The sequence below is a fragment of the Oncorhynchus nerka genome, linkage group LG2 (genome assembly GCF_034236695.1).
Source record: "Oncorhynchus nerka isolate Pitt River linkage group LG2, Oner_Uvic_2.0, whole genome shotgun sequence".
NCBI lineage: Eukaryota > Metazoa > Chordata > Actinopteri > Salmoniformes > Salmonidae > Oncorhynchus > Oncorhynchus nerka.
The window spans coordinates 59823540-59892169 of NC_088397.1; the positions used below are offsets into that span (position 1 = coordinate 59823540).

The 68630-nt window shown below is 43.6% G+C and overlaps 2 protein-coding genes across 2 annotated transcripts in view; both read right to left on the reverse strand.

Moving 5' to 3' along the window:
- LOC115138903 (rho guanine nucleotide exchange factor 10-like protein) overlaps window positions 1-1157 on the reverse strand; it is a 154630-nt gene extending 153473 nt beyond the window's left edge. The window contains 2 exon segments of the mRNA XM_065000670.1: window positions 21-48; window positions 863-1157. Coding sequence (XP_064856742.1) covers window positions 21-48; window positions 863-1157 — 323 coding nt within the window.
- A 21801-nt stretch (window positions 1158-22958) lies between these two features.
- LOC115138914 (chromodomain-helicase-DNA-binding protein 5-like) lies at window positions 22959-60613 on the reverse strand. Its single transcript, XM_065000677.1, has 39 exons — window positions 60139-60613; window positions 48465-48616; window positions 42148-42399; window positions 41911-42029; window positions 41250-41497; window positions 41052-41143; window positions 40679-40805; window positions 40353-40519; window positions 40024-40242; window positions 39619-39825; window positions 39192-39403; window positions 38844-38975; window positions 38436-38550; window positions 38150-38341; window positions 37767-37967; window positions 37515-37652; window positions 37149-37270; window positions 36673-36846; window positions 36414-36555; window positions 35952-36201; window positions 35719-35843; window positions 35254-35521; window positions 34643-34815; window positions 34248-34422; window positions 33035-33121; window positions 32790-32878; window positions 32568-32701; window positions 31755-31899; window positions 31335-31500; window positions 31121-31200; window positions 30676-30895; window positions 30446-30535; window positions 30175-30339; window positions 28898-29006; window positions 28651-28783; window positions 28307-28502; window positions 27931-28094; window positions 27707-27837; window positions 22959-27454 (listed from the first exon to the last, which is right to left on the reverse strand). Exons 1-39 carry the CDS (start codon window positions 60203-60205, stop codon window positions 27331-27333), a joined length of 6102 nt encoding a protein of 2033 aa, XP_064856749.1. The 5' UTR covers window positions 60206-60613; the 3' UTR covers window positions 22959-27330.
- Window positions 60614-68630: the final 8017 nt, after the last annotated feature.

Here is a 68630-nt window from a genome sequence, read left to right on the forward strand (position 1 = left end):
AAAAGCAGGGAGTCTCTTACCGCCTGCGTGGGTCGCTAACTGGAACATCTGTGGGGACATTAGAGCCAAGAAAATAATGTTAAAGAAATGCTAACGTAATGTCACTTTTTACTGTAACTTGTGCAATGTGTACCATATGGGAAGAACAGTTAGTTTTGCTCATATTGAAACCTACTTAGATGAATTCCAAATGTTTTATCTAAATGTACCTTGTTTTATGAATAGGAAGGTCATTCCTGTGTCTCAAAGACAATTGCTGATGAAAAGCCCATCAGAATCTTAATATTAGCTGTATATAGGCACTGTGTGTACAGCAGCTTTTATGAAAGATATCCCTGCACAAACTATTATCTAATTTATATAGAGACAATGTAAACCCTCTCATTTGCCTGCAGGGCTGAGTCCCAGCTTGATACCGACTCCTCCACCAGCCGCTAGTTATGTAACAGGCTTTCACTGTAGAGCATCATCAACCCCAGAATTCCCCAGCGGGGCAGAGGAACGCTCCACAACCCACTTAGAGGATTACTGTACTACATGTAGGCTTTGTGAGAAGCCGTTTAATTAAGCACTAGTCACTCCATTTTGTCCAGCAGAAGTTTCCGTAGATTAAAATCTTCCGCTTTAGCTGGGAGTGTAATTAACAGAGCTTTTTTGGCAGCATGACTGAGTCAGGTAGTCAATATTATACTGATAACAAACAAACACTGCTCTTTATCCAATTACAACAAGGTTTAACCTGGCTCTCTTTATGCCTGTTTGTCAGAAGCTATTATGAAATCACTTCATGAACTGACAGCACCTTATGAGACCATTGGAGAAGAGTCACTCACAATGTGATGTAATAGAAAGAACACTTCACCTGGAGAGGCTGTGGAGTATTGTCCCTGGGAGGGAGCGTCCTCCTGACCAGCAGGGGGCATTGCATTGAGGTGCTGTTGTGAGTGTGCAGTGGGTGTTAGTGTGTTGTCCTGTGGTGGGTTTGTAGCCTCCTTAAATGACTGGTTTGATTTTTGACTGGCTTTTACAGAGTCTGAGACAGGGTCTTTACAATCCGCTGGCTCTTTCTCTTCATCAGCACTGTCGACAAACCCTTGCTCTTCATCTTCCTCCTCCCCTTCCTCCCTCTGTTGTGGCTGAGGCATCACAGAGGACATAAGCTCTAGAACAGAGAACAGAGACAAAGGGAGAGTGAAAATGTTGAAGAAGAAAAAACATAAATAATATTCCTTCACAAAATTAGCTACAATTTAGAAACTGATTTGAGTTTTTTTATATACAATGTCAAATGTGTAAATGCACAAACAACAAAGGGTATAATAGTTGTAAGTACTAATAAAGTGTACTAACCAACCTCTGTAATTACTAGTCATTTCCATCTAAAAGGACCCATGAGCACCAACATGTGAAGTTCATAGGAGCATGTCAAATTGAGTGCCAAGTCTAGATTGTTTAGACATTAAGGCATATTTTCCATCATAAAAATTAGGAATAAGCAAAGACTGATGAAAAAGGAGCCTCAGAAAACATCCACCAGAAAAAGTCATAAAATGTAGTATAAATACATCAAAACACAATAATATTGAAGTAAAGAACCCTGCCAACTAATATCAATCAAATTAAATGCAACATGTAAAGTGTTGGTCCCATGTTTCATGAGCTGAAATAAAAGATCCCAGAAATGTTCCATACGAACAAAAAGCTTATTTCGCTCAGATTTTGTGCTCAAATGTGTTTACATCACTTTAAGTGAGTATTTCTCCTTTGCAAAGATAATCCATCCACCTGACAAGTATGGCATATCAAGAAGCTAATTAAACAGCATGACCATTGCACAGGTGCACCTTGTGCTGGGGACAATAAAAGGCCACTCTAAAATGTGCAGTTTTGTCACACAACACAATGCTACAGATGTCTGAAGTTTTGAGGGAGCGTGAAATAGGCATGTTGACTGCAGGAATGTCCACCAGAGCTTTTGCCAGAGAATTGAATCTTAATTTCTCTACCATAAGCCACCTCCAACATAATTTTAGAGAACTTGGCAGTAGGTCCAACCGGCCTTACAACTGCAGACCACGTGTAGCAACGCCAGCCCAGGACCTCCACATCCGGCTTCTTCACCTGCAGTATCGTCTGAGACCAGCCATCAGTAAGCTGATGAAACTGAGATAATAAAGCCCTTTGGTGGTGAAAAATGTATTCTGATTAGCTGAGCCAGCTCCCCAGTGGGTGGGCCTGGCTCCCAAGTGGGTGGGCCTAATTGGTAATGGTATTTCAGAAAAATCGGTAATGGAATTTCTTCAATTGAATTGGCAACAATGGGAAATCATAGTAGTTACAAACCACAGTTGAATTCACAAGTCTGGACAGCACAGTGCATATTTATACATTTGTGTACCTGTTCACGATACATCACCATGACATTTATATCCATAATTATGCATTTGTGTGTTTTACAAATCAGGGACCAATGATGATATTCCATTGCCGCAATTCTGTTACCAGGTGTAAATCCACTTCACTTACTGTAGTTCAAAAACAGTCAATGTGTCATGTGATAAATGACACCCCATTCTTTCTGCAGACATAGCTGAATCTTATTTCGGAGGCGATATATGACATCGTTTTTGAAAAATGTGGACATATAAAAACAGAAACTTTGTTACCAAACTTTTTATGTGTTTTTGGAAAATGTTCAGTGTAAAAATGTTAAAAGTAGTCCTTCTGTATAGAGTTGTATGGTTTGTTAAACTATGAAATCAATGGGTTTTTTTGGCACTACATTTTAAGAGAAAAGTGAGTGTCAGCGCAATTACTTTATCGTGGAATTTCCCTGCCATGAAAAGACACAGGTTTCAGGACACTTCATGTAAAGTTTCACCTCATTTTCAAATAGTTGATCAAGCATTTTGGTAAGGCCTATTTACTTTGTGATCTTTTTTTATTGACTGATATAGTTGTTTCAACTTTACACAGTCAAAGAAGACTCTGTAATCTGTAGTCTGTGTATGGGTGCTGGGAACTATCAGGATGAAAAATGGAGTCATGTTAGAATGGGCTCCGCTTCTTCCTACTACACAAATTGTTTTATTCCAATCTAAATTCCAGAGAAAACAATGGTGTGCAACATTAGGCTCATGCTGTTTACATTTAAATTAATTGTAATAGAAAATAACATTTAGACAACTGCAAAATATTTTTGGGGAAAACAGTCTATTCCCAGATTCACATGCAAAACCACAGGTAACTGCTAAAATAAAGGAAACATCAACATAAAGTGTCTTAACGTTAAAACCGACTGGGGTCATTTTGACCCCAGAGGCATGCTTTTGATCATAGCCCAAAGGTGGTTTATTCAATTATTTAAATGTTTCATTACTTTTTTTTAAATCAACTCCCCCCCCAACAAATATACAGTAAATACTGGTTTAGTGTTTTTGTTTCAATTTGGACTCAAAAATCAAAAATATCTAATTCCGCATATAGTAATTATGCCTATTATAGTATATAATTTGATAAATATGACTTTTATTTGAATCTCTGGAGACATAATTACAAGTTATCAATACCACCAGAGGGTGGAAGGGACCTGTATTAGAGATTTTGACCAGATACACAGATCATTACCCAAAATATAGCACCCCATGTACTCGGCTAAGATTGTACAAAAATACAAAAACAAAAATTACCTGACATATTTACATTTTACATTTAAGTCATTTAGCAGACGCTCTTATCCAGAGCGACTTACAAATTGGTGCGTTCACCTTAAGACATCCAGTGGAACAGCCACTTTACAATAGTGCATCTAAATCTTTTAAGGGGGGTGAGAAGGATTACTTTATCCTATCCTAGGTATTCCTGAAAGAGGTGGGGTTTCAGGTGTCTCCGGAAGGTGGTGATTGACTCCGCTGTCCTGGCGTCGTGAGGAGTTTGTTCCACCATTGGGGGCCAGAGCAGCGAACAGTTTTGACTGGGCTGCGCGGGAACTGTACTTCCTCAGTGGTAGGGAGGCGAGCAGGCCAGAGGTGGATGAACGCAGTGCCCTTGTTTGGGTGTAGGGCCTGATCAGAGCCTGGAGGTACTGAGGTGCCGTTCCCTCACAGCTCCGTAGGCAAGCACCATGGTCTTGTAGCGGATGCGAGCTTCAACTGGAAGCCAGTGGAGAGAGCGGAGGAGCGGGGTGACGTGAGAGAACTTGGGAAGGTTGAACACCAGACGGGCTGCGGCGTTCTGGATGAGTTGTAGGGGTTTAATGGCACAGGCAGGGAGCCCAGCCAACAGCGAGTTGCAGTAATCCAGACGGGAGATGACAAGTGCCTGGATTAGGACCTGCGCTGCTTCCTGTGTGAGGCAGGGTCGTACTCTGCGGATGTTGTAGAGCATGAACCTACAAGAACGGGCCACCGCCTTGATGTTAGTTGAGAACGACAGGGTGTTGTCCAGGATCACGCCAAGGTTCTTAGCGCTCTGGGAGGAGGACACAATGGAGTTGTCAACCGTGATGGCGAGATCATGGAACGGGCAGTCCTTCCCGGGAGGAAGAGCAGCTCCGTCTTGCCGAGGTTCAGCTTGAGGTGGTGATCCGTCATCCACACTGATATGTCTGCCAGACATGCAGAGATGCGATTCGCCACCTGGTCATCAGAAGGGGGAAAGGAGAAGATTAATTGTGTGTCGTCTGCATAGCAATGATAGGAGAGACCATGTGAGGTTATGACAGAGCCAAGTGACTTGGTGTATAGCGAGAATAGGAGAGGGCCTAGAACAGAGCCCTGGGGGACGCCAGTGGTGAGAGCGCGTGGTGAGGAGACAGATTCTCGCCACGCCACCTGGTAGGAGCGACCTGTCAGGTAGGACGCAATCAAGCGTGGGCCGCGCCGGAGATGCCCAACTCGGAGAGGGTGGAGAGGAGGATCTGATGGTTCACAGTATCGAAGGCAGCCGATAGGTCTAGAAGGATGAGAGCAGAGGAGAGAGAGTTAGCTTTAGCAGTGCGGAGGGCCTCCGTGATACAGAGAAGAGCAGTCTCAGTTGAATGACTAGTCTTGAAACCTGACTGATTTGGATCAAGAAGGTCATTCTGAGAGAGATAGCGGGAGAGCTGGCCAAGGACGGCACGTTCAAGAGTTTTGGAGAGAAAAGAAAGAAGGGATACTGGTCTGTAGTTGTTGACATCGGAGGGATCGAGTGTAGGGTTTTTTTCAGAAGGGGTGCAACTCTCGCTCTCTTGAAGACAGAAGGGACGTAGCCAGCGGTCAGGGATGAGTTGATGAGCGAGGTGAGGTAAGGGAGAAGGTCTCCGGAAATGGTCTGGAGAAGAGAGGAGGGAATAGGGTCAAGCGGGCAGGTTGTTGGGCGGCCGGCCGTCACAAGACGCGAGATTTCATCTGGAGAGAGAGGGGAGAAAGAGGTCAGAGCACAGGGTAGGGCAGTGTGAGCAGAACCAGCGGTGTCGTTTGACTTAGCAAACGAGGATCGGATGTCGTCGACCTTCTTTTCAAAATGGTTGACGAAGTCATCTGCAGAGAGGGAGGAGGGGGAGGGGGAGGAGGATTCAGGAGGGAGGAGAAGGTGGCAAAGAGCTTCCTAGGGTTAGAGGCAGATGCTTGGACTTTAGAGTGGTAGAAAGTGGCTTTAGCAGCAGAGACAGAAGAGGAAAATGTAGAGAGGAGGGAGTGAAAGGATGCCAGGTCCGCAGGGAGGCGAGTTTTCCTCCATTTCCGCTCGGCTGCCCGGAGCCCTGTTCTGTGAGCTCGCAATGAGTCGTCGAGCCACAGAGCAGGAGGGGAGGACCGAGCCGGCCTGGAGGATAGGGGACATAGAGAATCAAGGGATGCAGAAAGGGAGGAGAGGAGGGTTGAGGAGGCAGAATCAGGAGATAGGTTGGAGAAGGTTTGAGCAGAGGGAAGAGATGATAGGATGGAAGAGGAGAGAGTAGCGGGGGGGAGAGAGCGAAGATTGGGACGGCGCGATACCATCCGAGTAGGGGCAGTGTGGGAAGTGTTGGATGAGAGCAAGAGGGAAAAGGATACAAGGTAGTGGTCGGAGACTTGGAGGGGAGTTGCAGTGAGGTTAGTGGAAGAACAGCATCTAGTAAAGATGAGGTCGAGCGTATTGCCTGCCTTGTGAGTAGAGGGGGAAGGTGAGAGGGTGAGGTCAAAAGAGGAGAGGAGTGGAAAGAAGGAGGCAGAGAGGAATGAGTCAAAGGTAGACGTGGGGAGGTTAAAGTCGCCCAGAACTGTGAGAGGTGAGCCATCCTCAGGAAAGGAGCTTATCAAGGCATCAAGCTCATTGATGAACTCTCCGAGGGAACCTGGAGGGCGATAAATGATAAGGATGTTAAGCTTGAAAGGGCTGGTAACTGTGACAGCATGGAATTCAAAGGAGGCGATAGACAGATGGGTAAGGGGAGAAAGAGAGAATGACCACTTGGGAGAGATGAGGATCCCGGTGCCACCACCCCGCTGACCAGAAGCTCTCGGGGTGTGCGAGAACACGTGGGCGGACGAAGAGAGAGCAGTAGGAGTAGCAGTGTTATCTGTGGTGATCCATGTTTCCGTCAGTGCCAAGAAGTCGAGGGACTGGAGGGAGGCATAGGCTGAGATGAACTCTGCCTTGTTGGCCGCAGATCGGCAGTTCCAGAGGCTACCGGAGACCTGGAACTCCACGTGGGTCGTGCGCGCTGGGACCACCAGATTAGAGTGGCCGCGGCCACGCGGTGTGGAGCGTTTGTATGGTCTGTGCAGAGAGGAGAGAACAGGGATAGACAGACACATAGTTGACAGGCTACAGAAGAGGCTACGCTAATGCAAAGGAGATTGGAATGACAAATGGACTACACGTCTCGAATGTTCAGAAAGTTAAGCTTACGTAGCTGGAATCTTATTGACTAAAATAATTCAAATGATACAGTACTGCTGAAGTAGGCTAGCTGGCAGTGGCTGCGTTGTTGTTGTTCTATCCCTCTATAGTGCTGTTTCTTGTATTATGGTCTCTTGTTTCTTTAGAGGTTTCACTTTGTTGTCCTTTTTCTTTTCCTTTTTCTTCTGTCCTTATTTTGTCTTCCTTTCTTCTGTTAACTAGATATTTTTTGTTGTTATTCTTTGTAAGCTAGCTAGCTTCTTCCAGGAGAGTCCCTAGCAACTGCTTAGCAACAAGTAAACAATTCAGCTAGCAATACAGCTAGCTAAGATAACTGTACAATTTTATGAAAAATAGTTACTTCTTCAAAAGCCTGTCTTTTTGGTTTGTTCCTTGTTTTGTCTTCTATTGAGTCTTGCAGTTTTCTCTTGATTTTTTCGATGTACTTCACTCTAAAAAAACATTTAAATCTCAATATATACAGGAGCTCATTTTTCAGCAGCTGCTCAATTTGGAACTCCGGAACACACAAGATAACATATAAGCGTAGTTGCAGTCAAAATAGTGCATAAAAGTATGTCAGTGGTATAAATACTTGCTAGAACTGTAATACAGAAACCAGCTACCCTCTGAATGAACACATATTGGTATGCACACTCTGAAAAATAGTTATCCTACAGGAAACACCAGAATTCCTATATATCCTCCAATATTATATGTATGTCATTTGTTAATGGTAGTTGGGTTGCTATAACATTTGGTTTGAAGTGATTTTGAGAACTTGGGCATGTTTTTTTGAAGCATTCTGCCATAGGCCCTAGCACTTCCATTATTCAAATCAAATCAAATTGCATTTGTCACATGCGCCGAATACCACAGGTGTAGACCTTACATTGAAATGCTGACTTACAAGCCCTTAACCAACAATGCAATTTTAAGAAAATACAAAAAAAAGTAGGAGATAAGAAAAACAAATCATTAAAGAGCAGCAGTAAATAGCAATAGCGTGGCTAGGGGGGTAGAAGCTGTTTAGAAGCCTCTTGGACCTAGACTTGGTGCTCTGGGACCGCTTGCCATGCGGTAGCAGAGAGAGCAGTCTATGACTAGGGTGGCTAGAGTCTTTGACAACTTTTAGGGCCTTCCCCTGACACCACCTGGTATAGAGGTCCTGGGTGGCACCAGGAAACCAAGATCCCAGCCCCCGAGCGGAATGAAGGCCACCTGGGAGGTTGCAAGGGGTTCCTCACCCAGTGCACTCTGGTGTTCGAGCTACAGTCCTCCTCGTTCCACACCGATCGGGCCATGATCGCCTACATAATCTCTCTACTCTCGGGCATTGCCTTGGCGTGGGCAACAGCAGTGTGGGAACAGTAGCCACCCTCCTGCAGCTCCATATTAGCCTTCACTGCCGAGCTGCGACGGGTTTTTGACCACCCAGTCGGCGGATGAGAAGCGGCCAGCCAACTATCCGCCAAGGGGCCAGACCAGTGGCTGACTTCGCCACCGAGAGTGGGTGGAATACAGAGGCACTGGTCACCGCTTTCCACCAGGGGTTGTCTAACTCCATCAAGGATGAGCTGGCCTCTCAAGAACTGGGAGAGGACCTTGAGTCCCTGATAACGCTGGTAATCAGGATCAACATCCACCTCCGAGAACAATTAAATTAAATTAACAATTAAATTATTATTTATTGAAAAAAACACAAGGAAGGGGTAACATTAAAGTATTAGAACATAAAGGACAAACAATACAGCATCAAGACACTATCAAACATGTATCAGTCTTTCCCCAACAGAGCCATCCTTATGTGTGAGGGTGCGTGCGTGTGTATGATAGTGATATAAAATATATGTCACAGTTTCCTTTCTCGTGATCACAATCATGTCCCTCAACCATTTGAGACCCCTCCCCCCCCCGGAAGAAAAAATATACATTCCCCACCCCCAAGAACCCCCCAATGCCAACCGTCAGCACCAGATTCAAGCCTTCGTGGACTCTCGGGCCTCAGATAATTTCATTGATCAAGACTTCGTCAGAGAATTACAAATCCCCTGCGTGAAATGTCCTATCCCTCTGCAGTTTCAAGCCTTTGGTGGAGTTTCAATTCTGAGGAAATCAGGTCAGTTTTAAGGGAGTGAGGTACTATAATGTTGTTGGCATGGTGATGGCTTGGAATTACACAGGGATACTTTTTCTGATCTTAATTTGAAATATATTACACATGACAAGTGGCAAAGTCGGACAGTTTTGAGACTCACAGACTCTGTCCTTTAGGGGTAATACTAAGCATATCCACACGGTCGGTGCAATTCTAGTGATGTGTGGCCCCAGCCCACCATGGACTCTACCCCGTTCACTGTACCACAAACCAGGTTTCTCCAGCCGGCCCACTTACTGCTCTAATAAACAATGAGCCTTTTGTAATAGGAAAAACCTCTGTTCACCTTCAGAAAGCATTGTTTCTGTGTTGATAACTGAACTGCTGGGCTAGCTGGGAGTTAGATCACAGGTCAGAGGGTCACGGACATGCTGTGCTGTATGTGATGTGTCAGAGCCTGGCTCTGCTCAGTATAATGGTGTATCTGTGGGATAAAATCAATGATAACCACTGTCCTCTTGGGGTTCAATACTTTAGCTGTCTACCGCCATGTATTATGGAAAAATCACCAGGGTTTTTCCAAAGGAAGGAAAGCAGGACTGGTAAAATAATCTTTCATAATAAGTTCTGCTTTGGTATTGCCATGTCTTACAGCTAATATGTTACAAAAAAACGTGCACAATGACAACTAATGAGCTCATGCCACTTTTTGCATAAAAAACGTACTTGCCATTGCCAGCAGAACATACACTGAGTGTACAAAACATTAGGAACACCTTTCTAAAATTAAGTGGTACCCTATCCCCCTCAGAACAGCCTCAATTCATCGGGGCATGGACTCTACAAAGTGTTGAAAGCGTTCCACAGGGATGCTGGCCCATGTTGAAGCCAATGCTTCCCACAGTTATGTGAAGTTGGCTAGATGATTCCAATAACCAACTCATTATCAAGCATTGATTATTTGAATCAGCTGTATAGTGTAGAGGTCGACCGATTAATCAGAATGGACGATTAATTAGGGCCAATTTAAAGTTTTCATAACAATCTGTAATCAGTATTTTTGGACACCGATTTGGCTGATTTAAAAAATAAAAAATGTTAACACCTTTATTTAACTAGGCAAGTCAGTTAAGAACACATTCTTATTTTCAATGATGGCCTAGGAACGGTGGGCTAACTGGCTTGTTCAGGTGGAGAACGACAGATTTTTACCTTGTTGCTAGCTAGCATTAAACTTATCTTGTAAAAAACAATCAATCAATCATAATCACTAGTTAACTACACATGGTTGATGATATTACTAGTTTATCTAGCGTGTCCTGCGTTGCATATAATAGATGCGGTGCGCATTTGCGAAAAAGGACTGTCGTTGCTCCAACATGTACCTAACCATAAACATAAATGCCTTTCTTAAAATCAATACACAAGTATATATTTTTAAACCTGCATATTTAGTTAATATTGCCTGCTAACATACATTTATTTTAACTAGGTAAATTGTGTCACTTCTCTTGCAACAGAGTCAGAGTATATGCAGCAGTTTGGGCCGCCTGGCTCGTTGCGACCTGTGTGAAGACTATTTCTTCCTAACAAAGACAGCCAACTTCGCCAAACGGGGGATTATTTAACAAAAGCCCATTAGCGAAAAAAGCACAATCGTTGCACGACTGTACCTAACCATAAACATCAATGCCTTTCTTAAAATCAATACACAGAAGTATATATTTTTAAACCTGCATATTTAGCTAAAAGAAATCCAGGTTAGCAGGCAATATTAACCAGGTGAAATTGTGTCACTTCTCTTGCGTTCATTGCACGCAGAGTCAGGTTATATGCAACAGTTTGGGCCGCCTGGCTCGTTGCGAACTAATTTGCCAGAATTTTAAGTAATTATGACATAGCATTGAAGGTTGTGCAATGTAACAGGAATATTTAGACTTATGGATGCCACCCATTAGATAAAATACGGAACGGTTCCGTATTTCACTGAAAGAATAAACGTTTTGTTTTCGAAACTATAGTTTCCGGATTGGACCATATTAATGACCAAAGGCTCGTATTTCTGTGTGTTATTATGTTATAATTAAGTCTATGATTTGATATTTGATAGAGCAGTCTGACTGAGCGGTGGTAGGCAGCAGCAGGCTCGTAAGCATTCATTCAAACAGCACTTTCGTGCGTTTGCCAGCAGCTCTTCGCAATGCTTCAAGCATTGAGCTGTTTATGACTTCAAGCCTATCAACTCCCGAGATTAGGCTGGTGTAACCGATGTGAAATGGCTAGCTAGTTAGCGGGGTGCGCGCTAATAGCATTTGACTCGGTGATGTCACTCGCTCTGAGACTTGGAGTAGTTGTTCCCCTTGCTCTGCAAGGGCCGCGGCTTTTGTGAAGCGATGGGTAACGATGCTTCGAGGGTGGCTGTTGTCGATGTGTTCCTGGTTCGAGCCCAGGTAGGGGCGAGGAGAGGGACAGAAGCTATACTGTTACACTGGCAATACTAATGTGCCAATAAGAACATCCAATAGTCAAAGGTATATGAAATACAAATGGTATAGAGAGAAATAATAACTACAACCTAAAACTCATGTTAAAAGGAACCACCAGCTTTCATATGGTCTCATGTTCTGAGCAAGGAACTTAAATGTTAGCTTTTTTACATGGCACATATTGCACTTTTACTTCCTTCTCCAACACTTGCATTATTTAAACCAAATGGAACATTATTCAACATTTCATTTTTTATTTGAGGCTAAATGTATTGTATTGATGTATTATATTAAGTTAAAATAAGTGTTCATTCAGTATTGTTGTAATTGTCATTATTACAAATAAATAAAACAAATCGGCCGATTAATCGCTATCGGCCTTTTTTGGTTCTCCAATAATCGGTATCGGCGTTGAAAAATCATAAACGGTCGACCTCTAGTATAGTGCTATGGAAAAAACAGCACTGGCCCCAGCACCGAGTTTGTGAAACCCTGTACCATACCCCATTCAAAGGCACTTAAATCTTTTGTCTTGCCCATTCACCCCCTGAATGGCACACATACACAATCCATGTCTCCGTGTCTCAAGGTTTAAAAATCTTTCCTTAACCTGTCTTCCTTATCCTTAACCCCTTCATCTACACTGATTGAAGTGGATTTAACAGGTGACATCACTAAGGGATCATAGCTTTCACCTGGTCAGTCTATATCATGGAAAGAGCAGGTGCTCCTAATGTTTTGTACACTCAGAGTAGTTTGTTGCTGTTGTGTTCCTCACTAGGCTCCTCAAGCTCGGGAATCCTCCTCCTCATGTTGAAATACTTTGTACGACTTACATTTAAAAACAAAACTTTGTGTGCAACGGCCTTTAAACAGCCTGTCAAAAGAGACTAGGACAAGAGGAAACAAAGGAGATTGAACTGGTTCTGTCCTAAAGCCATTCTTGAGGAAAATTGGATAGCTTGTATAATTGAGATGAAACAAACACACCCTAACCCAAATAAAGAGTTCAGCAGCACCGATATGGTGTGGTAATGTTTGGGGAAGGTGTCGTGATGTCAAGGAGATCTTGGATACACATAATTGTATATGTCTCTAATTTGATACACATAATCAAATACACCACATGCATATGATATCTATAGAAGTATGGATCCATAGAGCTTTGTTGGAATTCAAACATGAGTTGGGAGAGATCGGCTGAACTGAATGTGGCATTTCACCCACAAAAACTTGGGGAAAGTTTCCAGAATTTTGTTTACCAGTAACCCCATTTCATCCATCCCAGTCATCCCAGTCACCCCCCTCCCCCCAACATCCACACACACACACACCCACCCTCAGACTCTACTCACACACTAACGTTATTAACATGCCACATGAACAACACCTGTTGCCATGTTGAATCCATTTCTGGCTGCATGCATAATGCCCAGGCCCGGCAAGTCATTGGCCAGACAGGGAGAGGGAGTCAGGGTACATCAATGGACAATAGAACAGAGCAGCAGCTGGTGCAGAATAGAGACTGAATAAACAGAAATGGAATTCTTACAGAAGACAGCTTAAACAGCCTTCTTTTATCTAGGATCTTCCTTGGGTTTTATGCAGGGTGGTTTGACTGGTTTCTAAACTGCCTGTCTCTCATGGGCGTCTTCTGCAACAAGATCCATGGACAACAAACAGTTGGGAGAAGTGACAGTCCGAGGCAACTCCCTTCCTGCTTCCACTGAATATCAATTTCCCAAAGGAAATCACCTAATCAAAAGATAGGGTTGTAAGACAACCTATTTAGACACAAGCTAACCACTTCTGACCAGATTGACTGTCATCCTTTTAGCTGTCAAAAGCAGAGCTCCATGAGTGGGCGTGTTTGTAACACATACTAATGGATTGTATGCCTCCTCCATGATTCTCCAACCAACTCCTGCCAAACATTTAGCATAGGGACTGTCAGATTTAGCTCAGAGTAGAATGAATCATACACCATAACCCAGTTTGTTTTTCTCCTATTGTAAGCTCCATTGTAAGCTACAGTACACTGTACTGATTACTGAATATTGAGAATATACAGCATCGTAGACTGTATGTTCAGCACAGTGAAACCTTCATGATGTGCTGCTTTCATATGCACTGTCGTGGTCTGTACTGTTCAGCCATGCTGGTTTACAGTATTCATACAAGAGTCACATTGGCTTTCAGTTGCACTCCCCTGCAGAAGCTGTTGCTGTGACCACTGTGTGTGATGGTAGTCACACTACTCAAGGATGCCGTTGGTGTTACTGTACCCTCGCCTCTCTATCTCTGCTGTGACCACTGTGTGTGATGGTAGTCACACGACTCAAGGATGCCGTTGGTGTTACTGTATCCTCGCCTCTCTATCTCTGCTGTGACCACTGTGTGTGATGGTAGTCACACTACTCAAGGATGCCGTTGGTGTTACTGTATCCTCGCCTCTCTATCTCTGCTGTGACCACTGTGTGTGATGGTAGTCACACTACTCAAGGATGCCGTTGGTGTTACTGTATCCTCGCCTCTCTATCTCTGCTGTGACCACTGACTGTACTGACTATACCTCAGTCCAAATACTGCAGGTAAGTCACCTCAGTAACAACAATGTAATTGCAATATAAATATTCTGATGTAGGTGTATGGCTTAAGCTATGGTAAGTCCTGAGGTGTATCCGTTTTTATCTCCTGTCAAATCATTTATGGGTAACAATTTTTCTATTCAAATGATCAAAAAGAAACAAAAATATATTTTTAGCAAGTGGCTAATTTCTCAAGCAAGAATTTTGCTAGGACTGTCTGGGAGTCATCTGAGTGGGGAGGGAAAAACTGAAAATGTGCTGTAATTGGCAGAGAGGTTTAAAACTCTCTTTCTTATTGGTCTATTAACCACTTTACCTCCTGCTGATGTCACCAGGCCGGCCAAAACTCCATTTCAAGAAAACAGGCTGAAATTTCAGGCAGTCTTTTCAAACAGCTGTAACACTAAAAGAGCATTATCATAATTTTCCACAATTTCACAGTATTCTTCCAACCTCATAGTATGGAAATATATATAAAACAGAAGGACATCATGTTGACTGTACTGGGCCTTTAAAAATACACATAATGACCTGGGTGTCCTGTCATTGGCTCGTTGGACTAATCTTTTTATTGGCCAGTTTGGGACATTTGTGTGCACGTTAATTTGTTGATACTTCTCTATTGTTAAGTCTCGGCCAGCCTGGGTTGTTTTTCAGTATCAGAACACAGAATTGTTACCTATTACAATACAGAGGGTGGTTGGGCTGTCTCTTTGATGCAGTCTTAAGAATGTCACTTTGTTATGAATGTATGAATGCAAGTTATAGCACAGTTACAGCAAGTATGAGGGAATTGACACGATGCAAACAGAGCGATACCAAACAGCTCTATACCAAACATCCTCCTATGTACCTCACTATACCAACACACTACTCTCCTCCGACTGTACTCCTTACCCATTCCCTTGGGCTTTCAGGAGTGGGAAGGCCTTAGCTGTGTATTGGCTGTGGCATGAGAGGAGAAGGAGGATGGGTTCCTATTCATAGGAGAAGCTTTATGGTTTAAGCTACAGGCCAGACATGCATAGACTATTAATGGAACTTGATTGTCAGACAAGGGGAAAATAAACTAACAGTCTGACTGCTGGGACATCCGGCTAGAGAAGAGAAACACAGTACATCTTTCCAAAACGCAGATCAGAGGACCCTTCTCCCTTCTCCTTTCGCCTCTGTTGAGATGAGGCAGCGTGAAATTCATGCAGGGAGGGGCTATTGTACTCCAGGAAGCAAACCCTACACTAGGGCTGGATAGGGACTCCTGTTTCAACCTGGGGTGATGCAGGGGGTACCGACAGTATTGTAGTGCAGTGGAGTAGCTCTGGCCCAGTTCTGATTGGAATCAATGAACCATCCTCCCAAAGGGCCAAAAGATGGTGTCTGTCTCTGGACCATTGTGTCTCATGGTCTTACCCCTGATAAGACGGGTAGTGAAACACCTGACACAGCCCTGAACACTAGCGCTGGTGTAATTCTTTGTGAAAGAGCGAATTTAAATAGAGGCTACCCAGCTTTGGGCAGTGCTCTCCTCTCCTCCTCCCCAGCTCTACCCCAAGATGAAATCTTTTGGGCACAGGGATTGAGAGTGCAAAACAACACACACTCACCCACCCACCCCCACTCCATCCATGGCCCCTCTGACAAAGCTCCTGTCTTTGTTGCTTGGAAATATATATTTTTTTTTAAGAAACAGAAAAAGAGTAATCAGAGGGAGAGAGACTATAGTAGAAAAATTCTCACCTTCTGTCCTCAGTAGTTCCACTAACAAGCTTCAGTTACTCCCTGTGGACTATTTATGTTACTTCCCATGAACGTCCTGCTTCTATACTGACAGGTTCCTCATACTTATCACTCTGTCTGCTTTTGAAGCTGCTAGGGCTCCAGCCTCAGGCGGAGTAGACTGGAAATATCCTGCACTATTTACTTTCCCACACCACGTAAGTTCTTTCCTGCGCTGCTCTGCACACTAGCTGTTCTGAATGAGGCTCCCCCTTCCCCCCTCTCTCTCACTTCTATGGTTCAGTCCCCCCCATCTGATCCTCCCCTCTCTCTTTTTCAAAATGTTTTTCCCTGTCTTTCTCTCCATCTTCCCTCTCTTTCTCTCCCCTCTTGTTTAGTCCCTCCCTCCCTCCTCAACTCTCCTGCCCCCCGCAGCTTAACAGACAGCAGCACAAAGCAGGCCAAAGACAGAGCGCAAATCTTGGCATCGGCCAATAGAAATGCTAGAGTATTGCACATGCCCCAATCAGAGCAGATATGCAGATGTAATGGGCGGGTCAAGAGGAATTAGGAGTGGACACTCGGGGTGAAAGGTGGAATAGTTTTAGTGATTACATCACCAAGGCAAGGACTTGGGGAATACAAGGAATTAAGTACTGTATTTGTAAGTAAACACATCTTCCTTTTCATATATATTTCAAAACCTTTTGGTCACTATCTAGTCAGGGCAAGAGAATCTGTGATTGGCTAAATGTCTTGAGCTCTGACCTATTATGTCAATGGCTCTATTTCTGCTCCTAAGTACAATTACTGTACGGCCAGGCAGTCAGCGCTGGTAGACATCAGGATGAGATTGGATCAGAGGTCAAGCCCCATTAAAAAGCCTGCAGTTCAAAAGTCAAACTCTAAACAGTTCTAAAATCACTCCCATCTACAGAGACAAAATAGATATACACTTCCGGTCAAAAGTTTTAGAACACCTACTCATTCAAGGGTTTTTCTTTATTTTTACTATTTTCTACATTGTACAATAATAGTGAAGACATCAAAACTACGAAATAACACATGGAATCATGTAATAAACAAAAAAGTGTTAAACAAATCAAAATATATTTGATATTTGATATTCTTCAAATAGCCACCCTTTGCCTTGACAACAGCTTTGCACACTCTTGGCATTCTCTCAACACTTTGAATGCTTTTCCAACAGTCTTGAAGGAGTTCCCACATATACTGAGCACTTGTTGGCTGCTTTTCCTTCACTCTGCATTCCAACTCATCCCAAACCATCTCAATTTGGTTGAGATCGGGGGATTGTGGAGGCCAGGTCATCTAATGCAGCACTTCATCACCCTCCTTCTTGGTAAAATAGCCATTACACAGCCTGGATGTGTGTTGGGTCATTGTCCTGTTGAAAAACAAATTATAGTCCCACTAAGCCCAAACCAGATGGGATGGAGTATCACTGCAGAATGCTGTGGTAGCCATGCTGGTTAATTGTGCCTTGAATTCTAAATAAATCACAGACAGTGTCCCAGAAAAGCACCCACACACAATAACACCTCCTCCTCCATACTTTACAGTGGGAAATTTACATGCGAAGATCGTCCGTTCACTCACACCGGGTCTCACAAAGACACTGCAGTTGGAACCAAAAATCACCAATTTGGACCAGACCAAAGGTCAAATTTCCACCGGTCTAATGTCCATTGCTCGTGTTTCTTGGACCAAGCAAGTCTCTTCTTATTATTGGTGTCCTTTAGTAGTGGTTTCTTTGCAGCAATTCAACCATGAAGGCCTGATTCACACAGTATCCTCTGAACAGTTAATGTTGAGTTGTGTCTGTTACTTGAACTCTGTGAAGCATTTATTTGGCCTGCAATTTCTGAAGCTGGTAACTCTCATTAAGTTATCCACTGCAGCAGAGGTAACTCTGGGTCTTCCATTCCTGTGGTGGTCCTCATTAGAGCCAGTCTCATCATAGCGCTTGATGGTTTTTGCACCTGCACACAAAGTACTTGAAATGTTCCGTATTGACTGACCTTCATGTCTTAAAGTAATGATGAACTGTCGTTTGTCTTTGCTTATTTGAGCTGTTCTTGCCATAATATAGACTTGGTCTTTTACTAAATAGGGTCACAGCACAACTCAAACACCTTAGGAAGGAAAGAAATTCCACAAAACTTTTAAGAAGGCACACCTGTTAATTGAAATGCATTCCAGGTGACTACCTCATGAAGCTGGTTGACAGAATGCCAAGAGTGTAAAAATGTCATCAAGGCAATGGGTGGCTATTTGAAGAATCTCAAATATAACATATATTTAGATTTGTTTAACACTTTTTTTTGGTTACTACATGATTCCATGTTATTTCATAGTTTTGATGCCTTCACTATTATTCTACAATGTAGAAAATAGTAGAAAGAAAGAAAAACCCTTGAATGAGTAGGTGTTCTAAAACATTTGACCATTAGTCTATATATATGGCAAGGTAAGCAAGCCCAGATAAAGATTAACAAATTTGCAATGAGGGAAAGACAGGAGAACTATCTATACAAAACTTGAAATTGTATTTCCGGGCACTAGCATTTCATCCCATCCTAAATTGGTTTCACATGATTATTCTGCCCCCTGGCCAAGTACAGAGAGAAATATGGTGTCTCCTATTTTCCTGGAAGAGATTGTCTTCAATGATATATTCCTTAACCAATATAAACTATGCTTTTGTCCTGTTATTGCTCACACAATTTCTATTTGGCACAGAATATAAGAACAATGTAACTGGGAATTAGAATGGCATGCCCATACTACAATATTTCACAATAATGCCTTTACCAGGTAACTCCTTTTTTCTATTAGGTCAGCTATGCTGGCCTATGGAGTCCCTTGGGAAACCCATCTACCCAACCATCCAATGATGGGATTTATAAATAAATTATTTTGGCTCTCAAAAGGACTGATCTCTATAATATAAAAACAACCTTTGGAAAGCTTCTATTCTAAACTAGCCATTGAAAATGTATGTTCCACAGATCTAAGTGAATCTGAACAACCCTTTTACTGGAACAGAATTAGAAAAAATGTGACCTTGGCATCCTGTAATCCGAACCATCAATTTATGCATTTTAAGTTTGTTCACAGACCGTATTTAACAAGGGAAAATTTTAAAATGGAATTGTCCCCACTCTCAACTGTTCACTGTATCCCCTAAATCAGGTAGGCACATTCCTTCATATGATGTGGGAGTGCCCTGTCGTTAAATGCTTCTGGGACAAAGTTATACAATTCATTTCGAAAGTGCATGAAGGTAAATATTCAATGCGTTTGCATCTACTATGTTGCTGTCATGGAATTGATCGCTTCTCCCAGCTATAAGCACTGGACTCTTGGATGAAGTCAGGTCTCTGCTCTGAAAAAGTGTTGGATATATTTAACATTTCAATCTGTTTTGGGAGTGACCACAGTTCCTACAAAAGAGACGGCCTGCACCTGAACAGGAGAGGAGCTTGGATGCTGAGTGCTAACATTGAAAGACTACTAAAGTGATGGGGTATCAGTCCTTGCCCGGAGCAGGTAACCCTTGTGGAGTCTTCTATTAATCCACGTCCTCATTCGAGCCATAGACCAAATGGCACAGTTCTAAGAAATCTTTTTTTCTATACCATTTCAGGCCAACCGCATGGCTATTTCATATAAGGGTTATCTACTGATCATTAGCATGTTTGTGTTAGATACTCTGACTGATATGTCATCCCGCAGTTGTGGATTTGGGCTGATTCATGTAAATGTCAGAAGTTTGATTTAGAAAATGGATCATATCGTAATTCTGTCTTCTCAAACACGGACAATTAGATCATTACTGAGACTTGGTTAAAAAAAAGTCTGTGCCAGACTCTGATGTGTCTCTGAATGGATATAATATGGATATAATGTTTATAGATTTGACAGAGCTGGCAGGGGTGGGGGTGTTTCCATATTCATAAAGAACAACTTGAATGTTGCTGTGTGTATTACCATCTCTGTCCCAAAGCAATTTGAATGCCTGGTCTTAAATGTGGGCCTTTGTAATAATGCCAAACTAATGTTATTGGGAGTTTATCGCCTTTCCTCTGCCTCCTTATGTGCTCTCAGCAAATTAACTATGCTATATCCAAATGATTCATAGTGGGTGATCTTAATCTGCATTTGTTGATGCCAGTGTCTGATGGGCTAAAATATATTTAAATTGAACTCTGTTGCACATAAACATGCGTCGTACAAAAGGCTAAGGATAATCGAATCCTTGATTGACGCATTAATTGACTGAGAAATTACAGGAAAGAAATGTAGCTTGTGCTAAGGCTAGACTGAATGGTTGTACGTCTGATTGTCCTTCAGACACTTGAGAAACAGATGGTTAGAAAAGCAACATCAACATATTTCTTGAATTGTGTATCAGAGTGGTGGTAATCCAGCTAACTTCTGGAAAGTGGTCAAATCTTTGAAACAAAACTCCACCCCCTCGTTGCCCCAACAGGCTTTGTTTGACAGCCTCTGGTCCCATTTTAGACCAAATTAAAATGTGTACTGCTTTTAACAACCATTTTGCTTCAGCTGGCCACCTGTTTGAAAGAATAGTCTCTGAAACAGGGAGTCTTTTAGTCACCTCAGAACAGATTGTGGAGAATGATGCTCTAACAGACTCACATACTTTATTTTAATTTCAACCATTTGATGTCTACGATGTATTAAAACAAATGAAATGTTATTGGCCACATACACATAGTTAGCAGATGCTATTGCGGGTGTAGTGAAATGTGTTATGTTCCTAGCTCCAACACTGTAGTAATATCTAACAATACAAAACAATACATGCAAATCTGAAAAGTTAAAGAATGGAATTAAGAAATATATCAATATTAGGACGTGCAATGTCAGAGTCTGGAATATTCTGTAAATATACAGTATGTACAGTATGTATATGATGGTATGTATAGACCTTATAGACAGTATATGGATAGAATATGTAGTATATTAAGTGCCTTGCTAAAGATCGATGTAAAAAAAATCCACAGGGGCTGAGTCACTTGACCCATTCTTACTACAGCTCTCTGCCCCAGTCATTGTTTAACCTTTAACCTGTATATTTTACTTGACAATTGCTACTGGTTTTATCCCTAAGATTTGGAAAGCAGCACATGTACTCCCCTTACATAAAGGTGGAGATCCTTCTGACTTAGATAATTACCGCCCCATCTCCAAGTTATCTTGCCTAGCCAGGGTACAAGAATCCCTGACCAACTCCCAGCTAAGAACTTGTTTAACTTCTCACTCCATTCTCAGTCTGGTTTTAGATCTGGACATAGCACTGTTTCAGCCACTCTGCTTGTGTTTGATGTGTTAAATTACAAAAACAAAAAATAACATTGTGCTGCCCTATTTATAGACCTTTCCAAGTCATTCGACACCGTTGACCATTCTCTAACCATTAAAAACCTTGAGGCGTTACTACAGACCTGGGTTTGATCCCAGGCTGTGTCATAGCGGGCTGCGACCCGGGAGACCCATGAGACAGCGCACAATTGGCCCAGCGTCGTCCGGGTTAGGGGAGAGTTTGGCCAGCTGGGATGTCCTTGTCCCATCGAGCTCTAGTGACTCCTTGAGACAGGCCGGGCGCATGGATGCTGACTTCGGTCGCCAGCTGTACTGTGTTTCCTCCAACACATTGGTGTGGCTGGCTTCCGGGTTAAGCGATCAAGAAGCAGTGCGGCTTGGCAGGGTTGTGTTTCGGAGGATGCATGGCTCTCGATCTTCGCCTCTCCCGAGTCCGTAAGGAAGTTGCAGCTAAGACAAGACTGTAACAACCAATTGGATATCACAAAATTGGGGAGAAAAATGGGTAAAAAAAAAGTACAAAAGAAAACTAAAAACTAAAAAGTTCTAAAATGGGCCTGGACAATAAGTAATGCAAATGGTTTAAGAGCTACAGTATCTGACAGACAGGACACAATGTGTGTTTTCTGATGGTGTCAAGTCTAGTTTTCTCAATATTATGAAAGTTGTACCGCAGAGGTCGGTATTGGGACCTGTTCTCTTTACTATTTATAGTATGTAAATAATATTGGTTTATTTATTCAATCCTGTAATATTCATCTGTATGCAGACGATATGGTTATGTATGTCATTGCACAGACTGTTGACCAAGCTATGTTAGAGCTGCGATCTGATTTAGTTGCATTACAGAAAGCCCTTGTTGATTTAAAACTTGTTCTAAATATATGTTGTTCTCAAATTGTTAGAGGAATTAAATTCCTATATGTTAACCAATTCAATTAATACACTTAGCCCATTTCTAAAGATTTGTAAGATACTTATTTGCATAAAATGGGCAGAGACCAGTCTCAAAATCAAGTAATAGCGTTTATACACATTATATTCAGTACTAGGATTAAAATAAAATTCATACATCTATACAGTAACATAATAGTATTCTGATTAGTCAATCCTGATTGAAATGTATACATAATTGAGTCATTATTGATAAAAATCCCATAACCCTAATTCACTGAAAAATGTCTCAGATGGGCTATATATTCACTCATTGGGTGGCTCTCTCAACGAGCGGGATCCCGCTTATAAATACCTGGGCGTTTGGATTGATAAAGATCTAACGTTTAAAAAACATACTGATGAGCTAGATAAAAAGCTACGATTCAATATGGACATCTTCATTAGAAATAGATCTTGCCTCTCCATGAACAGCAGGAAGCAGATTGTGCAGTCAACTTTCCTGCCAGGGAGTTGGACGGAGACATGTTGGGCTGGGGAGAATGTGGGCTCCCGAGTGGCACAGCAGTCTAAGGAGAGTGCATCTCATTGCAAGAGGCATCACTACAGTACCTGGTTTGAATACAGGCTGCATCACCTCCAGCCATGATTGGGAGTCCCATAGGGTGGCGCACAATTGGCCTAGCGTCGTCTGGGTTTGGCCAGGGTAGGCCATCATTGTAAATAAGAATTTGTTCTTAACTGATTTGCCTAGTTAAATAAAATAAGTAAATAGGGGAGATAGGCCCACCACTTTTCATTTCTATTTTCTTTACATACCTATTGCATTATTATTATGATCATTTCTCTGTATGTCATTATTTTTTCTCCATTTTTGTTTGTTTTGTTATTGTGGCAGCCTAGGGTATAAACTTTGTAAATGTACATGAATATTGTACCTGTAAGCAAAAAGATAATACAAGCAAAAAAAGAACAGCTTTTCTCCAGTTCCTTCATTCTCTTTATTGATGTTTCAGAGCAACTTGACTTACGTGACTTAGTCCTTTCAGCTCCTCAGTGGAGCATCTCCAGCTAACTCTGTTCTGGAACGTTTAAAAAAAAATAATAATTCCAGGTGGTTCCTGCCTTCTTCATCTCCTTCTCATGTGTCCTGTTCCATGCCTTTTTTTGGGCGGCCAACCTTCCATTTGCCCTGTGGGTTCCACTCAGAGCAACAGGAAGTCTACTTAAAAATTAAGCTTCACAGTTCACACATACATACATACTCAAGCTGAGAATTAGCTTATTTTCTCAGATGTGCATTTATCAAAGCAACATTGAGGTATGTCTATTGTTGTTGAGAGGATTTATTAAAATACATTGAACAAATACACAAAGTACAAAGTAAAAGATTACAATTAACTTTTTTTCATTGATTTGCAATTTAGCACAAACATCTGTACCATTATAATAACACTGCTTGAATTCAATAGCTCTCTCAAAGCTAGCTACGCAGAGCAACCATCTCTTTCTTTACCAAAGTGAACCTTCATACAAAACATTTCACATGCTCTGCATTCTCCGCAACAAAGGTGCCTTTACCACGGTCTTTTGGTAGCTTTTTGAAGCCTTGTTTATAAGCATGTACATGTACCGTAAATATATTTATAATATTAGACTGAAGCCTTCTTACATACACATTACATTCATACTGACTTCAGTTTGATTGCATTTAATTTAAACAATTTGATTTCAGTCACTTCCGCACTCCGTAAGGAAACAGACGTGGATTTGATTGAACACATTCGGTGTGTACATTGCAGTTCTATGGCAACTACCCTGCAACATTCATTTTCTCTCACGCATACTATGAACACTGAACAAAAATATAAATGCAACATGTAAAATGTTGGTCCCATGTTTCATGAGCAGAAATAAAAGATCCCAAAAATGTTCCATACCATAAGCTTATTTCTCTCAAATTTTGTGCACAATTGTTTTTACATCCCTATTAGGAAGCATGTCTCCTTTGCCAATATAATCCATCCACCTGACAGGGGTGGCATATCAAGAAGCTGATTAAACAGCACGCTCATTACACAAGTGCACCTTGTGCTGGGGACAATAAAAGGCCACTTTAAAATGTGCAGTTTTGTCACACAACACAATGTCACAGATGTCTCAAGTTTTGAGGAAGCGTGCAATTGACATGCTGACTGCAGGAATGTCCACCAGAGCTGTTGCCAGAGAATTGAATGTTCATTTCTCTACCATTAGCTGCCACCTACGTCGTTTTAGAGAATTTGGCAGTACGTCCAACCGGCCTCACAACCGCAAACCACATCCAGCACAGGGGGGGAGAAACCCTTTTGTGGGGAAAAACTAATTCTGATTGGCTGGGCCTGGCTCCCCAATGGGTGGGCCTGGTCATGTGATTGGTTGGCCTGGCTGCCACCCAGGCTCACTCATGGCTACAACCCTGCCCAGTCATGTGAAATCCATAGACTAGGGCCTAATTCATTCATTTCAATTGACTGATTTCCTTACATGAATTGTAACTCAGTAAAATATTTTAAATTGTTGCATGTTGAGTTTATATTTTTTTCAGTAGTTAGGTACATGATCGATAAGAGTATGAGAGAGACAAAACACTGGAAATCTTAGTATTTACATAGCATTGCTATTTGCTTCTGTCCAGTGACACAATTCCAATTTATGACAAGGTGTGGGTCTTGTCCAAACCATCCAAAGCAACACTTTAGTTCACACAGGGACCCTCACATGACTTACAAATGGAGTAACAGGCTGAACAGAAACACTGGGACTGCACTCTCCATGGACAAAACATCACTGATAAACACGCACTCAATTGGGTGCAAAATAATAGCTTACGAACTGATATGTGCCCTATTTGTTGAAATTCCTATCTAAACTTCAGGTGAAGTGCTTTGTCTGAGAAGACAGTGGCCCAATCCCAAATGGAGCCTTAAGACCTACAGTACGCCCTATTCCCTTAGGAGATCTTAGAGGATTTGATGTAAGCAATATGGTTATAGCTCCACCTTGCCCTATGATACACTATGTGGACGTCTTGCCATGTTGCTTATACCGTTAAAATCCTCTCAGACCTCCACAGGTGCATAGGGAGTAGGGCTTAGCGGTCCATTTGGGATCAACAACTGAAACAATATGTAGTTACACATTCCAGCCAACAGAGGGCATGACAGAGCACCTCAGGAGATTCATGTAAAAAGCCGACAGAGCAGAGCTACAATCAGACCCTGTATACAGGAATCTCTTCAGTTCAGGATGGTCCATTCACAATTTCTTTCTCAAAACCTCCACATACTATAAGTGCTATAGCCCTGTCATTAAAAACAATACAAATAGGTAATGCCTCTACTCTTTGAGAGAAAAATAAGAGCAAACATTGCAATGAGAAAATTGAATTACACACATTCTTGAAGAATCTGAACAAATGAAGTCTCATTAAACACATAAAACAGTAGTTTCACTTTGGACAATCACATTAGCAGACAGATGGAATAAACAGTATTGTCAAGTGAATCCATGCTGTCGCTCTGATACAGTTTAGTCCTCACAACACGCAATGCAATAAACAGTTCTCTTCCAAGGAACCCATATATAAAAAGAAACATAAAAATACGTTTTGATACTTTTCTGCAATGCTCTCCAACCATGTTCCTTGATGGCTAATATCTATGAAGGTTCTAATCTATAGATGATGAATTAGCTGTCTAATTCCACCACTGCTCTCACTTCTTAATGAAAACATTTTCACCAAAGTCTAAGATTATCAGCATACAATCTGGGACGTTAGCCATCCAGGACACGGAGTGAGCAGCCGTCTTTTAGTGGCACTAAAGCAGTAAATACTGAAATAACACTTTACCTTAACATGAAGAACACACAATAAAGCACTTTTCATGGAAAACATGAAACCTAGGCCAAAAGGTGACGGACGCACAGTCATAAGCACTTTTTTGATTGATCATTTCTCAAAATGGAATAGGGAGGGAGGAGCTGTATGTGTAGCAGGCAACAGCCAATAATCACATTCAAATGTTAAAGAAATACATGTACCATACCATTGGCAGAAATAGGCTAGTCTTGAGTCTCTTCTGAAATGTACAAATGGTTACAAACTGTACCACAGTTAGATATGTTCTGTAACTTCTATGTGATCGTCACTTTTTGCACTAATCCAGCCTGTTACATTGTTATGCATGTATGCATTAAATTCACAATGATTATGCAAGGCAAAATAAACAGCACTCTCTCGAACTATGTACATTACAAGGGGGAACCCTTAGTATATTAGTAGCTAGCTCTGTAACTAGGATCCCTTTCTCCAGAGGCGGGAGATGGCAGTCTTTATGGGTTGAGGCATAGTGCAGCTATCCTTCCTTAGTCACTCTTATTCTTACAAGTTCCAACTCAAGGCTCTGCCCCGAAACTATAAAAACAAACACATGTACTAAAATTGACCAGAGAATTGGCTGCTGTATGAGCACCCAATTATCATCTCTATAATTCTAGGAGGGGAGACTTATGCCTTCGTGGTTTTCCTTCTATTTGTATGTAGCTAAAGCACAAAGCTCCAGCAGAGGTCAGTCCCGCTGCTCAATGAAGAGGCCAATGATGAACGCAGGAGGAAAAGACTCAGAACGAAGGAGCAGAGCCAGGCCTAAATGGAATAAATAGACACAGATAAGTCTCATTACAGCAGCCTTGGCAACTCCACCGGCTCATCATCATGTGAACTTTGACTTTCCCAGCTCTCCCTGTAGCCAAGACAGGGCAGTTCCAGTCCTCCTACAAGATCACCACGGTCGTGTTCCTCTGCCCAGCCGTTGCTGACACATGGCAGATCTTACAACCCCTGGATAGGTATTTTATGTATAGCCATGTGGTGCCCGATGGCACAGTCGATGGCGTAGCACCCAACCATTTGTTGATGCATGCAACATCTGAGCAGGGGAACATGCTTCCACATGTCAGGTAGCAGAGGTCGGGGCGTATGAGGTCGTTTGACTCTCACATCCTAATAGACAGTTCCTCTGCTTGACTCACCAACCTAAGTCATAAAAGCAAATAGCTACTGCAAAGTATGTTGAAGAATCCTTGAAAGATAGAAGTGCAATTGATACGATAGACAGATACATCAGTGTAATGTTCTTAGTGTTATCCTATCATCCATAGACATAGAGGTTAGGTAGGAGTTCTCTGGCGGGTTGATTCTGTAATCATTGATACAGTAGTTGACATCCCTTGGCTTGGCTGACTCCAGATCAGTTTTGGAGTAGATTACCTAATCTTCAATACAGATAACATCACTGGGCTTGCCTGACTTAAGGTCAGGGGTGGTGACATCCCTCAGGTGGTCGCAGGACTTCTTGTCCAAGTGGCTGGATGGAGGAGGGGGCCGTTGGACACTAGAAAGGGGGGAATGATTGGGGAGGGGGAGGGATACCAAACAGGGATATCAAACAAAGAGTGCTCAGCAAAAGAGATGACCCAAATAAAATATTTGAAGCTATGTATTCCCTAACATATTATTAGAAAGAGAAGCAGAGCAGTAGTTCATCTTACAGTGCTCCCTCTTTTTCAGTTATCATACATTCTGTCCTCGACTGTTCAGCTGAAACATCTTGTATTACAGTTAAAGTTGTGCAGAGACAGGCCACTTACCACTGACATAGGGTCCCAGGGGCATCTGGCTATAGTTGACCATGGCTTCACCTGCAGGCCCCCGGAAACTGCCCCCAAAGCCAGTGCTGTACATCTGGGAACAGGCAAATGAGCCCTGGCCGAACGGCTGGAGGTAGAGTAAACATTTTACACATCCTGTCAATGATGGAATCAACCAAAACTACCTATCACCACAACAGAGCCAATGACAGTACAGTACCTGTTGGGGCGGAGGTTCGTTGCCGCGGCTGGTGAGGCGGCTGAGGATGCTCCTCTCAGACATCTGCAGACGCGAAGACACTGGGGGGATCCGGGACAACATGTTGGGAAGCCGCGTCACATCCGCCTTCATGTCACTTAACAGCTCCTCCAGCTGGTTCAGTACTGGAACGCACACACACATATACACAGAACAAACACACACACACACACACAGAACAAACACATACACACACACACCGTCAATAACGAGAATGCACTAACGTATTCAATCTTATCTACAGTTTATGCAATGCTTAATTATTATTCACCCAGATCTTGAGTTTGTAGACAGTGTTTTAGTCCTGCTGCTGTGTACACACTGGGAGATGACAGACCTTTGTGCAGCACAGCGTTGGCTGGCTTGTTTCCAGCCAGAGACTCCTTGGACAGGTGCTGGTGAGACTCAGCCAGACACTCCACCTCAGCAAAGCGAGTGTTTAGGGCCATGGCCGGGTGGCTGGGGTCCTGGGTCATGTTCAGGTACGCTGCCCTCCTCAACTGCTCCTCTATCACCAGAGCCTGCTCCAACAGCTAAAAGAGAGGGAGAGAGAGAGAGAGAGAGAGAGAGAGAGAGAGAGAGAGAGATGTGGAGATTGAATGTTGCCTTCAGTTTTCTTGTCCACTTTTCAGATTCAAGGTGTTCACAAATGTGTTCGTATGACAGCAATAAGCATTTCACCTTAAAGCGACGAGCCAGGAACTTGTTCTTCATCTCCAGGTAATTTCCCTTGTGCATCTCAGTCTTGAAGGGCTCATTGTGGATGGCATAGCGTGGGTCGTTCTGAATGTCCTGCCAGCGGGCATAGCCATGTCTGAGGTTCCCCCGTAAAGGAAAACAAACATGATAAAAGGGCTTCACATCACAAACAGAGAGACCTGCACACTGTGAATTCCGAACAGCTGTGTTAGATGCAGAGGAAGGATACGTTACGATGCCAGCCAGTAGCCAGTAGTCGTGGCGACGGTGCCAGATGTCATACATCTTCCCAGATGACACGGCAGCCCGCTCCTCATTCTGCCACAGGGTGTGCAGCTCTGAGATATAGTAACACATCAGATCATACATCTACACTATATATACAGAAGTATGTGGACACCCCTTCAAATTAGTGGATTCGGCTATTTCAGCCACACCCATTGCTGACAGGTGTATTAAATCGAGCACACCGCCATGCAATCTCCATAGACAAACATTGGCAGTATAATGGCCTTACTGAAGAGCTCAGTCACTTTCAACGTGGCACCGTCATAGGACGCCACCTTTCCAACAAGTCAGTTCGTAAAACTTCTGCCCTGCTAGAGCTGAATGAATGATGAATCATGCTTTACCATCTGGCAGTCCGAATGACGAATCTGGGTTTGGCGAATTCCTACCTTCCCTAACGCATAGTGCCAACTGCAAAGTTTGGTGGAGGTGGAATAATGGTCTGGGGCTGTTTTTCATGGTTTGGACTTAGGCCCCTTAGTTCCAGTGAAGGGAAATCTTAATGCTACAGCATACAATGACATTTTAGATGATTCTGTGCATCTAACTTGTGGCAACAGTTTGGGGAAGGACATTTCCTGTTTCAGCATAACAATGCCCCCATGCACAAAGCGATGCCATACAGAAATGGTTTGTCGAGATCGGTGTGGAAGATCTTGACTGGCCTGCAGAGAGCCCTGAACTCAACCCCATCGAACATCTTTGGGATGAATTTCAAAGCCTACTGCGAGCCAGGGCTAATCGCCCAACATCAGTGCCCGACTTCACTAATGCTTTTGTGGCTGAATTGAAGCAAGTCTGGAGCGCTGTATTTCCCATTGACATGCTCAAACTCCTGGACCTGGATACAGACACAACAGTGAGTTAACAATCTAACAACAGACGAAACTGGATTTCTCCACCATTCTAGACTTGTTGCATTTTATTGAATGCATGCTATCTAAAACCAGATGCAAGAGGCAGGGAACCAGCCTTACTCAATCTAAACATAGGCTACAAGACATTTCTCAACCCTGTTAGGATGTAATGTTCCATTATCTAGTGGAAAGCCTTCCGAGAAGAGTGGAGGCTGTTATAGCAGCAAAGGGTGGACCAACTCCATATTAATGCCCACAATTTTGGAATGAGATGTTTGACAAGTAGGTGTCCAAATACTTTTGGTCATGTAGTGTATGTAATGTTCCTACACCTTAGCTGTTTCTCCCGCTCATCCCTCACCTGTGAAGCCTCCGTCGGCAATGTTGAACATGAACCTCATCTTGAAACCATTCTTCTCCAGTAATTCCCTCCTGACCTCCTCCATCTCCTCCTGTGCTTCTTTTTCTCCATTCAGCCGTCCCTCGGGCACGAGCAAGTCCTCGCTCTTGGCCTCGTCTGAAACAACTAAGGAAATCGAACAACTAGCTTACATTTTTGAGGTCCTCTTTCTGCGAAAAGTGTCACTCAAAGAGTGACAAGGTTTTCATGTTTTTCGCTGTTCCGCAAATACCTGGATTCAGTTCCTTCTCCTCAGGATTGGCTGGAGCAGGATCACAGTCTCCTTTTTCTAAGGACTTCTCTGTCTCTCGACAGGGCTCCGCTAGAGGATCATTGACAAACAGATTGCCACATCAGAACAGAGACATGTTACAACTGATTTTTATGAAGTGGGACAAACCAAAGCCATTACACCAACCATTTACACTTCATTTGATTATAACCATGTAATGCACCACTCACCTTTTGGTGAGCTTTGATTGGACAACAGCTCTGTCTGTATGGATGGAGGCTCTTTAGGAGTGATGGATGGCTCTATCAGTGCGGAGGGTATGTCTGTCATTTCACTGCTCTCCTCTGAGGAGACTGGTTTGTCCTCTGTGCTGCCTTTCTCTGTCTCATCACTGTCAGGAGCGATGTCCGTCTTCTCTACCTGGGATGATGACTCTGTACTAACATGAGTCTGGATGGAGAGACAACCATCACAGATGGAGAGGGAGACAGAGTAAAACAAGTAGGAGACCGTTTACTTTAAAAGGTGACATTTAGAAAGTGGCATGTGTTTTGTATTATAATAATAATCAAATGAGATTTATGGGGAGATGTATGAAGACAGTAAAGGATAGAGGGATGAGAAGGATAAGAGCGGGGAATAAAGGGACATTTCTGAAGAAGCGTGAACTCTGACCTCCAGTTCTGATAGCTTCTTGCATTCCTGTTCTGTGGGCTCCTTGTCTTCAGCAGGCCCTGAGATCGAGTCCAACTTCTCTGTAGAAACAGCAAAACAATCACCAAACAGTGTCTCACATTTCCTGTCTATTGAATCTAATGAACTAAGCGGAGTTCTGAAACACACACACACATACCACACACACTGGACAGGGTGAGGATGTGACTCTGACCTGGTGGGACAGGACTTCCAGGAGGCTGGGGTGTGGCAGCAGGGCTAGCAGGGACGGGGGTGTTGGGGTCAGAGGACAGACTCTCAGTCAGTTTCTTCAGCTCCAGTCCAATAGGGATCAGGTCTGGAGTGCTGTATTTCCCATTGACATGCTCAAACTCCTGGACCTGGATACAGACACAACAGTGAGTTAACAATCTAACAACCGAAGAAACTGGATTTCTCCACCATTCTAGACTTGTTGCATTTTATTAAATGCATGCTATCTAAAACCAGATGCAAGAGGCAGGGAACCAGCCTTACTCAATCTAAACATAGGCTACAAGACATTTCTCAACCCTGTTAGGAGGCTAACTTACTGCTTTCTGCTGGGTTTTATTCATGTAACTATGGAGTCATTGGATGACTGGTTGATGTGTACCTTTTTCCTGACCAGAGACATAACCCCAATCCTGGTGAGGACATGCTGACGGGACAGCCCTTCTCGTGGAACCCCATCTGCAAAGGTCTCCGCCCCGTCTGCCCCGGGCTCACAAAGATGTCTCATGAACAGGGACACATAGGCCCTAAGAGAGACAGGGTCACATTCATACAGCTAATCAATTTCCGATCATAGTAACAAAGATACTTGAATTGGGGCCTCCCGAGTGGCGCAGTGGTCTAAGACACTGCATCGCAGTGCTAGCTGTGTCACTAGAGATTCTGGGTTCGAGTCCAGGCTCTGTCGCAGCTGGCCGCGCCCGGGAGACCAATGGGCTGGCGCACAATTGGGACAGCGTGGTTAGGGGAGGGTTTGGCCGGCAGGGTTGTCCTTGTCCCATCGCAGACTAGCGACTCCTGTGGCGGGCATAGTGCACGCTGACACGGGCCCAAGATGTACGGTGTTTCCTCAAACACATTGGTGCGGCTGGCTTCCAGGTTAAGTGGGCATTGTGTCAAGAAGCAGTGCGGCTTGGCTGGGTTGTGTTTCGGAGGACGCGCGGCTCTCGGCCTTCGCCTCTCCCGAGCCCGTATGGGAGTTGCAGCAATGAGACAAGACTGTAACTACCAATTGGATACCACGAATTTGGGGAGAAAAAAGGGAAGAAAAAAAGTAACTAACTAGAAAAAGATTTTTAAAAATTAAAAAAAGTGTAATACTTGAACTAACATTGTCTTGCATTTCGTATGGGAGTGAACAGTAGACTGCAGCAGAACCCCAGTTAAAATACAGTACAGGAGGAGCTTTAAATACCTGAACTCTTTCTCACTTTTCCCTCTCAGGTCTCTGACCAGCCAGTGAGAGTTGAAGGCGTCCTGAGGAGGCATGCCCCAGCGCATGATAGCGTTGAGGAAGGCCTTCCGCTGACGGGCGTTGAACCCCAGCACCTGGCACAGGGCATTATACCCATTGGTCAAATCAATGTGCATACACATGTTGTCTACTACATTAAAACCAGAGTGCTTTCTTCCTTACCTCGATGTTGCCCCCTACGCGTGCCAGCAGGGGTGGCAGAGGTTTGTCCCTGTCACTCTTCAGCTGCCTGCGAGAATGCCTGCGCCCACCTACAGAGAAACACCCCCCCCCACCACCATCAGCCAGGTGCCTCAGCAACATCTTATCAATGATAGGTTCCAGGCCCATCTACACAGGACAGAGCAGGCACTGAGAGAGTTAGTTATCTATAACGTAGTGATTACGCAGGTCTCATTGACACCCACCTTCCGGCCTCTCCTCGAAATCTTCGTCCTCGTCCTCGGACCCCACGGAGTACTCGGAATGATTGTCTGAAAGATCATCCTGCCACTCTGAGCCACAGATCAGATCAGAGAGAAACAGCACAGTGCATTCACTTGTGTAGGGGCCTACTAGGGGAGGAGGGGAGGGGGGCTAGCACCGCAGACCGCTACAGTGGGCATGCACACTGACACTACTCCACTACACCACTGTGGGGCAGGCATTCTTTCAAAAACTACTACTGACTAGCAGCAGAGCCTCTGTCTGTTCTGTCCTCCCAGCCACTACACTGGTGGACTGTGCACTTCATCAACATGTCTCTGATTGTGCATTTGCTTTAGATGGGTTTAAATGTTTCCCTTTCAGTCTCCAATGCCTGTTGTTGAACTATGGGGGGTAGTGTTATAAAAGGAACTCTACACAACTTGCATACTGTAACGCTATAAGCAATATAAAGCAATCAAGCTTCAAATGTGCTACTATTTTCAAGCAAGCTGCTATAGTTATGAACACACAGCCAAAGGAAGGTATAGTGTGCCACTCGTGTTACCAGAGGTATAACTAGAGCAGTGGGCTTCAAAGTTGGGGTCGCGGGGGAACTGCAGTGGGGTCGACAAATTAATAAATGAAAAAGTACATATTACATATTATTGTACGGGACCCATATGCAAAACTTTTTGAAAAAGATAATTTGAAAAATGCCATTTTATTGAGTAAATGTATTTATTGGTTTCTTTTCAAGATGAAAATGTGATGAATTGAAGGTTATTTGTTGATGTAAGAATATAAATTTACCGATTGTAAGGTTGTGTCATTAGATTTGGGGTGGGGTCACGCAAAATTATTGGGGAAAAAATGGGGTCCCCAGAAATTCTGGCCAAAACAAATGGGGATCCCACTGAAAAAGTTTGAATACCACTGTTCTAGAGTGATGCTAAGTTCACTCAAATGTTTTCTAAAAGGAGGGGGACCAATAAGCATAGCATTACTGTTACAGTAAAGGGATACTTCAGGATTTTGGCAATGCAGCCCTTTTTCTACTTCCCCAGAGTCAGATGAACTCATGGATCCATTTTTCCACGAGTTCATCTGACTCTAGGGAAGTAGATAAAGGACTTCATTGCCAAAATCCTGAAGTATCCCTTTAAAGAAGAAGAGAATAGCAGGCCAGAGTGTACAGTACAGTATGAGGCAAACCTTGGTCCTCCTGAGACGTGTCGTTGTAGTTGACCTGCTTGCGGATGCGTTTGCCTTTGCCCAGGTTGCGGGCCAGGTCCTCCTGCTGCTGCTCATAGTGGTGCCTCAGCAGCTTCTCCCAGTAGTCTGGATCCACATTCTCCTCCTGCTTAATGATCTCCCGCTGGGGCTCCTCCTGAACACACACACATGCACACAACGTAAGAATACTGAACAAGGATACTCCGGGGTAAACTAAATGGTTAGCTACTACTGAATAAACACTGGTAATCAATGAGAATACAATGAAGAGACTGCTAAAATACTCACACATACACACTTGAGAATACATAACAGAGCCAATCCTAGACATAGCAACGCCCATGCTGACTGAGTGTGTTAGTGTGTGTCCTCACCTCTGCGTCCTCGTCTTTGACAACATACTGGGCCACCTTGAAGGAGCTGAGGTATTCGTTCATGTTCTGGATCTCAGTGTCCTCCGTGGCATTCTGGCTACGGTCCAGCAGCTTGGAGATGGCATTGTCATCATAGTGAATGACACTGCCCTCATCTCCATCCTTTATGTCCCCTGGAGTAAACACAAGTATCACAATATATCAGGGGGATACAGGCTGGTTTACTTTACATTCATGTCAAATCTAGAGACAATATTAGAAAAATGCTAATTGGTTTAATGTTCAGTTCAAAACGACTATATGTTCCTAGCAAAACAGGTCTGACTTTTCAAACAGAAATGCTAAACCCATGGGGTGAATTGTATATTGATCCCATACAATAATCCCTACTCAGTTATTTATTTGTCGACCCCACTGCAGTTCCCCCGCGACCCCAACTTTGAAGCCCACTGCTCTTGTTATACCTCTGGTAACACGAGTGGCACACTATACCTTTCTTTGGCTGTGTGTTCATAACTATAGCAGCTTGCTTGAAAATAGAGGCACGTTTAGAAGCTTGATTGCTTTATATTGTGACACAGTGTAGTCAGTGTGCGTACCATTATTCTTACAGAGTTTTTGATGCGAACCCATGGCCCGTGCAGCTGCCTCCATCTCGTCCTTGAAGAGCTCCTCGGTGCCGAACTTGAGGATGTCGTCCAGCTCCTGTTTGGACATGGAGCCGGTCTTGGAGCCCAGGCCGGGCCTCACCACCAGGTGGGTCAGCATCATCTTCCTCTTGGCCACCTGGGTGATGCGCTCCTCCACGCTAGCTCGCGTCACAAAGCGATAGATCATCACCTTCTTATTCTGACCTATACGGTGGGCCCTGCTGAATGCCTGCAGCAGAGAGATGGAGGGAGGGAAAGCGAGAGCGGCAGAGACAGTTACAGAGTTAGAAATAAAGAAACATAACAGGGAGTCAAGGAGGAAGACAAATAGAACGAGATAACACTGTGAGGGTTATAATGCATTCAGAAGACAGTATACTGTATGTACAGTATGCCTGTGTTAGTCGGTACCATGTCCCACAGTACCTGGATATCGTTGTGAGGGTTCCAGTCTGAGTCGTAGATGATGACGGTGTCTGCCGTGGCCAAGTTGATGCCCAAGCCTCCAGCTCGGGTGGAGAGGAGGAAGCAGAACTGCTGAGCACCCGGTGCTGCAGTAAGAATCAAGGAACACAGTCAATGAGTGAGTGAGTACGCGAGTGTGAGTGCTGTTTGTGCTGCTCCCTGCTGGAGAAAGACAGAACAGCAGCGTAACTCACCGTTGAAGCGGTCGATAGCCTCCTGTCGTAGTCCCCCTGTGATGCCTCCATCAATGCGTTCATATTTGTAGCCCTCGTATTCCAGAAAGTCCTCAAGCAGATCCAGCATCTTAGTCATCTGGGAGAAGATGAGAACTCTGTGTCCTTCATCTTTGAGTTTCTTCAGCATCTTCTGGAGCAGGGTGAGTTTGCCTGAGGACTTGACCAGCTGGTTCCCATCATAAGAGCCATTGGGTAACACTGGTGCCTCCTGCGTATACACAATGAGCAAATAACCCAACAAGAGGCCACAGCCCCTCACACACAGACAGAAATACACACATTTAGAAATACAGTTCCTCCGAAACATCAGTCCCTCCCCGCAGGCCTTAGCATGGTCTACCCCCTCTGCCCTGTCTCCTCCCCTCCCTCCCTCCTCCCTCCCTCTACCCGGAGGGATCCCATCTCTCCTCCCTCCCTCACCACAGCTGCCACGGGGAACAGATAGGGGTGGTTGCAGCACTTCTTCAGGTCCATCATGATGTTGAGCAGGGACACCTGGTTGCCCCCGCCCTTGGAGTTGAGCGCCTCAAAGTTCCGCGTCAGGATAAACTTGTAGTACTTCCTGTGGGTCAGAGGTCAAACATGAAAAGCGGGATTAGGCCTGGGGGAACCACTCTGAAGGGGTTTTATACAACAATGGGAGGTTCAACAGAAAAGTACTAGAAGAGGACTAACTAACTTCTGCATGGGGCTGAGCTCCACTCGTACAATGAGCTCTGTCTTGGAAGGCATGTTCTTGAAGACGTCAGCCTTCAGTCTCCTGAGCATGTGTGGGCCCAGCAGATCATGCAGCTTCTTGATCTGGTCCTCCTTGGAGATGTCTGCAAACTCCTCCAGGAACCCCTCCAGGTTACTGCACACAGAGCGAGCACAGACACAGCAAAACCGTTTATAGACACCATTTAAAGACGGCACAATCCCCATTTGTTCCAGTCGATGTTAAGAGGAGCAACTGACGCTTAAGTGTCCGCCATGGCTTTAGGCTGTACTGTAAGCCTTAGTATGCCGGGATTTGAAAGGAGAACACTGTGGTAACAATTGAATCTCCCTCAGCATTAGGTCTTTAGTGTCTGCTACTGCAGCAGGTAAGAGGACCAAGAGGCAGGCTGCCAGGCTAATGGATGGCCACAGGAGGAAGTACAGCACAGCTCTTACTTGAATCTCTCTGGGGTGAGGAAGTTGAGCAGGTGAAACAGCTCCTCCAGGTTGTTCTGCAATGGAGTGCCAGTCAGTAGCAGCTTATAGTAGATCTTATACCCATTGAGAATTCTGAAAAACTGTGGAACAGTGACAGCGACATTAGACACTCAACCAAGCCACAAATAGAGTTGAGTCATAATGCTATGCAAGGTTGATGATGTTGGAAGAGAGGAGATAGATAAGATACTGATCATAGATTGTAAAGAAATCAGAATTTGGACCTTAAGAAACACTATTAGCCAATTTACCATTCACCAGTGACAAAAAAAAAAAAATTACATCCATTTGATGAATGCATTGGTTTACTTTGAGGTGGGTTACCTTTGACTGGTTGTTCTTCAGTCTGTGGGCCTCGTCCACCACTAGACAGGCCCAGTTAATGGAGCCAAGAATGGTCTGATCGATGGTGATTAGCTCATAAGACGTCAGCAACACATGGAACTTGATGGCCGTGTCTTTCTGTCAAGACCAAAACAGAAAGTCTATATATGACCACCACTCTCCTTTGGCCTGTAAATGACATGCTTGTCGATGTTTACTGAGATTCAATACATTTTTATTTTATGGGGATACCTTCATACGGAAGACCTTGCGGCCTGTTTTGACCGCAATGTCCTCGAAGGTGAACTCGTTCTCCCGGATGACCGCCCGGCTTTCTTTGTCCCCAGTGTAGGTCACCACGTAGAAGTCTGGGGCCCACATCTCAAACTCCCTCTCCCAGTTGATGATGGTGGACAGGGGGGCACTGACCAGGTATGGCCCTTTGGAGTGACCCTGAGAGGGGAGGACATGTTTCAGTCATGACTAAGGACACTGTTTGATGATATACACAACAGATATTGCATTACTTTCATCACTACTGATTCTATTGTGTATTGTATTTACTTAATAATGTCATGGAACATTAATAAACAAATAGACCCCTTTTCCTATATGAGCCTGTCCTCCTCACCCACCTCCTTGTAGAGTGAGTAGAGGAACACGATGGTCTGGACAGTCTTGCCCAGGCCCATCTCGTCTGCCAGGATAGTGTCTGTGCCCTGTGCCCAGGAGAACCGCAGCCAGTTCAACCCCTCCAGCTGGTACGGGTGTAGGGTTCCCCCAGTGGCATTGATGTACCACGGTTGATGTTCAAACTTGATGGTAGGCTAGTGACGGGGAAAGAACAACCAAAGGTGTATCAGCTTATTGTTAAGCCAATAGTACAGTATGTTTTAGTCCCTAGTAATGATTCCCACTCACATCTATGATTGGAGCGTTAGGAGGGATTTCTCTCTCCCTCCTCTTCTCCTCCTCTTTGCCCTTCTTTCCCTTTCTCACCACTAAAGGGCGCTGGTCGTCACCAATCATCTGCTCCCTGTCAAATCACAGGAGACGTCAACAAACAGTCTACTCAGGTTGTGAAATCGTGTGAAATATGTTTGTCTGTATGTGCATGCGTAAGAGAGAGAGAAAGAGAGATACAGTGAAAGAGAGAGAGAGACTTCTGTGAGTGTAATGTTTACTGTTCATTTTTGTTGTTTATTTCACTTTTGTATATTATCTACTTCACTTGCTTTGGAAATGTTAACATATGTTTCCCATGCCAATAAAGCCCCTTGAATTGAATTGAGAGAGAGAGAGAGAAAAAAGTGTGAGTTCTGAGCTGACCTGTGGTCCCAGTAGGAGTGTTTGGCGTTGTGATACTCAGGGACGTCAAAGTCATCCACCTCCCAGGTGCACTGGTCATAGGGCAGGTCTCTCCACTTGATCAGGTAGTGCACATCCCCATCCTTATCATAACTGTAGAGAACGCAAGGAACAATGACAATCACAACTCTGGGAGCTTCAGAATACAAAAGGAAAGGTTGCAATTATATATTTCAAACCTGGGACAAAAATGTATGGTTGAGATTCCTGTCTCTAGTTTATTCCACTGTATATCAAGTGCTGAGCGTGAGTCTGGGGGAGAGAATGTCCCGACAGGGAGAGGAAGGTGTGTGTGTCTGGGGTGGGCACCTGTGGTTGAGGATCCTGTGGATGACCATCCACTCTGGCTTGATGCCGTAGCGGTAGAATCTCTCCTCCATGGCAGCGTACTCTGGGTCTTTACTCTTCCTCTTCTCGTTGTTCAGCTCCTCCTCCCCAGAGCCGTAGTCGTACGGAGGGGGCTCGTCCATGTCGTTCTTCCTCTGGTAGTTACGGTACATCACCGCGTGGTACAGCTCCAACTGCACACACCACAAACAAGACCATGGCTTAACCAACGATGCTGCAGAAAATTCTTGTCGTATTTGTGACAATATGCTGTAGCAAATGTAGAGTCTTGTAACTTCTGCAAGCTAGATTTTTAAAGTGAGAGTAAGCCAGTATATTTGACCATGGCTTACTTTCAAACACTGGCAAACCCCTCAGCAGCAGTCAAACAGACAAATGTGTGTCTCACCTGCAGTTCACTGACCCAGGAGCAGTGCCAGTAGGAGAGACCAGCCCACTTGACAAACAGCTCCCTCTCCGGGTGGCCCTTCAGGGGGGGCTTTACCAGCGGGTCCACAGTCTCTCCATCGGGGACAGGGGGCACCTCAGTTGGTAAGGGGGGGTCCCCCCAAATCCAGTGGAGAATTCTCTGTACCTTCCCCTTTGGAGGTGGGCACTAGAGGGGAAAAGAGAGTTGTGTGAGACAGCATGGTATTATCTCTCTGTTCTCTCTTGGGAGCCTGCACAGAGAATGACATTTTCATTTTGTTTCCAGCAGTCTATTTTAATAATGGAGAGCCAAGTGCATTCTCACAAATAACATGGTTCATCAACTGGATCATCACACTGACTGGTGGGAGAACTTGTCACTCACCAAGCAGCGTGGGCACAGCCACTCCCCATTGGGTATCTCAGGCAGTGGAGGGTTGAGGCAGTGGATATGGTAGGAGGAGGGGCAGGTGTCACAGCACAGCAGCTCCCCTCCGTCTTTACACACTCTGCAGAACTCCAGGTGGTCGTCCTCTTCCTCAACCGCAACCTCCTCTTCCTCATCGTCATCATCTTTGGCCTCCCACTGGATGCCCTCCTTCTCCTGAATGCACAGATGAGGGATAGTGATCATGTATATTTTTCTACAATGTGATAGGGATGATGTACTTCTGTTGTGTTTAGTGATAGTCCAGGTTAAGGTGTACTACTCACACAGTGGGGGCAGCTCCACTTGCCCTCGGGAGCTTTCTCCAGCTCAGGGTCCAGACACACCAGGTGATAGGCTTTGGGACAGGTGTCACACAGGATGATCTCCCCTCCCTGCTGGCACACCTCACAGTAGTCCTGGTGGTCTGTCTCATAGCCATCCCCATCCTCTCCTGAACACAAGACAGGAAACACAGATAAAAGTTAATGTAGTCTGTGTCTTCACACACACAGCAGTAACAGTCATTAGGTTATGAGAGTTATGAAAAGGTAGGAAGATATACAGTATAAACTAGTGGAACTGGTTAGTGTAGATAACGGACATCGCATACTTTTCCTTTTTTTCCGACCCTTCCGGGCTTTCTTCTTGGCATTCCCTGAGGTATCAGAGCGCACCGAGGCACTGTGGATGCTGACATCATCAAAGTCCGACTCCTCCAGCCCAAAGTCCTCCTCACTCTGCCAACAGACACGAGTCATTCACAACCACACAGTCAATCAGCAATGAGAGCCAATAATGTTCACACACAAGTTTGGACATAAAACCCTAAAATTAGTATTTTGGGTGCTGTATAACTAAGACAATAAGCACACACACTGTACCTCATCCATACCTGCGTGTGGGAAGAACAATCTACTGTATCTTCTCAAGTCATAGTTATGTGACTGAAGGTAAGAAATAAGACGTGCCGCACCAAACCTTACCGAGGATGCTTTCTTCTTTGATTTGGTTTTCCTCCCTTTACTTTTTTTCTTTACCTCCTTTACAGTCTTTGTTTTCCGTCGAACCCCAGGCCCTATAGGACAACAACATCCAGCACAGGCCAGAGAGGTATAGAGGGTACTTTATTAGTACATTTCAATACATACTGATATACAGAATTATTTAATGACAGCCCTTACCCTTTCCCTCTTTGGTTTTGGCTTTTCTGATTTGCCCAGGCTGAGAGCTTGACAGTGTAGTGATCTCTTTGACAGAGGTGGGTGAGGCAACGGTGACCGTTTCCACGGCAGCAGCCACCGCAGCAGCCACAGCAGTTGCAGAGGTGCCTTTGAAGGGGTTGTTAGCGCTGAACTCTCGCCACTTGGCCCCTAACACTGTCATCATCTTTGACATGGGGATCTTAGGGTTCTTCTTGGCAATAAGTGGCCTGAGGAAAGTCAGGGAAAGAGAAAGAACACTGTAATCTTACTATCTTGTTATTTTCTTAGTTAATTATATACTGTAACAATCACCAGAACTAGTGGTGACCCATCTGTGTGATGTCCCCCCTGTGTTGTGTGAGTACTTTGATTGTGATTTGTCAACCAATGTCTTGTGGTTCGGCACATTGGTCTCTCTGAGATACTCGGTCAATGCATTCAGTCTCTGAGCTTCCAGGCTGTCACACACAGCCACAACATCTCTCTCTCTCTCTAACAAACAGTCCAGTGTTCACCACACTGCTCCAGTATCTCTATACAGTTTTATTTGGATATACTCAAACTACAACTAAGCTACACAGCCATGACAGCCATCCATAGACAAGAAAGGCAGTAAATGATGATCCTACATGTATAGTACCTGAGGAACTGGCTGAAGGCCTTGTAGTTGGTGAGGGTTGTATAGTCCTCCTCTGTGAAGCCATACTGCACATCCTCCAGACCCCACTCCTGCATCAGCTGACTGGACGACTTGGGCTCCTGGGGCATAACAACACTGAAGTAAGAGTTCAGTCTATAAATCCACAAAGGCCCCAAATAATATCAAATACATATCAAACTAGACAGAGATGTTTTAACAGAGGCACTCTTACTGTACCTTATTATTTTCATCATCTTCGTCATCATCATCATCATCGTCATCCTCCTCCTCCTCTTCTCTCTTCTTCCGTTTGGGTTTCTTCTCTTTCTTATCCTTAGGTTTCTTCTTCTTCTTTGTGGTAGGGGCGTAGGTGCTGCTCTCGCTCTCTGAGCCAATCTCTGGACCCTGCAGTGGACGGTCATCCTCCCGCTCAGGGATCTGCTCCTTCAAGTCACTGCCACCACCTCCTACTCCTCCACCTCCTCCTCCCTGTCACACACACAGATACAACATTGTTTATCGTCTCAACACTATCATTACTTTCACTTATAATCTCACCGCCTCTGCCTGTCAATCATCCAGGAGACATTTGATGCACAGACAATGAGTCAGCAAATAACACTAATATACAGAGTCTGTACTTCAAGAGGAAAGATAGTCCCCCATACCATCTGGATAATGATGACCATTTGTAACCGTTTCAGGAAACTAGGCATATGTCAGTCTGTACTTCAAGAGGAAAAATAGTCCCCCATACCATTTGGATAATGATGACCATTTGTAACCGTTTCAGGAAGCTAGGCATATGTCGCACATCACTACTTCACAGGAGAGGCATTTGAACGTAAACATTTCTTTTTTATCAGAATGCTTTTTTTTGGCAGGAATGCCTTCTGGAACATGTGAACTTTCATGTGCCTTTATAACAAAGGTGTATGCCATCTGTAAATATGAATGAAACGGTTCAATTACAAGCCTAGTTGGTTTAGCCACGGAAAAAGCCAGGAACCTTCCCACTAGCCACAATTGGCTGAGATAATGGATAGGCTGGACATGCCGGGAGATGAGTTCGAATTGGTCTGCCACGTAGCCCACGTCTGCCTATAACGTGAGCTTCTCAGTGTGGGGCGGCAGGTAGCCTAGTGGTTAGAGCATTGGACTAGTAACCGAAAGGTTGTAAGATTAAAAATCTGTCGTTCTGAACACGGCAGTTAACCCACTGTTCCTAGGCCATCATTGAAATTAAGAATTTGTTCTTAACTGACTTGCCTAGTTAAATAAAGGTTAAAATGTATGGATAATCCTTGCTACTGTGGATTTTTGAAAAATATGTTAGCCATGGAGAAATGCAAAAGTGTTGCTACTGCTCTCAACAACAATGATCCCCTGAATTTAGCAGGCGCTATTGACAAAGATCAGTGGGGAAAAGTTGTGATGGACTGCTTTATGTACAGGGTCAGTGAGAACCAGAGTGACTTGACACAATGGGCCAAACAAGCTGTAGCTCCAAAACAAAACGGAAACGACACAGCTCTTACTTAGTTAAAGTGGTTCCAGTCTTCCGTGAAGCAGACTGAAACCATGTATACGGGTAAGAGTCTAGCAAAATATTCAGATATTATAAGTTTCTAATTTTGTCAGAAAGTCGTTTTCATTGCAAGTTAAAGCATACTGTTCATTAGCTAGCGAACGTCAGCTTTCTGGCTCACTAGCTAACGTTACGTGTATGATCTGTGTAGTAATATTAAAGCTATTTGCATTGCTATATATATAGCCTAATGTTAGCTAGCTACAGTAGCTAACATTGAAGTTAGTTGGTTAGCTTTAGCTACCTGAATATTCATTCACACAACAGCATTTCATGCATGGTGGCTAGCTATGATAATCCATTTGTACGGTAAGGGTTGGGATTATAGTTCATTGTTTAGCTAGCTAACTAGCTACATGCCAAAACAAAATACTTCACTTCGCCAGATGATTACATGATCCATCAAGTTAGCCAGGTGTATCTGGGGGTGATTATGGCCATCTATTGTATTTCATGAACATGCATATATGTCTAGACAATAATGACCCATCCATTTAGCTAGATGTGGCTGGGGGGTAGGTATAGCATTTTGTTCGCATGACCTATTATTTACACACGTGTTTACCAGAGAGAGTAAAGTGAAGAAAAACATGACCTGCACCAAAGTTAAGATTGGGATATAGGCCTAGAACTAGATAAATTGTATGTTTTACTAGAGGTCGACCGATTAATCGGCAAGGCAAATAAATTAAGGCTGATTTCAAGTTTTCATAACTATCGGTAATCTGCCCTTTTGGACGCAGATTATGGCCAATTATATTGCAATCCACGAGGAAACTGCATGGCAGGCTGACCACCTGTTACACGAGTGTAGAATCAAAAGAACCTGGTGGATGCAAGGTAAATTGTTAGCAAGCATTACATTTATTTTATAAAAAACAATCAATCTTAACATAATCACTAGTTAACTACACATGGTTGATGATATTACTAGGTTAACTAGCTTGTCCTGCGTTGCATATAATCAATGCGGTGCCTGTTAATTTATCATCGAATCACAGCCTACTTCAACTTCGCCAAATGGGTGATGATGTAACAAAAGCGCTTTCGTGTAAAAAGCACAATCCTTGCACAAATGTACCTAACCATAAATATCAATGCCTTTCTTAAAATCAATACACAGAAGTATATATTTTAAACCTGCATATTTAGTTAAAATAAATTAATGTTAGCAGGCAATATTAACTAGGGAAATTGTGTCAATTCTCTTGCGTTCAGTGCAAGCAGAGTCAGGGTATATGCAACAGTTTGGGCCACCTGGCTGGTTGCGAACTGTGTGACCGTAATTAATTTGCCAGAATTTTACTTAATTATGACATAACATTGAAGGCTGTGCAATGTAACAGCAATATTTAGACTTAGGGTTGCCACCCATTCGATAAAATACAGAACGGTTCCGTATTTCACTGAAGGAATAAACGTTTTGTTTTCGAAATTATAGTTTCCGGATTTGACAATATTAATGACCAAAGGATTGTATTTCTGTGTTTATTATATTATAATTAAGTCTGATTTGATATTTGATAGAGCAGTCTGACTGAGCGGTGGTAGGCAGCAGCAGGCTCGTAAGCATTCATTCAAACAGCACTTTACTGCGTTTGCCAGCAGCTCTTAGCAATGCTTGAAGCACAGCGCTGTTTATGACTTCAAGCCTATCAACTCCCGAGATTAGGCTGGCAATACTAAAGTGCCTATAAGAACATCCAATAGTCAAAGGTATATGAAATACAAATGGTATAGAGAGAAATAGTCAACGCGTCATAATTCCTATTATAACTACAACCTAAAACTTCTTAACTGGGAATATTGAAGAACTGGGAATATTGAACCACCAGCTTTCATATGTTGTCAGGAACTTAAACGTTAGCTTTCTTACATGGCACATATTGCACTTTTACTTTCTTCTCCAACACTGTTTTTGCATTATTTAAACCAAATTGAACATGTTTCATTATTTATTGGAGACTAAATAGATGTTATTTATGTATTATATTTAGTTAAAATAAAAGTGTTCATTGTTCATTCAGTATTGTTGCAATTGTCATTATTACAAATATATATATAAAAATCAGCCGATTGATCGGTATCTGCTTTTTTTGGTCGTCCAATAATCTGTATCGGTATCGGCGTTGAAAAATCATAATCGGTCAACCTCAAATTTTTACCTTGAGTTTTGCCTTATTTTAGGCTACTACTTTCCACTGTAGTCTTGAAATCTTTGGTTGTTTACTACAATACCTTACTCAGTATGTTTATCACATTGCCCCATATGTAAATCTGTAAAGAGATGGGTGGGGCTAATGCTTAAGCGAGTGTGAATGATGCTGAATTGGTGTAGACAAAGAAGAGCTCTCCAGTAGGGCCATTTTCTAAAAAGTGTGCTTACAAATGTATCAACTTTCAAAGCAGAATTACTTTCCCAGTGTTCCTCAACTGCAGTGTATTATACACCATTTTGTAGCTGAGTCTCTACTTTTATCCAATGTAAGAAACACCATTTCAAATTGTACTATATAAGAAGGAATCGAGGTGGTCAGTCACATTTCATCAATTGAATATCTTATTGAATGATCAGAGGCTTGTTCACCTCTAAACTGGCTGCTGCTTACACAGAGAACTGCAACAACACAGCATCATACACCTTGAGCAGCTGCTCAATCACATCTCCCCCTCCCAGCCACAGTCAATAAGACTAGGGCAGGTATTGTCTCCATGGCCTCGCTATGGCAACATCTGGAAGGCTACACAGATGAACGTTTATAGATAAAGTGTATGAGTGAGCACTGGCGTTGGCTTGTGTGTGTGTGTGTGTGTGCATGAAAGAGCTGTGTGGAGCTTGTTGCCTGTTGCACAGTAGGCCTGTGTGGATCCATAGAGAGACTCGCAGGCGTCTCGCTCTGTGGCGCAGGGGAAAGGCTCACGTTGCCGCAGCGCCCGCCAACCCCACCGCCAGCCCGTCTGTGTTGCCATGGCGACCAACCCGTGCAGAGTCTGGAGCTCTCTCTCTCGCTCCCCCTCTCTCTCTTACCCTCACTCTATAGCAGCAGCAGCCAATGAAACAGTGCCATCCAATCAGACACGTTTGCATAACGAGCTTGTTATGCAGAGGCCTGTGGTTGCAGAGCCTGTGTTCCAGCGCCCGTCTAGACAAATCTCATTTATGCATACAGAGAAGGAGAGAGAATGAGTTTGGAGGGAGGTCCAAATGAAAAAGGGTGGAGGGGTGGTGGAAGTAGTAGAAGCAGAGAAGCAGAACCTCCGTTAATCTAGAGAGAGAAACTGCAGAGAAGTGACTTAACCCAACCACTGACGGCACACACAGGGTTCAATGGTACACAAACACATCACAGGATACATAAGACCAGCGTGGAAAGAAAGAGGAGGACTCTCCTGGGAGATCATGAAAAATAAATAAAGTCCTAAAGCATAACCAAATGGTTTATTCCTATATATAACGACTTCCCTTTGGTATCAACTTAATTTCTTTTCAGCATCTAGTTTCAGTACTAAATTAAATTAGTACATACTAATTGTATAATGTGCAACCATTATTTAAGAAATGAATGTCAGATTGAATACACAAACTTCACATCCTAACGATACCATAAACACCCAACTGCGTACAATTGTACAGTGCAACAGGGGGGGGGGGACACGACACTGCTGTCTATCAACTTGCAGTCCCCCTAAAGGGATTTCTCTCCTTAAAACTGATCTAGCCAGTCATCAGTGCTAACAGCTCTCCTGTGGTGTGTGCTTGGGCCCTGCTAGAGGGAGTCTGAGCACTGCTTGCTTTCTCAGCTCTGAGACTGACCTGGGGGAGAGAGGCCCACTGACAGGGCTGTAACCTCCATTGATCCGTGGCCTATGTCTGACAGTAGACTTTGGGGAGAGATTGTAAGTGAATAACAGCTAGTTGTGGTTTCCCTTAACAGAGAGTGCTGCCTGATAAACACGTACAGTGTACTGTCTAGCAGAGCTTGTGAACTGAGCATGGAAAGAGAGCGGTATGGAGAGAAAGAGAGTGTGTGTGAGAAAGAGGAAAGAGACAGGGAGACCCCTCATTAGCACAGCGGGGTCCAATGCTCAGTGTTTATCGTGGCCAGCCAAAGGGTCGGTGACAGACTGGCCACCAGAGCTCCTCACAGTGCAGCTGGCAGCCCTGGACAGGGACATCCCTGCTCTGTCACCGCCACAGTTCAGAACACTGATCAACCGCGAACACAAGCAGGGGACACACAAATGTGAAACAGGCACCGCAAAGCCAACACAAAAAAGGCCCTCAAATGGCAGAGGGATGTTTTACACCAAACACTTTACTCCGGCTCACTGTCACTGTGTTGCACCAAACATTTTCCCCTGACTTCACTATGATGTCTTTCAAGGCACACTTGTGGTTAACCTCAAATAGCCAAGAATCTAAGGAGCAGTCGTGGAAACAAATAAAATGCAGGAGTGGTTTGTTGTCTGTTTTGATATATGGTGGTGGTGTGGTATGTGGAGAGCCTCAGCTCAGTGCTGCTGTTTAAAGCTTGTTTTCTGAATGCCAGGAACTAATGCCTGGTAGAGTTCTGCTGTCAGAATAGCTCTGTCACAGTGTTGTTGTTGGAACCTACTGGCACACGCTCTAGCACTCCTGACCGACCGCCCATTTTGACTGCCACAGGGACAGGCGCTTCTCCTGATCCACAATCTACACTAGCACTCAAAGCCCACAGCTTACACTGGCACTCACGCTGGCACTGGTGCCAAGTGCCCCTAAGCCAAAGACACTACTGTTTCTCCTTGAAATTAGAGAATAGTCCAAGAAACCAAATATTGTACCCCAGTAAAGAAATCGGAGTTCAATCCCAGCCAATATAAATGGCTGCTCAAGGACTACAGTATACGGCACAACATCTACTGTAGCTTTTTAGAGGTTCTGTGTTATTCTGCATGACATGATTGTAATCTGATAAGAGTTTACCTCCTTTTTCCTCTTCTTGACTTTGGGCATCTTGCCCTCCTTCATCTTTTTGGGTTTCTTCTTCTTCTGTTGTTTGAGGGAGTCGTTGTCAGTGAAAAAGCTGTCCAGAGGTGTGAGCGGGACAGTGTTACGCTGACCATCCTCATCCTCATCTAGACACACACAAACACAAACATGGCCTTCAGAACCACATGATACACGTATTCACAACTTTGACTCTTATTGTAACACATACAGATTTCATGGGGCTTCTGTTAGTCATCACTTTACCATCCTCCCCCTTTTACCTTATATCCTGTTGGCCAGGCACGGCTCAAACCTTAACCTAGTGGGCTGCTAGTTCTCTGTCAATTGTGTTGTCTCAATATTGTTGTATACATATAAGCATGCTGACAACAGTGTATAACGGTGCTCCAGACTTCAATGCTGCCATAGTGGGTCACAGAGGAGTAAGAGAGACAGCAGGGCCAGGGAGACTGCCTTAGACAGTAGACAGTACATCACTATAAAGAGACACTCCCACGGTGCCTCCTCACACACAAACACAGACTGAAGGGCATGAAATATGCAGCACATGTATCAGAGTCAATCAGCCAGCCAACACTAGACTAGCCCTGCAGCCTACCACTCCCAGAGGGACACTGAGTAGGGAGGAGGGGTTCCCCGTCTCCATAGCACAAACATTGGCTTGCAATCCACTTATCCTCCATTTAGCCAGGCTAGTCAAGAGGGGCCACACAGACACTAGGTGCTTCCAAGGTTCATTATCAATGAGAGACCCATAGAAATGTCTATCTATACATTCCCATTCACCACTGGATAAGCTGGATGCATCTTCCCACGTGTGTCCGGCAAACGGTACCGAAGCATTTGCTCTCAGACCAACAGGCTCCAAGACAGCTTCTACCCCCAAAACTGCTAAATAGTCAAACTGCTCAATAGTCAATAATAGTACCCAAACTATCTGCGCTGACTCTATCTTGCTCTGACCCTACGCAAAGCAAAATATACACACACCATATACAGTGCATTCAGGCCCCTTGAATTTTTCCACATTTTGTTATGTTACAGTCTTATTCTAAAATTGATTAAATAAATGTTTTCCTCATCAATCTACACACAATACCCCATAATGACAAAGTGAAAACAGGTTTTTAGAATTTTTGGCAAATGTATTAAAAATTAAAAACAGACATACTTTATTTATGTTAGTATTCAGACCCTTTGCTATGAGACTCGAAATTTGATCTCAGTTGCATCCTGTTTCCATTGATCATCCTTAAGATATTTCTACAACTTAATCGGAGTCCACCTGTGGTAAATTCAAATGATTGGACATGATTTGGAAAGGAACACATCTGTATATATAAGGTCCCAAAGTTGGCAGTACATGTCCGAGCAAAAACCAAGCCACGCTGTCAAAGGAATTGTCCATAGAGCTCCCGAGACAGGATTGTGTCGTGGCACAGATCGGTGGAAGGGTACGAAAACATTTCTGCAGAATTGAATGCCACTCCTCAGTAGAAGGCACATGACAGCCAGCTTGGACTTTGCCAAAAGGCACCCAAAGGACATTCAAACCATGAGAAACAAGATTCTCTGGTTTGATGAAACCAAGATTGAACTCTTTGGCCTGAATGCCAAGTGTCATGTCTGGAGGAAACCTGGCACCATCCCTAGGTTGAAGACTGGTGGTGGCAGCATCTTGCTGTGGGGATGTATTTCAGCGGCAGGGACTGAGACACTAGTCAGGATCGAAGGAAAGGTGAACAGAGCAAAGTACACAGAGATCCTTGATGAAAACCTGCTCCAGAGCGCTCACGACCTGACTAGGGCGAAGGTTCACCTTCCAACAGCACAATGACCCAAAGTACACAGCCAAGACAATGCAGGAGTGGCTTCAGTACAAGTCTCTGAATGTCCTTGAGTGGCCCAGGTAGAGGCCAGACCTGAACCCAATCGAACATCTCTGGAGAGACCTGAAAAGACCTCCCAACCTGGGAGAAACTCCCCAAAAACAGGTGTGCCAAGCTTGTAGTGTCATACCCAAGAAGACTCAAGGCTGCAATCGCTGCCAAAGGTGCTTCAACAAAGTACTGAGTAAATGGTCTGAATACTTATGTAAATGTGATATTTCAGTTTATATATACAGTGGGGCAAAAAAGTATTTGGTCAGCCACCAATTGTGCAAGTTCTCCCACTTAAAAAGATGAGAGAGGCCTGTAATTTTCATCATAGGTATACAAAATGAGAAGAAAAAAAAAACAGAAAATCACATTGTCGGATTTTTAATTAATTTATTTGCAAATTATGGTGGAAAATAAGTATTTGGTCAATAACAAAAGTTTATCTCAATACTTTCTTATATACCCTTTGTTGGCAATGACAGAGGCCAAACGTTTTCTGTAAGTCTTCACAAGGTTTTCACACACTGTTGCTGGTATTTTGGCCCATTCTTCCATGCAGATCTCCTCTAGAGCAGTGATGTTTTGGGGCTGTTGCTGGGCAACACGGACTTTCAACTGCCTCCAAAGATTTTCTATGGGGTTGAGATCTGGAGACTGGCTAGGCCACTCCAGGACCTTGAAATGCTTCTTACGAAGCCACTTCTTCGTTGCCCGGGCGGTGTGTTTGGGATCATTGTCATGCTGAAAGACCCAGCCACGTTTCATCTTCAATGCCCTTGCTGATGGAAGGAGGTTTTCACTCAAAATCTCACGATACATGGCCCCATTCATTCTTTCCTTTACACGGATCAGTCGTCCTGGTCCCTTTGCAGAAAAACAGCCTCAAAGCATGATGTTTCCACCCCCATTCTTCACAGTATGTATGGTGTTCTTTGGATGCAACTCAGCATTCTTTGTCCTCCAAACACGACGAGTTGAGTTTTTACCAAAAAGTTATATTTTGGTTTCATCTGACCATATGACATTCTCCCAATCTTCTTCTGGATCATCCAAATGCTCTCTAGCAAACTTCAGATGGGCCTGGAAATGTACTGGCTTAAGCAGGGGGACACGTCTGGCACGGCAGGATTTGAGTCCCTGGCGGCGTAGTGTGTTGCTGATGGTAGGCTTTGTTACTTTGGTCCCAGCTCTCTGCAGATCATTCACTAGGTCCCCCCCTGTGTGTTTCTGGGATTTTTGCTCACCGTTCTTGTGATCATTTTGACCCCACGGGGTGAGATCTTGCGTGGAGCCCCAGATCGAGGGAGATTATCAGTGGTCTTGTATGTCTTCCATTTCCTAATAATTGCTCCCACAGTTGATTTCTTCAAACCAAGCTGCGTACCTATTGCAGATTCAGTCTTCCCAGCCTGGTGAAGGTCTACAATTTTGTTTCTGGTGTCCTTTGACAACTCTTTGGTCTTGGCCATAGTGGAGTTTGGAGTGTGACTGTTTGAGGTTGTGGACAGGTGTCTTTTATACTGATAACAAGTTCAAACAGGTGCCATTAATACAGGTTAACGAGTGGAGGACAGAGGAGCCTCCAGAGGAAGTTACAGGTCTGTGAGAGACAGAAATCTTGCTTGTTTGTAGGTGACCAAATACTTATTTTCCACCATAATTTGCAAATAAATTCATTAAAAATCCTACAATGTGATTTTCTGGATTTTTTTTTCATTTTGTCTGTCATAGTTGAAGTGTACCTGTGATGAAAATTACAGGCCTCTCTCATCTTTTTAAGTGGGAGAACTTGCACAATTGGCTGGAAAATGAGGGGGAAAAAAATATTTAAATCAATTTTAGAATAAGGCGTAACAAAATGTGGAAAAAGTAAAGGGGTCTGAACACATTGTACACACACACGCACAATGACACACTTTTACACTCATTATTTGCTGCTGCTACTCTGTTCTATATTTCACTCTCATTATCTATCCTGATGGCTAGTCACTTTACTGTACAATATTTGGTTTCTTGAACTATTCTCTAATTTCAAGAAGAAACAGTAGTGGCTTAGGGGCACTTGGCACCAGTGCCAGCGTGAGTGCCTTTATGTACATATCTACCTCAAATACCTCATACCTCTGCACAATGATCTACTTGTACTCCATGTACATAGTTCCATAGTCACGTATTTATTGGTATTATTCTTGTGTTACTATTTTATTTGGATTATTATCTTTAAACTCTGCATCGTTGGGAAGGGCTCGTAAGCAAGCGGTTTCATGGTAAAACACCAGTTATATTTGGTGCATGGTGCATATTTGGTGCATATTTGGTGCATGTTTGGGCACACCTACTCATTCCAGAGTTTTTCTTTATTTTTACTATTTTCTATGTTGTAGAATAATAGTGAAGACATCAAAACTATGAAATAACACATATGGAATCATGTAGTAACCAAAAAAGTGTTAAACAAATCAAAATATATTTAATATTTGAGATTCTTCAAATTAGCGACCCTTTGCCTTGATGACAGCTTTGCACACTCTTGGCATTCTCTCAACCAGCTTGGGAAGTCCCCTGGAATGCATTTAAATTAACAGGTGTGCCTTGTTAAAAGTTAATTTGTGGAATTTCTTTCCTTCTTGATGCGTTTGAGCCAGTTGTATTTACAAGATAGGGGTGGTATAGATAAAATAGCCCTATTTGGTAAAAGACCAAGTCCATATTATGGCAAGAACAGCTCAAATAAGCAAAGAGAAATGACAGTCCGTCATGAAGATCAAATAACTTTGAAAGTGTCTTCAAGTGCAGTCGCAAAAACCATCAAGCGCTATGATGAAACTGGCTCTCATGAGGACCATCACAGGAAAGAAATAGGATTTATTTAGAATTCAAGGCACACTTAACCAGCATGGCTACCGCAGCATTCTTCCGCGATACTCCATCCCATCTGGTTTGCGCTTAGTGGGACATTTGTTTTTCAACAGGACAATGACCCAACACACCTCCAGGCTGTGATGCAGGAGAGGCAAGGAGAGTGATGCAGTGCTGCATCAGATGACCTGGCCTCCGCAATCACCCAACCTCAACCCAATTGAGATGGTGTGGGATGAGTTGGACCGCAGAGTGAAAGAAAATCAGCCAACAAGTGCTCAGCATATGTGGGAACTCCTTCAAGACTGTTGGAAAGCATTCCTCATGAAGCTGGTTGAGAGAATGAAAGTGTGCAAAGTCATCAAGGCAAAGGGTGGCTACTAAAACCCTGGAATGAGTTGGTGTGTCCAAACGTTTGACTGGTACTGTATGTGTCAATTCAAAGTATATTCCATGTTGGTTCAACGTAATTGTATTTAAATGAAGTGTGGGTAGTGCCAGCTCTATAGTTATTAAGTCAACATGTCTGCAGTAACTGACACTGGGAGCTCTTTCATGTCTGAGCCACAGTCAGGTTCAAAATTATTGGCAGCCTTGATAAAGATGAGCAAAAAAGACTGTATAAACTTTAATGAAAATAGAGCTCTTTGGCCATGCACACCAGTGTTGAGTGGCCTCAAATAAGGATGCATAAGCAGAAAATTACCCCATACCTATTGTAAAATATGGTGGATCTTTGATGTTATGGGGCTAGTTTGCGTCACTGGTCCTCGAGCCCTTGTTAAAGTCAATGGCATCATGAACTTTACCCAGTACCAGGACAATTTATCCAAAAACCCGGGTGCCTCTGCCAGTAGGCTGAAACTTGGCCGCAAATGGATCTTCCAGCAAGACAATAACCCCAAGCACACGTCAAAATCCACAAGGAAATTGTTAATTGACCACAAAATCAACATGTAATGTCCATCTCAGTCTCCGGACTTGAACCCCATTGAAAACCTGTGGTTTGAATTAAAGATGACAGTCCATAATCACAAACAAAGGATATCAAGGATCTGGAATGTTTCTGTATGGAGGAATGGTCTAAGATCCCTACCCAATGTGTTCTTCAACTCATAAAACATTTTAGAAAAAGGCTCAGTGCTGTTATCCTCGCAGAGTGAGGTATTGAAATGTATTGAAAACAGGGGTGTCAATAATTTTAACTATCTTTTGAGAGAGAAAGATTTGATTTAACACTTAATTTTATGTTTGCAGCCTGCCAGGCATGTCATCATTACGACAACTCAGCTAATGCTACAGCTCTTTCAAATGCACTCATGATAAAATTGGCTGAGATGACAAGAAATGCAGTTGTTTATTTAAGACCTACAGGAAGGTTGAGAGCGAAAATCTGCTGTTTCCATCTCAAGACATCTAATTCTCCTCCTTGCTGATATGTCAAACCCGCCATTATTTACCACCCAAGTTTACCAGAAATGGCCACTACCATCAATGCAATTGAGACAAACACATTATGTCTGCACATGTAAAAAATGTATTTAAGTCACCACATCTAAGTGTGTGATCCCAGAGAGAAGCCTCTGGCGTTCTGGCAGCTATTGTTCTAATGCTCTGTGATGCCTTCCAGAGGTGGCTGCTTCATACCGGGTGATGAGGGGGATCACTGTGGCATGTGGCAAAGGACAGCTGGCACCAGGACCAGTTTGAACTAGACTGCAGCCTCACTTGGCACACTGTGCCCACATTGAAGCGTGGACGGCGGGCAGGCAGCACCGCTCTGACCTTCTTGCAAGGTCTTGGCCACCGGACCGCTCCATTAGAAGGGAGATTCATGACCCTCTCATTCCTGAGAAGTCCAGCATTTACAGGAACACACATTAGGCCACTCTCTCTGACAGGCTCCTTATGGAAATACCCAGTTAATGGTGCCCTGACCGCAAATGTGAAGAGAGTAACTTCAGGCTTCTCCCATCATTGAGAGGGTGTTTATAACTCACTCTACTTATGTCTTAGGACACACAAAGGCACCCTCACACGCATTTACTCCAAAGCTTGGAGTAAAAAAAACAGCTTTGATCTCAAGGCCATCAGATTGTAAAACAGCCACCACTAGCAGAGAGGCGGCTGCCTACCTACAGACCTGATATCATTGGCCACTTTAATAAATGGAACACTAGTCACCTTAATAATGCCACTTCAAGAATGTTTACATATCTTACATTATTCATCTCATATGTACAGTGAGAGAAAAAAAGTATTTGATCCCCTACTGATTTTGTACATTTGCCCACTGACAAATGATCAGTCTATACTTTTAATGGTAGGTTTATTTGAACAGTGAGAGACACAATAACAACAACAAAATCCAGAAAAACGCATGTCAAAAATGTTATAAATTGATTTTCATTTTAATGAGGGAAATAAGTATTTGACCCCCTCTCAATCAGAAAGATTTCTGGCTCCCAGGTGTCTTTTATACAGGTAACGAGCTGAGATTAGGAGCACACTCTTAAAGGGAGTGCTCCTAATCTCAGTTTGTTTCCTGTATAAAAGACACCTGTCCACAGAAGCAATCAATCAATCAGATTCCAAACTCTCCACCATGGCCAAGACCAAAGAGCTCTCCAAGGATGTCAGGGACAAGATTGTAGACCTACACAAGGCTGGAATGGGCTACAAGACCAGGTGACAACAGTTGGTGCGACTATTCGCAAATGGAAGAAACACAAAATAACTGTCAATCTCCCTCGGCCTTGGGCTCCATGCAAGATCTGACCTTGTGGAGTTGCAATGATCATGAGAACGGTGAGCAATCAGCCCAGAACTACACGGGAGGATCTTCTCAATGATCTCAAGGCAGCTGGGACCATAATCACCAAGAAAACAATTGGTAACACACTACGTCGTGAAGGACTGAAATCCTGCAGCGCCCGCAAGGTCCCCCTGCTCAAGAAAGCACCTATACATGCCCGTCTGAAGTTTGCCAATGAACATCTGAATGATTCAGAGGACAACTGGGTGAAAGTGTTGTGGTCAGATGAGACCAAAATGGAGCTCTTTGGCATCAACTCAACTCGCCGTGTTTGGAGGAGGAGGAATGCTGCCTATGACCCAAAGAACACCATCCCCCCCGTCAAACATGGAGGTGGAAACATTATGCTTTGGGGGTGGTTTTCTGCTAAGGGGACAGGACAACTTCACTGCATCAAAGGGAGGATGGACGGGCCATGTACCGTCAAATCTTGGGTTAGAACCTCCTTCCCTCAGCCAGGGCACTGAAAATGGGTCGTGGATGGGTACTCCAGCATGACAATGAACCAAAACACACGGCCAAGTCAACAAAGGAGTGGCTCAATAAGAAGCAAATTAAGGTTTAAAATGCAAATCAATTTATAACATTTCTGACATGTGGTTTTCTGGTTTTTGTTATGCTGTCTCTCACTGCTCAAATAAACCTACCATTAAAATTATAGACTGATCATTTCTTTGTCAGTGGGCAAGTGTACAAAATCAGCAGGGGATCAAATACTTTTTTCCCTCACTGTATATAATGTATACTGTATCCCTTTCTATCTATTCTTTACTATCTATTGCATCTTAGCCGCTCTGTCACTGCTCAGCCGTATATTTTATACTTATATATTCTCATCCCATTCCTTTACTAGATTTTGTGTATTAAGTTTTGTTGTGGAATTGTTAGATATTACCCCGTTAGATACTGCTGCACTGTCGAATCTAGAAGCATAAGCATTTCGCTACACTCGCAATAACATCAGCTAACCATGTGTATGTGAGCAATAACATTTGATTTGATGTTGGTCTTTCTAGTAGCGGAAATGCTGTTATAGTGTAGCATTCTGAATTGTGGACTGTAAGACTTCATGATAGAATCAGAGTAGTAGTCATTGACTGTGAGCTCACTTTCCTGCTCCTGGGTCTTGGGAGTTAGTGGTAATAAATGGCGGCAGTGCAGTCTCGATCTAAGGGTACAGAGTGATGGTGTGTGAGTGAGATAGCTCTACTGTGGGTCAGTTTAGGGAAAGTCAGCAGAAGCCTGGTGGTGGCAGGGTATAATCTGGCAGCTGATGTAACATTACAGCTCCTTTGTGATTTGCTATTCTTTTTCATGCACCATAAATATTATGAGATCACAGTATATTATTATGACAGTGTAATTAGAACATACATGTGCAGTTGAACAAAAAATGCAGTGGTAACAAGTGTGACAGAGTAAACACATAAAACACACATTTACTTGGGTAAGCATTACACACACGCACACACACACACACACACACACACACACAGATGGTCAAAAATGGTGTCAGCTTTCACATTGGAGTCTCCAGAAATAGCCCCCACCAATCAGGGGTGACTTTAGTAGGCACACAAAAGCCCATGCTAATCTTTCAATTTCATTGAAGGACGAAACCATTTCAAAAGGAAACAAGACAAAGAGAAATGCCAGAGGCAGAAGCAAAAGGTAAAACTGAGACACGGGGACAGCGCTAGTGACATGACCAAGAACAGGACAATGGGAAGGACAACAATGAGTTTGAGGCAGTGAGTGGTGGAGTGTATGGCTGTGACAGCAAACAGTAGAAGCTACTGTACTGTGGGTCCTCAGCTCTCCCTCCATGGCTTGTGGAGGGCCCTTGCCAATCCTGAAGTTCATTAGACTGCTGTCAAGCTTGGCTGGGTCTATATGAAGAACATTCTCATCAAAGCATCAGGCACATGCATGGTTAGGAAGATGCTATATGCACAATTATAGAACAGAACTGATTGATACACTCAGAGAAAATAAATCTAAAACATATGAAGAACCAACTGGAACATAATAGGAGCAAGATGTATTTATTAACACATTCCATAGCTATTTGTAGGCAATTTACCTCCCTTTTTAACCACTAGTTGTTGCTTATTGGGGATATGCATTGCTTTATCCCTCAGGTTGCAGCTGTCAGACTGCATGTACTGAAATCACAGAGCTCTCCCCCCTTCTAAAGATCCAGTTCTTTACTAAATTGTACCAACACAAAAAAGTGACTTTGTGAGTCGGTTTGCTCCATAACACCCATGACTACATTCATTAACCTTTTCTGTATGTTCCAAAGTCAGAAATGTTGTTGGAAACTTTTTTAAATAAATGCAACATAATAATGTACATGTATTGATTCGAAAGGCTACTATCAGAAAGAAGCTCAGACACAGGCATTTTGGTATTAATGACAGGCTAAATGCAAACCCCCAACTATCCACAGTGCATAAAACACTTACACGCAAACAACATGAAATTCAAGCAAAATACTTAACATACAAAACAATACATTACAAAGGTGGGCCTAACGCGATGTCATTTTTGCACCATGATAAACTGGTGCCATAACCAGCCAACCATTTCACACTAATAGGCTAATGCAAATGCTATGAGGGCAGGAGGGCATATTGGTCTGCCCTGGCTGCTAATCCAGGAGTAAATCATCTGGGGCCTGGCACTAGCTGGATGAGAAAACTATGAATGTTTGATTCTATTTACTGAACTGACATGGTAGTTCAGGCAGGCTCCTGACTTAGGCACTTGCTGTAGGGCACTTCATCAACTCACCCCTGGCTCAGCAACTGGCTCCCCATAGATGTATGACCTGGTTGACAGTCATGGATGGAGAGATTTATGAACCAGGCTCAGGGGCCACATAGCCTCCTTCTTTAACTAGCAGTGTAAATAAGAGGCATGTCCTGTTGCAGATGACCACATGAGTTGATGGGTTTACAGATTTCATCCACCATGCTCTCACCATTCTAACTTTGGAGGATTCACGTGGTCTTGAGTGCATTAAAATGTGCAGGCCTATTAGTTTTGTTTCAGTCATATTCTGTGAAAGACTAACACAGCAGTAGTCCTGCATGGCTCAGTTGGCAGAGCATGGTGCTTGCAAAACCAGGGTTGTGGGTTTGAGTCCCACAGTGAACCAGTATGAAAAGGTATAAAACTGGATGCATTCACTACTGTAAATTGCTCTGGATGAGGGTATCTGCTAAATAACTCACAAAGACACCATTGTGGAAAATGGCATGTGCAATTAACTAGTATGATGGGTATGTGGAGAGTATCAACCCATTGTGCTGGTTGACAGCCACAATCAGTTTGATTACACTTGACTTATCAACAGGACAGTTGCCCTAACCAGTGTTTTCCTGGTACACGTGGGTTCAGTCACAGCCTAGCACATTTGTGGCCACTACCGAATCAATTGGACAAGAGCTTCAAAACAATTGGGACACAGCTGTTCAATTTTGATGATGGTGCATCACCAGGGAGAGTTGGACAGTCTATGGACATTCATTTAGTAATAACGTATACCTTTTATTCAGTTGTCACAGCATGTGGAGTGAAACTTCTGACCTCAAATGGAAATATCAAATATATTATATTGTTGCCTAACAGCAAAATAAAAGGGCGCACCCTCAAAACAGCACAAATAAAATGGTGTGCATGTGCCTAATTCTAATAAGAAAAATGTAGGATATATGCTGATCGCAATCAAAGTCAAATGGAGATCGGTGGCCTAACATCTGAGCTTTTAATAAAAATAAATCTCGAGAATGCACGGATTGTAGGCTGTCCCCCTTTTCTCGGACCGGCTCATTTCAGTACCACAGATGGTGGCTTTTCATTCGTCTATCTATATCATATTTGAAGATGACACAGTGGCGACAAGTGCGGACATGTGCCCCTGAGGAAAACAACGGGTTGTGCAAAAATTGAAACGCTTACTGCACCCCACCCCTCTTGTCTCCTATAACGTATAGTACGACAAGCCCTTTTCCCGCATTCAACTAGGCGTAGCAGCGCAACATATCTGACGGGCAGAAACTCCCCCCACCTTACTTCACTCGCTCACCTGGTATTTCGTCTTCAAAATCCATGTCCTCTTGTCCCTCGTCTTCATTGCTTAACGACCCAGGCATCTTTATCGCATACCAAAAAACCTCTTGCCTGAGAATTAACTGAAAGTTAACCCTCAAAACGCCACTGTTCACCTCGTATTGCCTCCCCGAAAATAATTATTTGGGTCTTGTGTAAATAAAATGTATATCTGTATATTTTCAAGAATGATGACTTCCCTCTTTTTGTGGGAAAACATGTATTTCCTTTTACACTCTTCTCTATCCAAGTCCTCCAGTCTGAAAATAAGAAAGAGACAAAACTGGAACACACATGCCCAGATTGTGACGTCTGGTCTGTTGCCATGACAATCCATCCCATAATTTTCACCACAACTAGTTAAGTCATGCTCCCCTAGTTACCACTTTTACTAGTCGTATGCAGTGCTGCAAGTAGCAATGTCAATGTGTGCATCTCCCCCCGTCTGTCTCTTTGCCCGTTTTCCCAAGCAAGTCTGTAGAAATTGAGGTTACACCAGGATATGGGGAAAAAACTTCACTCAATCCCCTCCTGAGCCCCCACTTCGCATTTCGTCTCAAATGGATTTGATGCAGTGTAATGTATCCAGTTGTAAGACCATCTAAATCCAACTTGGTTTGAATAATCGACAAATTTGCGTATTTTAACGAAACGTGGGCTATTATGACAATGGCAAGAATCATAAAGCCAAGTTAATATATCTATTGGCATTATTAAACTTGAGGCAATGTGGGTAATTCGTCTTTAAACTTTAAAATATAGGATGCAAATAGCTCGCTGACACAAGGGCAACGATAATATGTTTGTGTGTATTGCATGCGGCGCATGTTGAACAGTCAATGTTCCAAAGTAATATTCTACAGAGAATGTATTCGTTCCTGAAATTATTGCAACCTACACTAAACTTGTTTGAATTGGCAATTTCAAATATATTATACATTTTGTTTGAGCAATTATTTAGTCAAGGTATACATGCATTCAACAAACTTACTTGCTTTTTCACCTACACAAAATTGCAAGTACGCAGCCAGTGCTGTGTTGATTGCTTAGAACAGTTGTCAAGGTTACGCTGCAACCTGAACTCAGGGGTAGACATAACATAGTCAATTTAAATCCGGAAACCATAATTATTATGAACTATTACGATTTGTATTGGTATTTATTAACTTGTGGATGTCCATCATCCACCTTCGTATGATATGTTAATTTATTTGATTTTTGAGGGGGTGGATCAGCTTTAATATTGAGGAGAGATTGTTGCTTCCATCAATGTAATTGTCTGCATCATTTCCAATCCCTCATATATGTTTTTGGTAAATATATCTATATATAGATATAGATATATATATATGTGTATGTATGTGTGTGTATATATATATACACATATAGATATATATATGTGTATGTATGTGTATATATATATATATATATTACATTTACATTTAAGTCATTTAGCAGACGCTCTTATCCAGAGCGACTTACAAATTGGTGCGTTCACCTTAAGACATCCAGTGGAACAGCCACTTTACAATAGTGCATCTAAATCTTTTAAGGGGGGGAGGATTACTTTATCCTATCCTAGGTATTCCTGAAAGAGGTGGGGTTTCAGGTGTCTCCGGAAGGTGGTGATTGACTCCGCTGTCCTGGCGTCGTGAGGGAGTTTGTTCCACCATTGGGGGGCCAGAGCAGCGAACAGTTTTGACTGGGCTGCGCAGGAACTGTACTTCCTCAGTGGTAGGGAGGCGAGCAGGCCAGAGGTGGATGAACGCAGTGCCCTTGTTTGGGTGTAGGGCCTGATCAGAGCCTGGAGGTACTGAGGTGCCGTTCCCCTCACAGCTCCGTAGGCAAGCACCATGGTCTTGTAGCGGATGCGAGCTTCAACTGGAAGCCAGTGGAGAGAGCGGAGGAGCGGGGTGACGTGAGAGAACTTGGGAAGGTTGAACACCAGACGGGCTGCGGCGTTCTGGATGAGTTGTAGGGGTTTAATGGCACAGGCAGGAGCCCAGCCAACAGCGAGTTGCAGTAATCCAGACGGGAGATGACAAGTGCCTGGATTAGGACCTGCGCTGCTTCCTGTGTGAGGCAGGGTCGTACTCTGCGGATGTTGTAGAGCATGAACCTACAAGAACGGGCCACCGCCTTGATGTTAGTTGAGAACGACAGGGTGTTGTCCAGGATCACGCCAAGGTTCTTAGCGCTCTGGGAGGAGGACACAATGGAGTTGTCAACCGTGATGGCAAGATCATGGAACGGGCAGTCCTTCCCGGGAGGAAGAGCAGCTCCGTCTTGCCGAGGTTCAGCTTGAGGTGGTGATCCGTCATCCACACTGATATGTCTGCCAGACATGCAGAGATGCGATTCGCCACCTGGTCATCAGAAGGGGGAAAGGAGAAGATTAATTGTGTGTCGTCTGCATAGCAATGATAGGAGAGACCATGTGAGGTTATGACAGAGCCAAGTGACTTGGTGTATAGCGAGAATAGGAGAGGGCCTAGAACAGAGCCCTGGGGGACGCCAGTGGTGAGAGCGCGTGGTGAGGAGACAGATTCTCGCCACGCCACCTGGTAGGAGCGACCTGTCAGGTAGGACGCAATCCAAGCGTGGGCCGCGCCGGAGATGCCCAACTCGGAGAGGGTGGAGAGGAGGATCTGATGGTTCACAGTATCGAAGGCAGCCGATAGGTCTAGAAGGATGAGAGCAGAGGAGAGAGAGTTAGCTTTAGCAGTGCGGAGGGCCTCCGTGATACAGAGAAGAGCAGTCTCAGTTGAATGACTAGTCTTGAAACCTGACTGATTTGGATCAAGAAGGTCATTCTGAGAGAGATAGCGGGAGAGCTGGCCAAGGACGGCACGTTCAAGAGTTTTGGAGAGAAAAGAAAGAAGGGATACTGGTCTGTAGTTGTTGACATCGGAGGGATCGAGTGTAGGTTTTTCAGAAGGGTGCAACTCTCGCTCTCTTGAAGACAGAAGGGACGTAGCCAGCGGTCAGGGATGAGTTGATGAGCGAGGTGAGGTAAGGGAGAAGGTCTCCGGAAATGGTCTGGAGAAGAGAGGAGGGAATAGGGTCAAGCGGGCAGGTTGTTGGGCGGCCGGCCGTCACAAGACGCGAGATTTCATCTGGAGAGAGAGGGGAGAAAGAGGTCAGAGCACAGGGTAGGGCAGTGTGAGCAGAACCAGCGGTGTCGTTTGACTTAGCAAACGAGGATCGGATGTCGTCGACCTTCTTTTCAAAATGGTTGACGAAGTCATCTGCAGAGAGGGAGGAGGGGGGGGAGGGGGAGGAGGATTCAGGAGGGAGGAGAAGGTGGCAAAGAGCTTCCTAGGGTTAGAGGCAGATGCTTGGAATTTAGAGTGGTAGAAAGTGGCTTTAGCAGCAGAGACAGAAGAGGAAAATGTAGAGAGGAGGGAGTGAAAGGATGCCAGGTCCGCAGGGAGGCGAGTTTTCCTCCATTTCCGCTCTATATATACACATACATTCACATACCCACATTTTTATATATATATATATATATAGGAAACAGGTACAAAAGTATCTATATCCACAGTAAAACGAAAACTATATTGACATAAGTTGAAAGGCCGATCAGCAAGGAAGAAGCCACTGCTCCACAACCGCCATAAAAAAGACAAACTACGGTTTGCAACTGCACATGCGGACAAAGATCGTTATTTTTGGAGAAATGTCCTCTGGTCCTATGAAACAAAAATAGAACTGTTTGGCCATAATGACCATCGCTATGTTTGGAGGAAAAAGGGGGAGGCTTGCAAGCTGAAGAACACCATTCCAACCGTGAAGCACAGGGGTGGCAACATCATGTTGTGGGGGTGCTTTGCTGCAGGAGGGACTGGTGCACTTTACAAAATAGATGGCTATAAAAATGATGTTGATATATTGAAGCAACATCTCAAGACATCAGTCAGGAAGTTAAAGCTTGGTCGCAAATGGGTCTTCCAAATGGACAATGACCCCAAGCATACTTCCAAAGTTGTGGCAAAATGGCTTAAGGACAACAAAGTCAAGGTATTGGAGTGGCCATCACAAAGCCCTGACCTCAAACCAAAATAACATTTGTGGGCAGAACTGAAAAAGTGTGTGACATTTCAGATTCTTAAAATAAAGTGGTGATCCTAACTGACCTAAGACAGGGAATTTTTTAAATGATTAAAAGTCAGGAATTGTGAAAAACTGAGTTTAAATGTATTTGGCTAAGGTGTATGTAAACTTTCGACTTCAACTGTATATAAACATATATATATATATATATATATTGAAGTTGAAGTTGAAGTGTACCTATGATGAAAATTACAGGCCTCTCTCATCTTTTTAAGAGAGAGGCCTGTAATTTTCATCATAGGTACACTTCAACTATGACAGACAAAATGAGAGAGAAAAAATCCAGAAACTCACATTGTAGGATTTTTTATGAATTTATTTGCAAATGATGGTGGAAAATAAGTATTTGGTCACCTACAACCAAGCAAGATTTCTGGCTCTCACATACCTGTAACTTCCTCTTTAAGAGGCTCCTCTGTCCTCCACTCGTTACCTGTATTAATGGCACCTGTTTGAACTTGTTATCAGTATAAAAGACACCTGTCCACAACCTCAAACAGTCACACTCCAAACTCCACTATGGCCAAGACCAAAGAGCTGTCACAGGACACCAGAAACAAAATTGTAGACCTGCTCCAGGCTGGGAAGACTGAATCTGCAATAGGTAAGCAGCTTGGTTTGAAGAAATCAACGGTGGGAGCAATTATTAGGAAATGGAAGACATACAAGACCACTGATAATCTCCCTCGATCTGGGGCTCCACGCAAGATCTCACCCCGTGGGGTCAAAATGATCACAAGAACGGTGAGCAAAAATCCCAGAAACACACAGGGGGACCTAGTGAATGACCTGCAGAGAGCTGGGACCAAAGTAACAAAGCCTACCATCAGTAACACACTACGCCGCCAGGGACTCAAATCCTGCAGTGCCAGATGTGTCCCCCTGCTTAAGCCAGTACATGTTCAGGCCCGTCGGAAGTTTGCTAGAGAGCATTTGGATGATCCAGAAGAAGATTGGGAGAATGTCATATGGTCAGATGAAACCAAAATATAACTTTTTGGTAAAAACTCAACTCGTCGTGTTTGGAGGACAAAGAATGCTGAGTTGCATCCAAAGAACACCATTCCAACCGTGAAGCACGGGGGTGGCAGCATCATGTTGTGGGGGTGCTTTGCTGCAGGAGGGACTGGTGCACTTTACAAAATAGATGGCTATAAAAATTATGTGGATATATTGAAGCAACATCTCAAGACATCAGTCAGGAAGTTAAAGCTTGGTCGCAAATGGATCTTCCAAATAGACAATGACCCCAATCATACTTCCAAAGTTGTGGCAAAATGGCTTAAGGACAACAAAGTCAAGGTATTGGAGTGGCCATCACAAAGCCCTGACCTCAAACCTATAGAACATTTGTGGGCAGAACTGAAAAAGTGTGTGAGAGCAAGGAGGCCTACAAACCTGACTCAGTTACACCAGCTATGTCAGGAGGAGTGGGCCAAAATTCACCCAACTTATTGTGGGAAGCTTGTGGAAGGCTACCCGAAATGCTTGACCCAAGTTAAGCAATTTAAAGGCAATGCTACCAAATACTAATTAAGTGTGTGTAAATTTCTGACCCACTGGGAATGTGATGAAAGAAATAAAAGCTGAAAGAAATCATTCTCTCTACTATTATTCTGACATTTCAGATTCTTAAAATAAAGTGGTGATCCTAACTGACCTAAGACAGGGAATTTTTTTAAATGATTAAAAGTCAGGAATTGTGAAAAACAGAGTTTAAATGTATTTGGCTAAGGTGTATGTAAACATCATGCTTTGAGGCTGTTTTTCTGCAAAGGGACCAGGACGACTGATCCGTGTAAAGGAAAGAATGAATGGGGCCATGTATCGTGAGATTTTGAGTGAAAACCTCCTTCCGTCAGCAAGGGCATTGAAGATGAAACGTGGCTGGGTCTTTCAGCATGACAATGATCCCAAACACACCGCCCGGGCAACGAAGAAGTGGCTTCGTAAGAAGCATTTCAAGGTCCTGGAGTGGCCTAGCCAGTCTCCAGATCTCAACCCCATAGAAAATCTTTGGAGGCAGTTGAAAGTCCGTGTTGCCCAGCAACAGCCCCAAAACATCACTGCTCTAGAGGAGATCTGCATGGAAGAATGGGCCAAAATACCAGCAACAGTGTGTGAAAACCTTGTGAAGACTTACAGAAAACGTTTGACCTCTGTCATTGCCAACAAAGGGTATATAAGAAAGTATTGAGATAAACTTTTGTTATTGACCAAATACTTATTTTCCACCATAATTTGCAAATAAATTCATAAAAAATCCTACAATGTGATTTTCTGGATTTTTTTTTCTAATTTTGTCTGTCATAGTTGAAGTGTACCTATGATGAAAATTACAGGCCTCTCTCATCTTTTTAAATGGGAGAACTTGCACAATTGGTGGCTGACTAAATATTTTTTGCCCCACTGTATATATTTATATACACTGCTCAAAAAAATAAAGGGAACACTAAAATAACACATCCTAGATCTGAATGAATTAAATATTCTTATTAAATACTTTTTTCTTTACATAGTTGAATGTGCTGACAACAAAATCACACAAAAATTATCAATGGAAATCAAATTTATCAACCCATGGAGGTCTGGATTTGGAGTCACACTCAAAATTAAAGTGGAAAACCACACTACAGTCTGATCCAACTTTGATGTAATGTCCTTAAAACAAGTCAAAATTAGGCTCAGTAGTGTGTGTAGCCTCCACGTGCCTGTATGACCTCCCTACAACGCCTGGGCATGCTCCTGATGAGGTGGCAGATGGTCTCCTGAGGGATCTCCTCCCAGACCTGTACTAAAGCATCCACCAACTCCTAGACAGTCTGTGGTGCAACGTGGCATTGGAGGATGGAGCGAGACATGATGTCCCAGATGTACTCAATTGGATTCAGGTCTGGGGAACGGGCGGGCCAGTCCATAGCATCAATGCCTTCCTCTTGCAGGAACTGCTGACACACTCCAGCTACATGAGATCTAGCATTGTCTTGCATTAGGCGGAAGTGCCAACCGCACCAGCATATGGTCTTTACAAGGGGTCTGAGGATCTCTTCTCGGTACCTAATGGCAGTCAGGCTACCTCTGGCGAGCACATGGAGGGCTGTGCGGCCCCCCAAAGAAATGCCACCCCACACCATGACTGACCCACCGCCAAACCGGTCATGCTAGAGGATGTTGCAGGCAGCAGAACGTTCTCCACGGCGTCTCCAGACTCTGTCATGTGCTCAGTGTGAAGCTACTTTCATCTGTGAAGAGCACAGGGCGCCAGTGGCGAATTTGCCAATCTTGGTGTTCTCTGGCAAATGCCAAACGTCCTGCACGGTGTTGGGATGTAAGCACAACCCCCACCTGTGGACATCAGGCCCTCATACCACCCTCATGGAGTCTGTTTCTGACCGTTTGAGCAGACACATGCATATTTGTGGCCTGCTGGAGGTCATTTTGCAGGGCTCTGGCAGTGCTCCTCCTTGCACAAAGGCGGAGGTAGCGGTCCTGCTGCTGGGTTGTTGCCCTCCTACGGCCTCCTCCACGTCTCCTGATGTACTGGCCTGTCTCCTGGTAGTGCCTCCATGCTCTGGACACTACGCTGACAGACACAGCAAACCTTCTTGCCACAGCTCGCATTGATGTGCCATCCTGGATGAGCTGCACTACCTGAGCCACTTGTGTGGGTTGTAGACTCCGTCTCATGCTACCACTAGAGTGAAAGCACCGCCAGCATTCAAAAGTGACCAAAACATCAGCATAGGAACTGAGAAGTGATCTGTGGTCCACACCTGCAGAACCACTCCTTTATTGGGGGTGTCTTGCTAATTGCCTATACTTTCCACCTGTTGTCTATTCCATTTGCACAACAGCATGTTAAATTTATTGTCAATCAGTGTTGCTTCCTAAGTGGACAGTTTGATTTCACAGAAGTGTGATTGACTTGGAGTTACATTGTGTTGTTTAAGTGTTCCCTTTATTTTTTTGAGCAGTGTATATACACACACATTATATATATATATATACACATACACCTAAAAAAAAAATATACCTTCCTTTTTTATTCCCACAAACTCTACCCCCCTCCCCCAATTGGATTAAACTAATAAACAATAACACTTTGGCTTCTACTTCCAGTTTATACATACTATACACAATTTACAGACACAATCCATTTTACAATAGTTATATTTTGTTTGTTTTTAGTACTGGCCTTCCTCTATTTCTGATGTCCATCCAGTTTGATTTCTCCTTCGTATGATATGTTACCAATTACAATTTGTCTCTTACTGAGTAAACACCTTCATAATATTGAGTTCACTCCAACGCTTCCCACAGTTGTGTCAAGTTGGCTGGATGTCCTTTGGACCATTC

Bases quoted from the DNA above. Each gene is read 5' to 3' on its own strand.
- LOC115138914 (XM_065000677.1), bottom strand. From the start codon at position 60,205: ATGCCTGGGTCGTTAAGCAATGAAGACGAGGGACAAGAGGACATGGAT. The intron at 42,030-42,147 runs GTACAGTAAGAG...GTTATGCCCCAG, and splicing joins AAGATGATGAAAATAATAAG to GAGCCCAAGTCGTCCAGTCA. The intron at 35,522-35,718 runs GTACTGTGGGAC...TCTCTGCTGCAG, and splicing joins ACCCTCACAACGATATCCAG to GCATTCAGCAGGGCCCACCG.